The sequence below is a fragment of the Silene latifolia genome, chromosome Y (assembly GCF_048544455.1).
Source record: "Silene latifolia isolate original U9 population chromosome Y, ASM4854445v1, whole genome shotgun sequence".
NCBI classification, from domain to species: domain Eukaryota; kingdom Viridiplantae; phylum Streptophyta; class Magnoliopsida; order Caryophyllales; family Caryophyllaceae; genus Silene; species Silene latifolia.
This window is the reverse complement of record NC_133538.1, coordinates 196649557-196721645: the sequence shown is the minus strand read 5'-3', so window position 1 is coordinate 196721645 and position 72089 is coordinate 196649557. Positions and strand designations below refer to the sequence as shown.

General features: G+C 35.5%; 2 protein-coding genes across 2 annotated transcripts; one reads left to right on the top strand and one right to left on the bottom strand.

The window, feature by feature from the left end:
* Positions 1 to 24551: 24551 nt before the first annotated feature.
* LOC141629770 (uncharacterized) lies at positions 24552 to 25357 on the bottom strand. The gene is made up of 3 exons (XM_074442720.1): positions 25323 to 25357; positions 24804 to 25209; positions 24552 to 24659 (listed from the first exon to the last, which is right to left on the bottom strand). The coding sequence occupies exons 1-3, from the start codon at positions 25355 to 25357 to the stop codon at positions 24567 to 24569; spliced, it is 534 nt and encodes a 177-aa protein (XP_074298821.1). The 3' UTR covers positions 24552 to 24566.
* An 18347-nt stretch (positions 25358 to 43704) lies between these two features.
* LOC141629769 (uncharacterized) lies at positions 43705 to 46340 on the top strand. Its single transcript, XM_074442719.1, has 7 exons — positions 43705 to 43770; positions 43861 to 43920; positions 44082 to 44213; positions 44327 to 45003; positions 45137 to 45326; positions 45456 to 45644; positions 46026 to 46340. Exons 1-7 carry the CDS (start codon positions 43705 to 43707, stop codon positions 46338 to 46340), a joined length of 1629 nt encoding a protein of 542 aa, XP_074298820.1.
* Positions 46341 to 72089: the final 25749 nt, after the last annotated feature.

Below are 72089 nucleotides of genomic sequence, written 5' to 3'. Positions count from 1 at the left end.
TTAATAATCTACTGTAAAAACGCAGAGCACAAGTCCACAACCACCATAAACTTAAAAGCAAAGAAAAGACCACCAACAATAATAAGTAAATCCACCATAATTTTTTCTAAAATTTAGATCTAGCCTATTACCACACGACCAGGTGGTTTAAGATCTAAAAAAATATAAGAAAAGGGGACAAAGGAACAGGCGGTAAAGGAGGAGAGGAGGAGGTGGCTGTCGTCGGGTTTGGTGGGTAACGGGTTCGAGTAGTGGCTGTGGGCTGGGCTGGTGGGTGACAGGTTGCGGTGGGAGGACGTGGTGACGTGGGTCAGAGGTGAGGTTGGTCGTTGATGGTGGCGTGGGTTAGAGGAGAGGCGGAAGAATAGGGCGGCAGCAGGTGTTTGACGCAGCAGAGAAAAAGAAAGGAGAAGGTGGTGGTGAGGTGTGGGTGTTGTGGGGGCGGCTGGTGAGGCGTTAGATCTGGTGGTGAGGTATATCCTCAAATATTTAGGAGTTCTCACCGGATCTTGACTATATATATATATATATATATATATATATATATATATATATATATATATATATATATATATATATATATATATATATATATATATATATATAAGAAGGATCAAGTGAGTCCACCAAAAATCCTTGAGTCCATAAGTCCTCTTTAGGACCCTTAAAAAGATAGGATGGAGGGCTGAGATTGAAAGGGAAAAGGGAGGGATTAGTGCTAAAATTAGGAGATCAATCCTAATTAATCACTTTCCCTCACTACTATCACTAATCAAGCCCTAATTTCACTATAAAACCCTTCTTTTTCCACTCACTTCTCTCTATCTCACAATTATTCTCCCCCTCATCTCTCTAAAAACCAAAAAAATTCAATTCCTCTCAAAAATCCAACAAAATTTAAAAACCAAATAATTCAAAAAATATTTCCCCCTCTTCCTCACCTACCCGACCCCACGACCACCTCCACCGCCGCATAACCCCAGCCGCAACAACAACCCACCCTCCAAAAAAACACCCTTCTCTTCCTCACTCACCCACCACCGCCCAAACCCGACCACCACGGCCACCACTCAACCACCAGCCACACCCCATGTCTTCTCCAACACCGTCGCCAACAAGAATCACCAGATTCGCCTGCCACCATCCGCTGCTCACCTGCCACCACCCGAAAACAACATCACCACCACCCGACAACCCTTCTCACCACCACAAACCACCCAAAACACCACACGCGACCTACTCCCCCAAAAAAAAACTCTCATCTCACGCACCTCCGGCCACCCTCACACACCTCCGACATTCACCACGCAGATCTGAGCCACACACTCCTACCGCCACCCTCACGCACCTCCGACACTACCGCACCAGAACCAACCCGACACCATGCACAACCACCACAACAATCACCTTCCCCTGCTTTTCCAACACACCACCACCGCCTCCTTCAACCACCACCCACAGCAACACCAACAGCCTTACATTCCAGATCGGAATTTAGAAAATTCATGGTGGTGTTGTCAATCGTGCTGTTGATGGTGGTGTTGTCATTTGAATCTTTTTAATTGACGGTGTTTTGTGATTGTTGTCATAGTTGTTGATGATGATGCCAAATCTCATCATTTTATTGTTTTTTATTATTATTAATGGTGATTGTTGTCGTTGCTGTTTCAAATCATGGAGTACATAGATTTTCTTTTTGGTGTGTTTCAAACCATGGAGTACAAAGGAAAATGTGTGTACTTTTTTGGTGTGTTCATTTTTACACAAATTCTTGTTTGTGACGGCACATATCCGTCACTCTTGAGTGACGGATACCATTTTACCTTACAAAGTACCCACTTTTTCTCTCTCTGCAACACTATTTATGTGGTCCCCTTTCTCCACTAACCCATTTTGTTACCATTTTATCTCACAAAATATTCGCCACAAATGGTAACCCGTCACAAGGGAGACCAATTGTCATTTTTATTGTCGTTTACTTTTTGGTTTTCTTTTTTTTTTTTTTTTTTTTTCTTCTTTTTTTTTTGAAAAAGTGGTGTTTTAATCATAAAAAAGGTGGTGTTTTGTTTTGTTGTGGGTGTTTGTTTTATAATTTTTCAAATCGATCGTCTTATAAAAATCATCTTGTTATATATTTTTTTCAGATCTGGTTTTGTTGGGTTTCTTTTTCATTTTTCAGATCTCGTCTTTCTTTAAATTTACACTCATATTTATTTAAATTTACACTCGTATTTCTTTAAAGTTACACTTGTATTTCTTTATACTTACACTCGTATTTCTTTACATTTACACTCATTTTTCTTTACATTTACACTCGTATTTGTTTACATTTACACTCGTATTTGTTTACATTTACACTCGTATACATTTACACTCCTATTTCTTTACATTTACACTCCTATTTGTTTACATTTACACTCGTATTTCTTTACATTTACACTTTTTTTTTTCCAGATTTTCTATAGATCCTTTTTGTGAGTATACGGGTGATTTGTTCTTTTTATTCTTTTCTATTTCTTTTTTTTTTCTTTTCCAAAATAAGTCAGATGTATGTTGTTGTTGGTTTTTGTGTTTGGTTTTTGTGTTTTTGTGTCAGATGTATGTTGTTGTTGTTCTTACTTTTTTTTTCTTATTTTTTAACATTTACATGCATTTTTCAGATTTATACTTATAATTCTTTACACTTCTTCACATTTACACTCATATTTCTTCACATTTACATGCATTATTCAGATTTACACTCGTATTTCTTTACATTTACACTCATATTTCTTTACATTTACACTTGTATATCTGTACATTTACACTTGTTAAAATTATATAGATTTGCACTCATATTTTGTGTGGATATGAGTTGGTGGTGGAGGACGACGGTGGTGTTTTTTGGTAGTCGGACTAAAGTTTTACTCGTAAAGGACAAAAGTTACACTTATAAAGGACCAAAGCCACAATTAAAAGACCAAAGTTACACTCTTAAACCTTCAAATTTACACTTAAAATACAACATTTACACTCGTAAAACATCACATTTACACTTGGTAACATGTTAAGATTATATAAATTCAAATTTGGATATAGAAAATTGCCTAAAAAATTAAATGTAAACTCTTAAAATATTTACATTTACACTCGTAAAACATCAAATTTACACTTGTAAAATGTTAAAATTATATAAATTCAAAATTTCCATCACAAAAAATCAAATTTACACTCTTAAAATGTTACATTTACACTCGTAAAACATCACATTTACACTTGTAAAATAATAAAATTATATAAATTCAAAATTTCCGTCACAAAAAATCAAATTTACACTCTTAAAATGTTACATTTACACTCGTAAAACATCACATTTACACTTAGGGACTCATCTATAGAAGGTGGACTTGTTTTTTCCCTCTTTTTTGTCAGATTTATCGTCGGGGTGGTGATGGTTGTCGTGGGGTTTGGTGGTAGGTCAGGTACGGTTGTCGTGGTGGGTGTTGGTGGCGGTTCGTGAGGGCTGCCGCCTTTCCCTTGTCTTTATTTTTTTTTTGTCAGGTATGTCGTGGGTAGGGATGGCAATGGGTAGGGTCTGGGTAGGGTCCGCCTAGATCCGGACCCGACCCGAGATTTTCCCTTTGGACCCGTACCCGACCCAGACCCGCAAGTGTCTAAAATTTGAGGACCCATACCCGGACCCTATGGGTAAGGGTAGGGTCTGGGTCTACCCGGGTCCGAGTTTCACCACTTTAGTAACAAGATTAACACTACATGGGTCTATAATATATATAAAAAAATCATACTACTTTAACATTATGAGTTTATTAATCTGCCGTTAATGGTGGTTGTCGGTCGCCTACTATTAGAGAGGTGGTTGCCAATCGCGTGTCAGTCTTTGTGGTGGTGGTTTTCTTGTGTCAGTGGTGGAGTGGTGGTATTGTCAGAAGAGTTTGGTTGGGTTTTATCACTTTATGGGATGAGAGAAGAGAAAGAGACTTTAGTTAGGTTTCTACAGTCTGCCAGTATGAATTCAGAAAAGTTGTAATTTTGATTTTTTTTTCTTTAATAAAGGGTCTAAGGGTCGGGTATGGGTCTCATAACTTAGACCCGGACCCGGACCCGAAATATTGTCTTAAGACCCATACCCGACCCATACCCATTGGGTCTGAAAAAATCAGACCCATACCCGACCCATTAGGGTCCGTCCCTCAGGGTCTGGGTCGGGTCCCCGACCCACTGCCATCCCTAGTCGTGGGGTGGTGGTTGTTGGCCTGCGCTTGGTGGTGGTTGCAGGGTATCGTTGGTGGTGGTGCGTGCGTTGCCATCTACATTTTTTTTTTCAGATTTGGTGGTGCGTGGTGGTGGTTGCAGGGGGACTTGGTGGGTGGTGGTTGTGGTTGTGGTTGTGGTTGGTGAAGGACTAAAGTTAAACAAATATGGACTAAAATTACACTACTAACTGATATGGACTAAAATTAGACTCGTAAAGAACTAAAATTACGTAAATTCAAATTAGTATATAAAGTTACCCTTAAAGTATTAAAGTTACACCTAAAAAAAATAAAGTTTCATAAATTAAGACTACAGTTACAATAGTTTAATTCATAAATCGGTGAAATTACATAAAAAAAATTTATATTTGAAAATAACTTAAAAAAATTAAAGTTTCACTTTTAATCATTAAAGTTTTACTCGAGAAATATTAAAGTTTTAATCTTAAATTAGTGAAATTACATAAAATTTAGTAACATGCATTATTATAAAAATTTAAATTTTTATATTGAAAAATGACCTAAAAAACTAAAGTTTCACTTTTAATTATTAAAGTTTCACTCGTTAAACATTAAAATTTCGCTCTAAAATCAATGAAATTTCATAAATTTTAGTCAGAATTACATTATTACAAAAATTTAAATTTTTATATTGAAAAATGACCTAAAAAACTAAAGTTTCACTTTTATTATTAAAGTTTTACTCGTTAAACATTAAAATTTCGCTCTAAAATCAATGAAATTTCATAAATTTTAGTCAGAATTACATTATTACAAAAATTCAAATTTTTTTATTGAAAAATGACCTAAAAAAACTAAAGTTTCACTTTTAAGTATTAAAATTTTACTCGTAAAATATTAAAGTTTCACTCTTAAATCAGTGAAATTTAAATTTTTATATTTAAAATTACATTATATACCATAAATTTAAATTTATATACAAAATGACCAAAAAAGATTAAAGTTTCAATCGTAAAGAATTAAAGTTACAATAATAGATTAAAGTTTCACTTATAAAACACTAAAGTTTTATTTAAAAAGTTTCAAATCTCAACCATCAATCTTAGAAGATCAATGGCTTAGATTAGGACTTAAGGACTCACCAATTTAGGTGGACTCATTTGAACTTCACTCTATATATATAGAATCAGGATCCCGTACGAACCAAATTAAGTTACGAACTGTACGAACTACTTCTCAGCCCTTAGATTAAACAAATCACAGGCTGTTATTAAATGATTTACTACTTCCTGTGTTTCATTTCTGCAAAACGTACACCAACCCCATAACTCCCTCATCCTTATACATCAGACCACCACCATCATATCATCGCCGGAGCTCCGGCGTCAACCTCGACGGCACACCACCAATGTTCCTCCATCATATCTCTCCCTTCGACGATGCTTTTTTCCACCCCATCTTCGTCCGTCTCTCTCTTCCCCCGCAGATTCAACAACCATCACTTGGTTCGCTCGTCGCCGGCGTACCATCGTCATCCTGTCTGTTCTTCTGCTTTTTTTCTCTTCATCTTTCTCCCTCATTAGATCTACTGAAAAAACATCGCGCTGCATCAACACCTCCATTTCGCCATTGTCGGCATTGTCGCCATCCACCGGCACCGCGTGACACCATTTCTTTCATGAGGTGCAGCACTCATCGGTGAAACCACTTCTTTGTCGTTCATAAATCGTCGGTGCTTAATTCATGGTGGCTGGCTAAGATCTCGAGTAAGTCGAATCTTTTAGATCTACTAAAACTCGAATTGAATTTCGCAAAACCATTGATATTAATGGCTATTCAGAAGATTTCTAATCTGAAACGTCTTCTTTGGCCGATTATGAGTCGACTGGTTGTTTGACGGCGGAGTTACTACATTTAGATCTCGAATTTCGAAAAAAAAATGAAGTTGAATCGGGGTGGTATGGCAGAAATGGGTGTGTTGGAGAGAGAATGGCGTGGGGATGGTGGTGGTGGTCATGAAAGTCGTGTCAGTTTGTGGTGGTGGTGGAGGTCATGAAAGTCGTGTCAGTTTGTGGTCGTGGTGGTGGTATTTGTGTTGGTATTTGTTGTCGTGGCGGTGGTATGGCAGAAATGAGTGTAGGTTTGCGACGATGACGGTGGCGGTAATATGGTGATGGTGGTGCTGACGACAGTAGTTGTGGTAATATGACGGTGATGGTGGTGGTGGTGGGCGCAACGGTGATCGAGGTGGCAGTGGCCGGATACACATATTACCCCCCAGATACATACGGTATAGCTATTAGATACACGTGTTATTATTGGTAAATACATGTGTATCCAATAGTTATACCACGTGTATCCAATAGTACTAATTTGTGTATCTGAACTTATGTATCCAAAAATATAAAAGTATTATAATGTGTATCTGACTTTTAACGATTTGTGTATCTGGTTTTGATAAGATGTGTATCTGGCTTTAATGACATGTGTATCCGTAAACAATATAAAATGTATCCAAAAATTAGATTTTAAAAAGTGTAAAAGTGCATCTAGAATTTTAGGGTGGAAAAAGTGTATCTACTTATGTTATAAAATGTATCTGAATAAGAGGTGTATGTGGTAGAGAAATAAAGTGTATCTGAAAAAAAAAAAAAAAACTGGTTTGAAGCTAGTTCGTACGGTTCGTAGTTAAGGTAATTCGTACCTGAACTCGCCCCTATATATATATTGTACGAACCTATACTTCAGTGCGAACTTACGAACTCCCCTTCAACACTCAGATCAAATAAATCACCGCTCGATATTAAATCCAAATCACCTTTTTTATTTCCTCTATCCTACCAAACACAGACCTCGCCCCCTAACTTCCCACATACTTCCTCCATTCAACTCCACTCTACCACTTTGCTTTATCACGTTCGCCAACGCGTGTTTTACACGGTAAATATCGTTAGCTACGTATTTGCAAAAATTATAAAAGTTAGATATTTTTAATGTACTCGTAAAGACGAATCAAACAAGATCCCACATGAATATATTTCCACTTATGTATTGAGAGAAAATCGAGATTGAATGTGCATTTGTGAATAGTGTAAAAATTAGAAACAAGTAGAGTGGAGTTGAATGGAGGAAGTATTAATCTAACACCCCGAGCACCCATACCAACACCGGCCACCCGTACCAACTTCGGCGACAGAGCTTCCTCTTCCGAATCACACAGTTGTTGTCGGAGAACCACTGCTCTTTTTCTGTGAAGTTTGCGTTCTATCTATAACAAGGGTATGTTTGTTGCTTAATTAATTCGACAATGGTGTTGGTGCACCGGTGACATTCACCATCAGTGACCTCCGGCGAGATCAAACTCCCCAATTAATCCTATTTTGCGACATGCCCTTTTCCCAATTTGTTGTTATATGGTATATTTATGGAAAAATTGGCTTGAAACTCCAGGTCTAAAAAAATTTAAGCAATGTGGGTTTGGTTGATCTGGACAATTATGGTAGTGTTGATAATTTTCTGTTTGTTTGTCGGTTTCGGTGCAGTAATTGCAGAGGTGCTCGTGGGGTGACTGCGGTGAATGTGTTGGTTGTAAGGGAAATGGGATGAAGGGAGGTCACATGAGAAGTGTGGGGTGATCAACGGTGAATGGGCTGGTGATGGTCGTCTGGGTGAGGTACTTGTCGTGGGTATGATTGGTCAGATGGCGTCACAGGTTACAGCAGTGGATACACCAAATGCCAGGCCAGGTACACATGGTACTACTACCCAATACACAAATCAATTTGTGTATCCGGTAGTAAAAGATAAAAACCATGTGTATCCGGTATTATTAACATGTGTATCTGAAGTAGTAGTTAAATGTAACTTTAAACTTAGATTGCATGGTACTACGTATGTTTTTGTGTAACTTGATTGATTTGATTATCATATTGTCAAAGCTTCACACAATATGGCATTCAAAATCATAAAGCTTGCTTGGTGGAGGGGCAGAGTACTACAAGTGTATATGTTAATGCACCCTTGGTTCAAAAATTTATAAAACTTTTGTTTACCTATATATGCATCTATGTAGTTATCATTAACTGAGTGGAATGTTCCTTATTTTATTTGAGTTGTTCTTAACTCTTGTAATTTGTTTGTGGGTATCATTTGCATAATTATGTTGGAGTTCATTACCTATTTGACGTTTGATTTAATCTTTGCTAGGATACTGATTTCTGGTATTTTCATAATTCATTGCATTTATATGAGTACAGTTCCGAGTGTTGAAATTAGCAATGTTATTACTTTCAGGTTTCGAAATGAATAGAAAGGAAAAAGAATTGTTTGTTCGCGAATAACCACTAGATAAGAGGAAGGCGCAAATGAGAATAACAATGCAAAATAACAAAGTGTTTATGCTTTTACTTGTCCACTATACATTCTTAACTTCAAAGTATGAGTTTATTGATGGGTGATACTTGATTTGTTAATGTGTGGGAATATCTTGATAACTTTTGGGAGTGGTTTTGTATTGATTTGTTGACGAGCTCTATTTTATGTTGCTTTTGTGTGAATTTATAGATTGGCATTGCTTAATGTCAATGTAGGCCTTGGGATTTTGCTCAATATTTCAATTGATCTTTAGATCTTGGGAAAGGGCAATGCTTAGTTTGTCAATGTGTGAATTTGTTGGTCTGCATTGGGGTGTTCTTGTTGCTTCTGTATTGATTTGTTGATGGGAGTTGTACTCAGTTGTACTCATTCATAGACTAGAATGGGTTTTATAGGTTAACGGATCTGCGATTTTTTTTTTAATTTGTGTTGTTCTTATGATCTTGTTTTTGTAATGATTTATGATGGGAGTTGACAAAGGTTGATCTTTTATTTGATTTGGTGATGCGTTTCAGCAAAGTTTGATTCTTTTTGTAAGAATATGATGGTGAAAGCTGACAACTTTTGCTCCTTTCTATGAATCTAATGATGTGCATTGATTAGTTGATGAACACGCTGTTAATCAGAGATGGTGCAGAAAAGTCGTTGTCATGAAAACAGGTATTTGAGTACTTCTTAAGTCCACTAACATCCCCCAACGGACCCAGAGAAGCATGAGGCTGACAATATCAAGGGAGAATAAATTGACGGTAAGGCTAGTCAATAACCGACCGGGGAAGAGGCTGAGGCAATAAAGGATGATACAAGAAGCGGAACAAGAAGCAAAGGTCGAAGAAGAACAATCGAAAGGAGTTGACACTGAAGACATGGATGGATAAATGAAAGACATTGTCAGTTTTTGTAATGAATCTGTCATTGGTGAAGGAATGATCTTTTGACTATGTAAATATCTAATGCTTCCTAAAGTAATGTACAGGCCACATAGATTTCATGGTTCTACTTCATTCTATGTATTGTTCCCTACACAACAATTTTGCTGAAAAGCATGTAATAGACTGTGTCGTTAGACCGTCTTATGCAAGACTCGGCGATATTTTTTGCTCTTATTTTCTCATTCTCACAGCATATATAAAATTGGGGCTGTGTTTCGTCAAGGGTAGGACATAGGCAAGACTCAAGAGTAACGATTTGTGTCATCGTCTTCCGCTTTAAATGCTTTAGATCAGTTTCCTGCTTTAATTCACTTTTCACACTCAATAAGTAACTTTTCTGAAGATCTTATTCTATTTGTCTTGTTTTGATTCAAGGAGATTTTCTCAAGCGCATTATAGAATTGTGACGCATATACCCTCCTATTGTTAAGATTGAGTAATGATCATCACTGGATTAAAATCTGGAAGGAAGTACACGAGGGAATCACGAGAATTTTGAAAACAAGTGAATTCGGATATAATCTTGATTCGGATTATCTTTAATTGAGAATTATGAGATTGTAAAACTCATTAAGTTGCTAGATACAAATTCATTTTAAACGATGGGGACGGATATCCTAAATTAAGCACGGGAAAGGGTTAAGGGTTGTATTTAGGATACTCATCCTTCGGTTGATCCCATTAAGTTGTTAGATACAAACAATTAGCATGCTAGATACACTTGTTTACGCTGCTAGATACATAACTTTAGGTAGTTAGATACACTTTTCTTTAAGTTTCTAGATACATTTCTTTAGCTAGCTAGATACACTTCTCTAAGTTGGTAGATACATACCTCTAACTAGCTAGATACACATCTTTACCTTGCTATATACACATCTCTAACAAGGTAGATACACTCTTTTCCTTACTAGATACATACCTATGCCTTGCTAGATATAATAGATAGAGCCATAAGATTAGATCCTCAAGTTGCTAGATACAATTATTTAAATTACTAGATACATATCATTAGCTAGTTAGATACACTCTTTTAAGTTACTCGATACATACATTTAGGTAGCTAGATACACTTATCTAAATTGCTAGATACATACCTTTAAGTTGCTAGATACAATTATTTAAATTACTAGATATATATCATTAGCTAGCTAAATACACTCCTTTAAATTACTAGATACTATGTTGCTAAATACACTACTTTAAATATAGTAAAGATATAGAATGACAAAACTAATACTCCCTCCCAGTCGTTATAATGTTCCCCTTTGATATGGGCACGATACTTAAGGAAAAGTATTAAAATATTAGTAAAAGAGTTGTGTGGGGTTGGTGGCAGGAGAGATGGATGAATTATTAGTAGTTAAATAAAGAACTGTGGGGCCAAAACATAAAGGAAAGTAATAAAATAGGAGTAAAAGAGTTGTGTGGGGTTTGGTGATAGGAGAGAGAAATGAATAAAATAAGAGTAAAAGTTTCTAAAAATAGAAAGGGGAACATTACTTGAATAATCCGTTTTGGGAAAGAGGGAACATTATAGTGACTGGGAGGGAGTATAATAAAACCAATGTGACAAAAGTAAGAAGCGGCATCACGTGGCTTTGGAATTGCAAATCCAATAGCATTTCTTTTACCCACGAACACACAAGTGTGTTACATACAAGGGTTGAACTGCTGTCGTGTAAATCAAATGCATCATGCTTTCAGCTTACAGTCCAACTCACTCGGACCTGTGTTGCTACTACTCTTTCTCTTCCCTCTTCCAAACTCGATATTCAATTAATCATATTATCACTTACAAAGTATCCTCTTCCATACCTTTAAACTTCCTAACTCGACACATCTTAGTACATACTAAATCCGTCTTATCATTTGGCTCCAAACATAAACTCTCATGGTCAAAGATGGAAATGTTGGTACCTGCCGTCATCACACAACCTGAATTATATTCGCCATACGAGATTAGAAACCAGCACACAAGATCAGTGACTACCTGCTATAAATATAAGCGGGAGTAAAAAGACACTAAATTTTATAGTCCTCACCCTACAACCAATTTTTTCACTACAAATTTATAATCATTATCGCTCGTCTGATGGAATTTCTCAAGTAGTTTCACCATACGTAGTTACGTATTACATCATTTTTACTCCGTAAATGTCAAGAATAATAGTAGAAGACTACTCTCTCTCAAAGAGCAAAAATGGAATTACAGCAACTCACTATCACTTGAACAACACAATAACGTCCCTCGACATCCTTCTTGAACCAAACCTGTGCGAATAGTAGCATATAACTAGTATTGTTTAAGGATCCGCACTTGTAATATTGTGCAATGATACTTGCATACAGTTCACAACCAATCTGCCCACAAGTACCATCATCTTAATTTTTTTTAACTATGATGGGGCTTCACTCCTTCAGGGTGAAGATCGCATGTTTTTGCAAAAAGGAAGACATAATGAAACACCCCACATTATTAGAGATGGAACCTCTCATCCCATCCAATGTCCCATCTTTCTAAACTAGGTAATTACACTGGGAGCAATAAACTAGTGGAAGTATGGAACTACAGGAATCAAAATAAACTTGATTCATTACATTGCATTTCAAGCAAACATCATTGAGTGTGACATGAGTCTCGAGTATCATCATTATCTAGCCCATTTCACATAAAATCAAGCATTGTCCGAGATTCCAAGAAACAACAAATTCTTTTATTGATGTTCTTCTAATCTACTTTGAAGAAACCAATTTCAAACAAAACAAACTAACCCCACCAAATTGCAGTGAAGGGCAAAGCAATACAAAAGTAATACACATGCAAAAAATGTTCATGGCCAAATGATATTCCTGACCAAACTGATATCCTACGAAGTTCTGACCCGATTACACCAGGCATAAAAACAATGAACTTGAAAGATCAATAAAACAATCTCTCAATAAAAATGTTCCAATCACTTTTTTTCTTACGGCGGGAATTTAAATCCAAGCAAGAAATTTTACGTATTAGGAACCATAACTGGTAGATTAAGGAAGACTGAGGTACAACAACAGGTAAATTAAGGAAGAATTCATATAGTGAAACCATGTTTGAAGAACTACATCAAATTATAACCCTAAAACAATTATACGAAATTTGTAATGACCAAGTTTTATAAACCCTAATTTTTAATTACAATTCATAGCTAAAGATCAATTTTTTTGATTATAATCTTATGTTTTCCGATAAAACTCCTCAAATCTTTACAATTGAATAGATTGAAACATTAAAATAAGAATTGAAGCTAACCTTTTTTTTCTATAATCGACTGAAATTCGTTTTTTGAAAGGGTCGTCGATGAGAATATAGGTGGTATAAGCGACGGTGGAAGTGGCGGCCGACGGTGGAAGTGGAGGCCTACGGCGGAAGTGGTGGGAGGTGATCGAAGTTAGGTGTTTGTGGTGGGATGCGATCGAAGTTACTGTCGAATTGTTTGTTCTAGGTAGAGGGATAATATAGCTAGCTTGAATGGGTTTAATTAGTTAGTTCGTACGGTTCGCATCTGAGCCCGCCTATATATATATATATATATATATATAGAGGCCGGATCCGGTGAGGCACCTCATTATGGCGAGGCGGCCGGTCTCACCAAATTCATTCATTAAACTTGGGGCGGACTGAATGTGGACTGATCTTAAACGGGCTAATTCAATGTGGGCTGTCAATTCATTTTTTCCTAATTTGTCAGTTCATCTCTTCTAAACATCTAAACAAAATTTCTTCATCAACGATTAATATGTGATTGTAGCGATTGTTCATAGATTCCAAACCCAAACTCCATAAACTAATCAACGATTCATCAATTGCAGCGATTGTTCATTCCAATTGATGAATTCCGTGAGGGTTGTGAACCGATTAATATCGTGATTCCAATTGCGGCGATTTGCTGATCAACAAGCTACAAAGAATAATATCGTGATTTCAGCAATTTCAGAAGACTTTATTCGATTAATTTGAAGGTAATTTCATCAAAATAACATACAACAACGTGATTTCAAAGAATTTCGGAAGAAGATTTCGAATAATTTCGAGGTAATTTCATAATTTTGATCAAAATTGAGCTCGATTAATTTGTGTTTCAGTTTTAGTTTGTAAAATATTGTGATTGTAGTGGAATCGAAGGCTCGATTTTGTGTAATATGAGGAAAGTGTGGTGGGAATAGGTGATTAATTATCATGTGAGTATTTGGTTGATTACTTGATTGTGCGAATTTTAGTGGGTAATCGAACAAACAACAACAAATTTTACAAACGTCAACTTATTATATAAAATTTGGCGCAAAAATGTAATCTGTTTGATCTGGTCCATTATATGTAAGCATTGGTTTATCTCTGATTCTCGATTTTGTGTAATATGAGGAAAGTGTTTGATCTCGGTCCTTTATAAATTTGGCGCAAAAGTTTACTTCTTCTTTGTCCCCAGGCAAGAAAAGAAGTAAATGGCAGCGACTCACGGCCGATCAACCTTGTCTCAGGCACAATTATATCATCGTATTGTTAGAAACTCTATTTTGAATTCTTCTCTTCCACCAAAATCCTAACCAACTATCACAAATAAGCTATCCTGTTTCCGCTTTTACCCTCTCTTTGGAGAAGAGGTTTGGAGGGAAAACGAAGGGAATAAATTCCCTTGTTTGGTTAGCAAGTTGGGGTGAAAGATTTAGATGGAAAATGTCATTTGTCCCTTCCCCTACCCCGCCTTTCCTTTCCCTCAACATGTATCCTAACAATGGTCGTGTATCGTGTTGCTCACAAATGCAAATGAAAGTAATCAAAACCAAGAAATATAACAAAAAATCTACAAAGACATGCTTGAGCAACTCGAACCAAAGAATGAAATACCAGATCAAAAGTTCGACTTTCGCATATTCGGCAGAAATTCAACTGGAACCAAAAGTTGAGTAGAAATCCTCCTTCCCATTTATTATATTCTCCCCTACGAATTTGGTAACTAAACTATACCAACTCTGACCAATATTTTCTCACAATATAATATATATATATGATTAAGAATTTCTAAAAACGTTTTCTTTGATGGTATGGCTTCAAAGTAGCAGAACAAAGCAAGCCTTAAAAAATTTATATGTAGCTTTTGAACTTCTGATTTTTCTTTTGCATCCTGCGTTTTTTTTAGGATGGTGATGAGTTGACTGGTCTTCACTGCTTTCGCCATCTTCGTGACCATGTAGCTGCTTCAATGGAGTCCATAAACAGGTTGGTGAAATTAGTTAATTACTATGGGTATTATCATCTTTGAAGGCATATTATATTGTTGGCTTTGTTACTCTTCCGTCCGCCTCTTCTTGTTCTATGATTGAAGTCTTCTTGTTTTGGTGGATAGTAAATCTTCTGTAACATTTAATTGCTGATAATTTGATGATGATCAAATTTCATAATGCTTGCTCAGCTGTTATGGCTTTGCACATCCTTTGTACTATGCAATATTCTTTTTGTATATTTGTAGGTCACTTAATTTTAAATGTTTTAGTCATGTAAGCTCATGATTGGCCTTAAATCCTGAATTGGGTTAGTGGTCTATCTTTGACTCATCAAATTCATTCTTGTAGCATTCTTTCAAAGAGAATTTATGCGTGCGTCTTTGCACGATCTTTGGGAATTTGGATTCTTTAATTGTGTCAAGAGCAAAGGAGAGAGCTTCAATATCTAGTAACGGAAGGCTTGATGATGTGAGTATGCCTTTAATTGACCAAGATTTCCTTTCCTCATTTCACTAAACAACCTTTTCCCCTATATCTTCTTTTGTGTGATAGCTCCGTAAAGACCAGTTGACAAGCCACTTCGTTTACGGGGAGATACCAACAAGTGCTACAAATAGGTGATTTTGTGAATCTCGGTCCTTATGTTGTGAATCTTATAGCTTGTTTTGTGAACATGTAAGATAATTTTCTAAAACTTGGTCATTATAGGTGTTAGGAATCACCTATTTTGTTCTTTGCCTTATTTTGTGAATCTCAGTCCTTATTTTGTGAATCTCATACCTTATTCAGTGAATCTTAAGGCTTGTTTTGTGAAACTTGATCATCATAAGTGGTTAAAATCACCTATTTTGCTCTTTTCTTTATTAGGTGAATCTCGGACTTTGTTTTGTGAATCTCGGACCTTGTTCAAGTGAATCTTAGAGGTTGTTTTGTGAAACTTGGTCATCATAAGTGGTTAAAATCACGTTTTTGCTCTTTTCCTTATTTGGTGAATCTCATACCTTATTATGTGAATCTCATACCTTATTCAGTGAATCTTAAGGCTTGTTTTTGTGAAACTTGATCATCATAAGTTGTTAAAATAACCTATTTTGCTCTTTTCTTTATTAGGTGAATCTCGGACCTTATTTTGTGAATCTCGGACCTTGTTCAAGTGAATCGAGAGCTTGTTTTGTGAAACATGGTCATCATAAGTGGTTAAAATCACCTATTTTGTTCTTTGCCTTATTTTGTGAATCTCAGTCCTTATTTTGTGAATCTCATACCTTATTTAGTGAATCTTAAGGCTTGTTTTGTGAAACTTGATCATCATAAGTGGTTAAAATCACCTATTTTGCTCTTTTCTTTATTAGGTGAATCTCAGACTTTGTTTTGTGAATCTCAGACCTTGTTCAGTGAATCTTAGAGGTTGTTATGTGAAACTTGGTCATCATAAGTGGTTAAAATCACGTTTTTTTGCTCTTTTCCTTATTTGGTGAATCTCAGACCTTATTTTTGTGAATCTCATACTTTATTTAGTGAATCTTAGGGCTTGTTTTGTGAAACTTGATCATCATAAGTTACTGGAATAACACTACATGCTCTTTGGAATAACATGAGAAACATATGACTCGAATACTCAGGTGAAGTGGTGACTTATAAACTTATATTGTGGTCATTACATCAACTGTAGTGTGTTGGTGGAATATTCAGTTTCTACTAAACTAGCTCATTAGCTCAATTGGTAGAGCATTTGTGCAATTGCACAAAGGATGTAGGTTCAATTCCTACATGAGCTTCTATTATCAATATATGTAACATAAGTGTTACTTTATCAAATAAACAGTGTTATTATATATACGAAACAATGTTACATTATCAAATAACTAGTGTTATTCTTAGCTAGCATCACTTTGTTCGATAATTATTGTTACCACATAGAACAACTAATGTTACTACAAAGTGTAACTAGTGCTTTATATATGTTCGTCTATGTGGGGCTCGAACCCACACCATGTGCAATAACACATTGCTCTACCTTTTGAGCTAATAGACGACAATGACCAAATCCGATATGAAAGTAGACAAATAACAACTTATACTCGTAGATAAGAATTTTTCAACCCAAACTAGCACTAACAAGGCTCAGTGAGTCAGTGCATGTGTAGCCCTTTTCAGGTATAGTAGAAAACCTCTCGCATTCGGGTTAGTCCAATGTTAAATTACATATGTAAATGCCTTAAAATTCCATGTTAACATCCCAAGACACCCCTATCTCCATTTATTAAGATTCCACAGTTAAGCTGAAAAGTATTGACAATATGCTATGTATCCATGAACATGCCATTTAAAACATGAACTTCGCATCTGGTAAAAGCACAAAACAATGTGTATAGAGCGAAGGTCCCTGTAAACAACATAAGAACCAGATGAGCGCCAGCAGTTAAGATTAAATTCAATACTTCCATAATCCGTTACCTAAATTGTGAGGCAAAGTTTTTTACAGACTAAAACAATATCTTTTTGGGTGTAAAGTGAGCCGCAAAAGCATCTTTGATGCTGATGAGTTTCAAAGCCCGATCATGACTCATGAATACTAGGCCTATTAGCACTCATTGATTTACCGGGTAATTAAGCTAACCTTTGCAGACTAAACATTAGTATTGGAAAAAAGGCAAGAGAGAATTCGGTAGAAGAACTTTAGTATTGGAAAAAAGGCAAGAGAGATGACCTCCACTGTTCCAGCTGAGCATCAAAGGAGCAGTCATTGTGATCCCCCAGGAAGTCATGAAATTGGCAAGCTCTCTTCCCCAAAATACATGCCATGTACATTATAAAGCAAGCTCTATTATTACCTACATAATATCTATATAGAAAGGACAAAATTGAAAACATTTCGGAATAGGAAGGCTAAGAGAAATAACAGCTTACTCTCAATTCTTCGACAATCGACTTCATTTGTTTGTTTTCCTGCATCAGCCTAGCAATCTCATCACTTTGGTCCGGAGAACAGAAAACAATAACAAAAAGATACCTTGTAATGACTAGTCACCCAATAGTGTGTAGTAATGAGTAACTTCAATCGTTAAGACTTGTATCAATGACAAATTCCATGTCATTCCACAAGTGGACTGAAAGCATACGTACTTGAGCTTGTCGAGCAGCTCCTTGCAATGCAGCTTCCATCATTTTCATCTCCTTTCTAACCTTGTCTAGCTCAAGGACAAAGATGTGCCGAGTCGAAGCATCGAATGTGGGGCTAAGTCTATCATCCTTCCCATGAGCTACATCTTTGCCAGATGGCTTCGGCTCTTCAATCTTTTCATCATTCTCCTGACTTACTTCATTAGATACAATCTCATTATCATGAACATTAGAAAGTTCATCAAGAAGGTATGGTTTTGGGACTCGGTAGGGATGCCGTTTCGACAACAACAAAGCAGAACATCACCGGTCTCGAATCCTCAATCTGATTGCCAGTCTTGTCATCACTTGGCCCTTCCACTGTCAGAGTGGAGCCCACAGTTGACTCTTGCATGGCTTCTTGCATATCTAACTCATTGCTCACTTCCCTAGTAATATCATTATGACTATGTTCTTCATCTGTGTGATTAGCCTGCACCTTGGTTTCATATGACTCGTGTTCAAGATCTCATATCACCGCTCCTTGATATAGGACTCCTCCGATGACTCCATTGTCACAAAGATCTTGACTTGTGGATTCAGGTGAGTCATCGGCTCTGTGCATCGGATTTGGCTTCACCGAGTCCTTAGTTGCGTAACTAGCTTCCTCCACGTTTCGAGTCAACATGATCCTTTTGTTCTTTTAAATCCTTATCTACTTCAAGAGGCAAAAGTTTCTCGGTTGCAGGGTTCCCATCATCATCAACTACATCATCTTTCTGCCCATCAACAAGATGGGCCCTCAATGGTTTCGATTTTACTTGGCAAAATCATCGTTGGTTTTGCTTAGTTCATCGATTGTTGCGATAAAGTTACAATAAGGTGTTCATCTAATCTAAAACGCATAGATTTTAAATACTTTATCCAACAAACTCGAAAATGAAAGTGACCCTTTTTTATGTCTAACCATTTTACCATCGATCAAACTTTACAAAGAAATTCAAAATCGACCAGACTTGCAGGCATGATAGCTCCTAACTACGAATGAGTTGGGGTGCCCCACAGGTACCAAATGAAAGCTACAAGTATTTGAGTATAACTACCTGAATACTAAAATCGCCGCCAAGCGAAACATTATGAGAAACCTCAGCATTAAAATCACCAACATTAGTACCTTGAATCATCATCTCGCCTTTCTTTACGATCAAGATCCGCGGCGAGAGCGCCAAATCGAATTCAATGAAAAAGGACCTTGTAATCTTGTATTCACACAATGTATCTTTGCAAAGTTTTGCTTCTTGTACTTCGTGGTATAACATTCCTCCATTGCTGGATCCCTCCATTGTTTGACTGATCGAAATTGAAGTGTGTGAAGGGGGAATTGAATTATTAGCTAGGTTAATTGAAGTGGAATTTGGGGATTTGTTCGATTGATTTTGTCGGAGATTGAGAAGAATTGGATGAAACCCTAGATTTTGAGGATTTGTTCGATTGATTTGTGAAGGGGGAATTGAATTATTAGCTAAGTATATTAGTGATTAATTGAAATGAATACTATTAATCAAAAGTACCTAAGCTGAGGACGATAACGGAGGTCGGAAGCTAGATGAAACGCAGTAGTAATGGCGGTTGGAAGCTCGATGAAAGCTCGGTATTAATGGCGGAAAAAAGAGTGAGCTGAAATCCAGATTGAAGAGAGAGAGAGGAACATGCAAAAAAAAAATGAACGAGTAATGACGATGATGAGTTAGTTGGGGAGTATATAGAGGGACACGTGTCATAATCTGGTGACTCTATAATTCTTAGATCTGATGGTTTAAAATGAGTCCAGCCGCCTCACCCTAAGAAGGGTGCCTCACATGATTCAATCTCTATATAGAGGCCGGATCCGGTGAGGCACCTCATTATGGCGAGGCGGCCGGTCTCACCAAATTCATTCATTAAACTTGGGGCGGACTGAATGTGGACTGATCTTAAACGGGCTAATTCAATGTGGGCTGTCAATTCATTTTTTCCTAATTTGTCAGTTCATCTCTTCTAAACATCTAAACAAAATTTCTTCATCAACGATTAATATGTGATTGTAGCGATTGTTCATAGATTCCAAACCCAAACTCCATAAACTAATCAACGATTCATCAATTGCAGCGATTGTTCATTCCAATTGATGAATTCCGTGAGGGTTGTGAACCGATTAATATCGTGATTCCAATTGCAGCGATTTGCCGATCAACAAGCTACAGCAATAATATCGTGATTTCAGCAATTTCAGAAGACTTTATTCGATTAATTTGAAGGTAATTTCATCAAAATAACATACAACAACGTGATTTCAGCAATTTCAGAAGAAGATTTCGAATAATTTCGAGGTAATTTCATAATTTTGATCAAAATTGAGCTCGATTAATTTGTGTTTCAGTTTTAGTTTGTAAAATATTGTGATTGTAGTGGAATCGAAGGCTCGATTTTGTGTAATATGAGGAAAGTGTGGTGGGAATAGGTGATTAATTATCATGTGAGTATTTGGTTGATTACTTGATTGTGCGAATTTTAGTGGGTAATCGAACAAACAACAACAGCTTTACAAACGTCAACTTATTATATAAAATTTGGCGCAAAAATGTAATCTGTTTGATCTGGTCCATTATATGTAAGCATTGGTTTATCTCTGATTCTCGATTTTGTGTAATATGAGGAAAGTGTTTGATCTGGTCCTTTATAAATTTGGCGCAAAAGTTTACTTCTTGCTGTCCCAGACGGCAGCAAGAAGTAAATGGCAGTACTCACAGCCCGATCAACCTTGTCTGTGCACAATTATATCATCAGGGCTGTTAGAAACTCTATTTTGAATTCTTCTCTTCCACCAAAATCCTAACCAACTATCACAAATAAGCTATCCTGTTTCCAGTTTTACCCTCTCTTTGGAGAAGAGGTTTGGAGGGAAAACGAAGGGAATAAATTCCCTTGTTTGGTTAGCAAGTTGGGGTGAAAGATTTAGATGGAAAATGTCATTTGTCCCTTCCCCTACCCCGCCTTTCCTTTCCCTCAACATGTATCCTAACAATGGTCGTGTATCGTGTTGCTCACAAATGCAAATGAAAGTAACTGTAAAACCAAGAAATATAACAGAAAAAATCTACAGTACATGCTTGAGCAATCAACCAAAGAATGAAATACCAGTGCAAAAGTTCGACTTTCGCATATTCGCGAAAATTCAACTGGAACCAAAAGTTGAGTAGAAATCCTCCTTCCCATTTATTATATTCTCCCCTACGAATTTGGTAACTAAACTATACCAACTCTGACCAATATTTTCTCACAATATAATATATATATATGATTAAGAATTTCTAAAAACGTTTTCTTTGATGGTATGGCTTCAAAGTAGCAGAACAAAGCAAGCCTTAAAAAATTTATATGTAGCTTTTGAACTTCTGATTTTTCTTTTGCATCCTGCGTTTTTTTTAGGATGGTGATGAGTTGACTGGTCTTCACTGCTTTCGCCATCTTCGTGACCATGTAGCTGCTTCAATGGAGTCCATAAACAGGTTGGTGAAATTAGTTAATTACTATGGGTATTATCATCTTTGAAGGCATATTATATTGTTGGCTTTGTTACTCTTCCGTCCGCCTCTTCTTGTTCTATGATTGAAGTCTTCTTGTTTTGGTGGATAGTAAATCTTCTGTAACATTTAATTGCTGATAATTTGATGATGATCAAATTTCATAATGCTTGCTCAGCTGTTATGGCTTTGCACATCCTTTGTACTATGCAATATTCTTTTTGTATATTTGTAGGTCACTTAATTTTAAATGTTTTAGTCATGTAAGCTCATGATTGGCCTTAAATCCTGAATTGGGTTAGTGGTCTATCTTTGACTCATCAAATTCATTCTTGTAGCATTCTTTCAGCAGAATTTATGCGTGCGTCTTTGCACGATGCTGGGAATTTGGATTCTTTAATTGTGTCAAGAGCAAAGGAGAGAGCTTCAATATCTAGTAACGGAAGGCTTGATGATGTGAGTATGCCTTTAATTGACCAGTATTTCCTTTCCTCATTTCACTAAACAACCTTTTCCCCTATATCTTCTTTTGTGTGATAGCTCCAGAAAGACCAGTTGACAAGCCAGCTCGTTTCTGGGGAGATACCAACAAGTGCTACAAATAGGTGATTTTGTGAATCTCGGTCCTTATGTTGTGAATCTTATAGCTTGTTTTGTGAACATGTAAGATAATTTTCTAAAACTTGGTCATTATAGGTGTTAGGAATCACCTATTTTGTTCTTTGCCTTATTTTGTGAATCTCAGTCCTTATTTTGTGAATCTCATACCTTATTCAGTGAATCTTAAGGCTTGTTTTGTGAAACTTGATCATCATAAGTGGTTAAAATCACCTATTTTGCTCTTTTCTTTATTAGGTGAATCTCAGACTTTGTTTTGTGAATCTCAGACCTTGTTCAGTGAATCTTAGAGGTTGTTTTGTGAAACTTGGTCATCATAAGTGGTTAAAATCACTTTTTTTGCTCTTTTCCTTATTTGGTGAATCTCATACCTTATTATGTGAATCTCATACCTTATTCAGTGAATCTTAAGGCTTGTTTTTGTGAAACTTGATCATCATAAGTTGTTAAAATAACCTATTTTGCTCTTTTCTTTATTAGGTGAATCTCGGACCTTATTTTGTGAATCTCGGACCTTGTTCGGTGAATCGAGAGCTTGTTTTGTGAAACATGGTCATCATAAGTGGTTAAAATCACCTATTTTGTTCTTTGCCTTATTTTGTGAATCTCAGTCCTTATTTTGTGAATCTCATACCTTATTTAGTGAATTTTAAGGCTTGTTTGTGAAACTTGATCATCATAAGTGGTTAAAATCACCTATTTTGCTCTTTTCTTTATTAGGTGAATCTCAGACTTTGTTTTGTGAATCTCAGACCTTGTTAAGTGAATCTTAGAGCTTGTTTTGTGAAACTTGGTCATCATAAGTGGTTAAAATCACGTTTTTTGCTCTTTTCCTTATTTGGTGAATCTCAGACCTTATTTTGTGAATCTCATATCTTATTCAGTGAATCTTAAGGCTTGTTTTGTGAAACTTGATCATCATAAATTGGTTAAAATAACCTATTTTGCTCTTTTCTTTATTAGGTGAATCTCAGACTTTGTTTTGTGAATCTCAGACCTTGTTCAGTGAATCTTAGAGGTTGTTATGTGAAACTTGGTCATCATAAGTGGTTAAAATCACGTTTTTTTGCTCTTTTCCTTATTTGGTGAATCTCAGACCTTATTTTTGTGAATCTCATACTTTATTTAGTGAATCTTAGGGCTTGTTTTGTGAAACTTGATCATCATAAGTTACTGGAATAACACTACATGCTCTTTGGAATAACATGAGAAACATATGACTCGAATACTCAGGTGAAGTGGTGACTTATAAACTTATATTGTGGTCATTACATCAACTGTAGTGTGTTGGTGGAATATTCAGTTTCTACTAAACTAGCTCATTAGCTCAATTGGTAGAGCATTTGTGCAATTGCACAAAGGATGTAGGTTCAATTCCTACATGAGCTTCTATTATCAATATATGTAACATAAGTGTTACTTTATCAAATAAACAGTGTTATTATATATACGAAACAATGTTACATTATCAAATAACTAGTGTTATTCTTAGCTAGCATCACTTTGTTCGATAATTATTGTTACCACATAGAACAACTAATGTTACTACAAAGTGTAACTAGTGCTTTATATATGTTCGTCTATGTGGGGCTCGAACCCACACCATGTGCAATAACACATTGCTCTACCTTTTGAGCTAATAGACGACAATGACCAAATCCGATATGAAAGTAGACAAATAACAACTTATACTCGTAGATAAGAATTTTTCAACCCAAACTAGCACTAACAAGGCTCAGGTGAGTCACAGTGCATGTGTAGCCCTTTTCGGTATAGTAGAAAACCTCTACGCATTCGGTTAGTCCAATGTTAAATTACATATGTAAATGCCTTAAAATTCCATGTTAACATCCCAAGACACCCCTATCTCCATTTATTAAGATTCCACATTAAGCTGAAAAGTATTGACAATATGCTATGTATCCATGAACATGCCATTTAAAACATGAACTTCGCATCTGGTAAAAGCACAAAACAATGTGTATAGAGCGAAGGTCCCCGTAAACAACATAAGAACCAGATGAGCGCCAAATATTAAGATTAAATTCAATACTTCCATAATCCGTTACCTAAATTGTGAGGCAAAGTTTTTTACAGACTAAAACAATATCTTTTTGGGTGTAAAGTGAGCCGCAAAAGCATCTTTGATGCTGATGAGTTTCAAAGCCCGATCATGACTCATGAATACTAGGCCTATTAGCACTCATTGATTTACCGGGTAATTAAGCTAACCTTTGCAGACTAAACATTAGTATTGGAAAAAAGGCAAGAGAGAATTCGGTAGAAGAACTTTAGTATTGGAAAAAAGGCAAGAGAGATGACCTCCACTGTTCCAGCTGAGCATCAAAGGAGCAGTCATTGTGATCCCCCAGGAAGTCATGAAATTGGCAAGCTCTCTTCCCCAAAATACATGCCATGTACATTATAAAGCAAGCTCTATTATTACCTACATAATATCTATATAGAAAGGACAAAATTGAAAACATTTCGGAATAGGAAGGCTAAGAGAAATAACAGCTTACTCTCAATTCTTCGACAATCGACTTCATTTGTTTGTTTTCCTGCATCAGCCTAGCAATCTCATCAGCTTTGGTCTGGAGAACAGAAAACAATAACAAAAAGATACCTGTAACAGCTAGTCACCCAATAGTGTGTAGTAATGAGTAACTTCAACTGTTAAGACTTGTATCAATGACAAATTCCATGTCATTCCACAAGTGGACTGAAAGCATACGTACTTGAGCTTGTCGAGCAGCTCCTTGCAATGCAGCTTCCATCATTTTCATCTCCTTTCTAACCTTGTCTAGCTCAAGGACAGCATGTGCCGAGTCAGAAGCATCGAATGTGGGGCTAAGTCTATCATCCTTCCCATGAGCTACATCTTTGCCAGATGGCTTCGGCTCTTCAATCTTTTCATCATTCTCCTGACTTACTTCATTAGATACAATCTCATTATCATGAACATTAGAAAGTTCAGTCAGCAAGGTATGGTTTTGGGACTCGGTAGGGATGCCGATTCGACAACAACAAAGAACAACATCACCGGTCTCGTAATCCTCAATCTGATTGCCGCTCTTGTCATCACTTGGCCCTTCCACCGTCAGTGTGGAGCCCACATTGACTCTTGCATGGCTTCTTGCATATCTAACTCATTGCTCACTTCCCTAGTAATATCATTATGACTATGTTCTTCATCTCGTGTGATTAGCCTTTGCACCTTGGTTTCATATGACTCGTGTTCGAAGATCTCATATCACCGCTCCTTGATATAGGACTCCTCCGATGACTCCATTGTCACAAAGATCTTGACTTGTGGATTCAGGTGAGTCATCAGGCTCCTGTGCATCGGATTTGGCTTCACCGAGTCCTTAGTTGCGTAACTAGCTTCCTCCACGCTTTGAGTCAACATGATCCTTTTGTTCTTTTAAATCCTTATCTACTTCAAGAGGCAAAAGTTTCTCGGTTGCAGGGTTCCCATCATCATCAACTACATCATCTTTCTGCCCATCAACAGAAGATGGGCCCTCAATGGTTTCTGATTTTACTGGCAAATCATCGTTGGTTTTGCTTAGTTCATCAGATTGTTGCAGTAAAGTTACAATAAGGTGTTCATCTAATCTAAAACGCATAGATTTTAAATACTTTATCCAACAAACTCAGAAATGAAAGTGACCCTTTTTTATGTCTAACCATTTTACCATCGACTGAAACTTTACAGCAGCTTCAAAATCAGACCAGACTTGCAGGCATGATAGCTCCTAACTACGAATGAGTTGGGGTGCCCCACAGGTACCAAATGAAAGCTACAAGTATTTGAGTATAACTACCTGAATACTAAAATCGCCGCCAAGCGAAACATTATGAGAAACCTCAGCATTAAAATCACCAACATTAGTACCTTGAATCATCATCTGCCTTTCTTTACGATCAAGATCCGCGGCGAGAGCGCCAAATCGAATTCGAAAAAGGACCTTGTAATACTCAGTATTCACACAATGTATCTTTAGCGCAAAGTTTTGCTTCTTGTACTTCGTGGTATAACATTCCTCCATTCTTTGGATCCCTCCATTGTTTGACTGATCGAAATTGAAGTGTGTGAAGGGGGAATTGAATTATTAGCTAGGTTAATTGAAGTGGAATTTGGGGATTTGTTCGATTGATTTTGTCGGAGATTGAGAAGAATTGGATGAAACCCTAGATTTTGAGGATTTGTTCGATTGATTTGTGAAGGGGGAATTGAATTATTAGCTAAGTATATTAGTGATTAATTGAAATGAATACTATTAATCAAAAGTACCTAAGCTGAGGACGATAACGGAGGTCGGAAGCTAGATGAAACGCAGTAGTAATGGCGGTTGGAAGCTCGATGAAAGCTCGGTATTAATGGCGGAAAAAAGAGTGAGCTGAAATCCAGATTGAAGAGAGAGAGAGAGGAACATGCAAAAAAAAAAATGAACGAGTAATGACGATGATGAGTTAGTTGGGGAGTATATAGAGGGACACGTGTTATAATCTGGTGACTCTATAATTCTTAGATCTGATGGTTTAAAATGAGTCCAGCCGCCTCACCCTAAGAAGGGTGCCTCACATGATTCAATCTCTATATATATATATATATATATATATATATATATATATATAGAATCAGGATCCTGTACGAACCAAATTATGGTGCGAACCGTACGAACTCATCTCAACCATTGAATTAAACAGAATAAAGGGCGCTGATCTCGTATCACTCTCCCCTATATATTCTATCTCATCCCGTATCACTCTCCCTCACCTATTCTATCTCATTCATTTTCACTCAAAACTCACCAACCACTTCCAAACTTCACATCCCACTTATCGGTGACCTTGATGCAGCTCCGACGGTGGCTTATCGTCGCATCAACCGCACATCCCACTTATCGCCAACGACCTTGACGCAGCTCCGATGTAGTTCACCAAGCTGCAACTCCGTCACCGGCCACCCAGACTAAAACCACCTTATTAGATTCGAAATCCTCCAAAACATTCAGTAATGCGTTTAATTTTATGAAATTGTTCTTCGTTTTTCGTAGATCTATGGTTTGAATCACTTAGTTTTTGAAGAAAACGAGATTTCGAATGAAAAATAATTGAAGAATAATTTGACTTGATTTTTTCTGCCATTAGATTGTAGATCTACAACCACCGTCAGAGGTGGTGGATTTTAGGCAACTATGACGGTGGTGGTGCGCATGGGTTTTATGTTTTTCTGGTGGTTTCTCTTATGCTTAACTCCAATTACTACTAGATAGGCTCCGATCTGCTTTCTTTATGATGATGGTCGTAGTCTGCTTTCTTTATGATGATGGTCGTAGTTAAAATCAATAGTTGAAGTATCTTTAACATTTCGTAATAGACAATGTGAAAACAATAAATAAATCCATCTAATATGTACGATTAATTTCTTTATTACTACTAGCTAGGCTCCGTGATACTTGATAATTGATAAAGCACAAATATCTGAATTTTTTTTGGTACTCAGGACTCAGGAGTGGCCAGCCCGAAATACAAATAAAGAGCTAGCTACATACGAACTATACGAGGAGATAGAACGGTGGATAATCCAGTATGATGATTGTATTTGATGCTTCAATGCCTCGGTTTGCTACCAATCACTAGCCCGATTAATATTCACAGCAGTGGTTATGGCCTAGCTAAAGACGGATCAGTGGTCAGATGTTGGGTGTGGTGGTGACGACAATGGTGGGGTGTGCATCGATAACGGCTGCAGTGGGCTCGGTAAGGTAAATCTGAAATAATTTTTGTGTGGACAATGGGCCAGTGGAGTTGGGCTCAATAACGGCTATAATGTGCGTTGATAACGGCTGTAGTGGGCTTGATAACGGCGGTGTGGCCGACGTTGGGTCTGGGTGAGTTGTTGCCGGTGGAGTTGTGGCGGCGGTGGGGTGGTGCGTTGTGGCAGTCGGTGGTGGCGGTGCGTGGTGGCAGTCGGTAGTGGTGGGAAGTAGTGTTTGGGGGTGGATACGTGGATGAATACTACTAGATACGTATACGAAAACTACTAGATACACATACAAATTGTGTATCTGGTAGTATAGACATGCGTATCTGAGACTACTGATATGCGTAACTGGGAGTATTGACATGTGTATCCGCAAAAAGTGTAAAACGTATCCACAAATAATATAAAATGTATCTGCAAAATATAAAATATGTATCTAGCTTTAGTGACATGTGTATCTGTAAAAAAAATTAGTATAAAAAAAGTGTAAAAGTGCATATAGAATTTTATTGTGGAAAAAGTGTATCTACATATATTATAAAATGTATCTGAATAAGAGGTGTGTGTGGTAGAGAAATAAAGTGTATCCGAAAAAAAAAAAAAAAAAAAAAAAAAAAAAGGTCAACTCAAGTTTAGTTAAATGCGGTTAAATACGTTAACCCGATTAGACTCGAATCCGCCCCTATATATATATATATATATATATATATATATATATATATATATATATATATATATATATATATATATATATATATATATATATATATATATATATATATATATATATATATATATATATATATATATTTGGGATCCTATGAGAACCATGGAGATAATGAGAACCATGAGAACCACTTAGAGCCCTTAGATCAATCTAAAGTTTGACGGTGAGATGAACAGTGTTGATTAACAAAATTAAAAACAACGACATCCCCCTCCCAAATTCTTCACTGAAATTGATTTACACAAATCCTTATTCTCACTCATCTTTTTTTTCTCTCTTTTCGACAATCATTCTTTTCGATCATCATCTCTGATCATCAAACTTCTCAAATTAGCTTCAACTTATTCATCACCAGGATTTTCTGACCTCTAATCCGTTTCAACCGCCATCAACGAGGTTCATTACCTCAAATTAAGGTACTATGCTGCTCTAATTAATTGCAATTCTACTTCATATTTTCCCTAATTTGTTCATACATGTAATTTTTCCTCATATTCGTCAATTTGTGTACTGCTATTAACCCTAATTTCTGGTAGTTTTTCTATTTAAGGTAATTAATTGTGGTTGGGAAGACTAATTTGGATGAGTTTCGTATGGGGAGTACTACTAAGGCTTCTGCTTTTCAGGTTTACTTCATTTTCCAGCTTTTCTTTCGCTCCGTCGTTTGTTTCTTTTTTTTTCTTGTAGTACTGCTTGCACATCTAGCAATTTCATTTTGGGTTATTTGGATGCTGAACCAAGTTCCGTAGATTTCTCAATTTCCCTCTTTTCTTTCTTTTTCCTCAATTTTTGTAATTTTCATGATTCAAATTAGTTCATTAAGTTTTGAATTCCTGATTTGTTCTGCTTTCTTGCTATTGTTTTATTGTTGGGGGAAGGGACTCGACGAGACGGTCTGCGACTTTCTACACTTCATAGTAAACAATTTAATGACAGCTGATAGAACGAAAGGTATACACTAAAAATTTGCCAACTGCAGAGGGATGACCCATTGACCATGAAATGATGAAACTGTAGCTCTTTTATGTTGAATGCTCTACGAAATTGGGAAATTGCTTTGCGGTGGTCGTAGCAATCAACTCATCATCATAAATTTAGAGACAACATCAGAACAACCGAGCATCTATGGAATTTACTGGGTCTTGTATTGTTACAAGAAATGCAACATCCTCCGATTATAGTTCCTCTCTAATATGAGTTTGGATAAAATTCCAACAACATCCGATTTAGCTCATCTCAATTTCAGATATTTGCAAACAAATATTTCTGGGGTTCTTGTTAAATTGTATTTATGGAGAGGAATAGAAGCAATATGAACCATACATGTTCAGTTGTTCACTGGTGGAAAGTAGTGTAGATGTGTATAATAACTAAGAAATGGTTGGGTTATCATTTTCCCCCCATATATTGAAGTTCTAAAAATTTAGAGGCGCTAAGCTTCTGCCATTATTGATTCTTTTTATTTGTTTATTCAGATTGCAACAAGTTTTTATTCTACCAGTGTGAGAGTTGGAAACAAGGATTTTCTTCCGCGCCTAAAACAGCTGGATGAGTGCATAACGTATGTTGACTGCTCTCTTTAGTACTGCGAACCTTCTGCTTTCTTATTTTTGTATATGCATTCTCATTGTTAATCCTATTATTTGTTGTATTTGCATTTCTTAACTGTAGATATGTTGAGAGCAATCCGCAATTTGCTGAATCCAGCGTTTACTTAGTCAAATTTCGTCAACTCCAGGTGCATGTCACTGAATATATATCAACCTTTTGAGATTATTTAGGGAAAAAAAATTGGGGAACCTCTCTTTGATGGAAGTTCACCAGCCAGATATGATATTTTCTTTTTAATCTTATTGACAGTCGCGTGCATTGAGTATGATGCGGGCCTATGCCCATTCAGTCTTAAAGAATGCATCATCTCAGGTGGACTATCTTTTATAGAATAGATATATTGTTTTACGTATGAAGATAGAACCTAAGCTTACAACTACCCTTTTTGTGATGAAAGGTCCACGAAGTTCTTAAATGTCATTTGTTTTCAATTGTCAGTTGCATGTTGATTAATAACATATTAATCGATTCAATTTAGTAGTCAATCACGATCTATCTTTTTCGCCCTTTAATCATCATATTTTCGCTCCCCTAATTCGCTTCAACCGCCGTTACTAAGTGTGTGTGTGTGTGTTTCTCGATATTGGATTATATTTCTTTTAACTTGTTATGCGTGATTGTTGGAACTAGCTTATGACTTATGAACGAGAAGTTCTTAATTTCCCTGCCAATTGTTTCGAGTGTAGCCAGACTTTGGTCCTCCACTATATTTGAATCAACAAAATGATTCATCAAAATGAATGACTCTAGTCTTCCCTGCCCATATGAGCTGCAATATTCAAGCTCTTTTTTCTCACTGGATTAGTTGGGTGCCCTGTCCCTGCTGTCTTGAGTTATCCGTTTTCCTTTCTACTGCTTTCTTGTTAACTGGGAAAAGTACTCTACCACGCTCTAAATTTTAGGATACTTGTACCGTGTACATGCATGAAATAAGGTTCTATGTGCATGAAATAAGGTTTCATGTGCTTGAAATAAGGTTCTACGTACATGAAATAAGTGTTAAATGGGCATGAAATAACACTATATATGCATGAAATAAGGTTCTATGTGCATGAAATAAGATTCTATGTGCATGAAATAAGTGTTAAATGGGCATGAAATAATACTATATATGCATGAAATAAGGTTCTATGTGCATGAAATAAGATTCTATGTGCATGAAATAAGTGTTAAATGGGCATGAAATAAAATTATATGTGCATAAAATAAGGTTCTATATGCATGAAATAAGGTTCCATGTGCATGAAATAAGGTTCTACGTGCATGAAATAAGGTTCTACGTGCATGAAATAAGTGTTAAATGGGCATGAAATAAAATTATATGTGCATAAAATAAGGTTCTATATGCATGAAATAAGGTTCCATATGCATTAAAATGTTCTTTAGTTGCATCAGTTGGTTATATTATGATACTCGTATTTATTTAGCGTATTTTAAAGGCTATTAGCTCAATGGTAGAGCAATGTGCAAATTTTGCACAAAGGTATGGGTTCGAGTCCCATATAGCCTATTAGATGCATGAAAAAACAACCTATGTGCATTAAACAACCATATGTATGCATGAAATTAGTGTCCAATTTCCTCATCTTTTTTCTTTAGGTCCGTGATAAGAAGTGGAAATAGGATTACCAAATACACTATTTCATTCTTAGAATAAAAGAAAGATTTGGTATTTCATAGCCAATATGGGAGTCGAACCCACATCTTGTGCATTGCACAATGCTCTTCCATTTGAGCTAATTGACTTTCAAAATAAGTAAAACGTAAACATTCATAATATAAAAACGGCAACGATGTCATGACGAGATTATAAACTGATTAGTGGGTCATTTAATTGAAGGTTTCATAACTATGATAAAAAGAGGTAGACACGGAGCTATTAAAAGCTCTCAAACACACTTATAACTGAAGGTTCCTGATGTATTTCACATTTGCCTTCCAATTTCTAATGCCCTCATCCTCCGCCAAATTAATATTGGCAATTTACTCTTCAAAGAATGCTACAAAGAACAAATTACTATTAATTCGGACATTCAGAAACAAAACAAGTACAAAAGCTCTTTCTTTTAGTTTTAAAATCTACCAGAGCAACATGTTTCTGCTATTAAATCTTCGATTCATAAGTGTTACTACCAAAAATGGGAATTCTAGCTTCACTGTGAGGACTTCAGAGAGCAAAAAAAAAACATAAAATATGAAAGCAAAATTAGATAATCAGCTACCTACAATTTTCAAAGACAATGTAATGGAAAATACATTCAAATGAAAAGAAAGAAAAAAAATTAGATTTGACAGGGGTTTCAAAAGATCTCTACTACCACCAAAAGACTTCTCAATCCAAAATTTAGTCTGAGTTCAGAAATACCTCAGGAAGAGGAAGCTGCACAAGAACGCCATGAATATCTGGATTCTCATTAAAATTTGTCAAAGCACGGATAATTTCATCTTCGAGCAAAGATTCCGGCAACTCTGCAACTTCGATCTGAATCCGGTTTCTTCACAAGCTAAGATTTGGTTGCGAACATAGGTTTGGCTATCTTTTCTATGACCCACAAAAACTACAGCCAATCCTGGAGGTTATTGAATCCAAAAGAGATGAATTAACATTGTCTTCATTCATATCATCATTTACCATAGCCATTGCTACAACCACAGCCTAGACGAAGGGCCAACTACAACAGGAGACTGTATATAGAACCGCAAATTGTCACACCTGATCACAGACCATTATCAAAAATAATCAGTGAGTGACATGAACATGAACCTAATCATTTCTTGTCATGAACTATACAAGTAAAATAATCGGAAATGCCACAAGGAAAGATAACAATGGACTAAATATTGTAACAAGTCAACTCAAGTCTCGATTACTAACAAATCAACTTCCCTCCCGATTACTTAATTCTCATCTATCTCGACATAAATCAAGCTATCACAAATCAACAAGCATCAAGACAATTAAACCCTTCAAAGAACCGACCCCAAATCAATCCCCAAAGCAATAGCATATACCCTACGAGACAGCAATTTTCGAAATTGTCGCAAAACAGCAATCATATGGTCTTCTTTGGTGGATGAACCTGATTGGAACACTTTCAAAATATGAATTTTACTGCATTTGGCATTTTGGCTCATTCTGCTCACCTCATTAGCGATCTCACGTCTGATGTCTTCCGCAATGGTCTTTCCATCAATCAAAGCAAAGAGACAATTTGGTTAGTCAGTAGCAATATTCAAAAAACTACGACTGAAAGTCCTACAAAAGTATAAGCAAAATGAGTAGGCAACAAAATAGAAAGCTCAAACATCTTGCGATTTTTTACAATTAGAAACTGAGTGACACCATATTCATGAACATAAACCCTAATTTCACAAACGTAAGTCAACAATTTCAATTATGCACCCCAATTAATTGTATATAAACTCGATTCAACTATTTATCAAACGTAATTTGTTGACGAATTAACAAATTCCAAACAAATAAAGTCAAATTTCTATGGAGAAGTTAAACAAACCTCATTGAACTTATAGCATTGGTAAAGATCAAAATGCTGATAAAATTCTCGGAAAAGGACAAAGTAGATAAACAGAAACCAATTTAAGAACCAACGACCACTTTGCCATGCTGTGATAGATGGGTAAACCACGCATGCAAAGGCAATATGAACAAAATCAAACATATGTTGTATATGTTTTCGAATAGCATGGCAAAATCACTAAATCGAACTCAGTGGAGGAAGAGATTAATTGGCATGTTTTCGAAAAATGAATCACCGTGAGTAATTGTGTTTGATGCTGTCAAGGCCTTTGAGAATGATAAGATTACAACTACAAGTCTTGGTGGTTCAGGTGGACAAGGATCGGGCTAAGTACATTCAGTTTTCTATACGCACACACACATCAAATTCCAATTTCAATTTCTGAGTAATTGACACAATTAGCTTATCATCGATCAAAATAGAAAAACTTTATCCCCACAAAGGCAGTTCTCGTAGGAAAAAATGACATGACGCCAATGCCAAAAACCAGAAAGCAAAATAGCACCACAAATTGAACTCAAAAACTGCAAAAAATTGTCTAGTAGCATTAATCAACCAATTATTCAAAAACTGCAAATTATGGCTCACTAACAATACAATCAATCACAGTTTTCCCATTTTTACCAACAAAATTTACAGAATTGCTCTTCGTTGGAATATAAGCACCCTGTTTGAAAACCCTGCATTTACAGAATTGCTCTTTGTTGGAATGCTTTTCTTCAAGTCAACCTAACCAGACTCTACGGCTGCCCTCTTTGGAGAATGTCAATATGTACCGGTGTGACAACCTCGAGTCATTCTCACACGGACATGTCGAAATGCCCAAACTAAGTGAAGTTAGTCTAGACAATTGCCCCAAGATAGAATGCTTTTTATCAGGTCTCTCGATGAATAGGTCGTTTTGAGCTTAATTACCGTGTTTGGAGACGTTGGAGATTAAGCAATGCCATAACATGGTGGTATTCTCCTTGTCCGCGCCTCTAATGACTCCCAATCTAAGTTATATGACATATTTGGAAGAAGTATTCATTGCTTGAGTTTGAACGCGTTTTTGCGGCGTAAAGCAAGACCAAGGTTTTAGAAGACGACTATTTGAATGTATATGAACTGTAACTTAATCACGAATTCGCAATGTTGGTCTTATTCGTGCTGTTAGATAGGATCACATACTTGGTCATCAGGTGTTATGGATCATTTAACCACGGATAATTGACATTGCTAACAAATACTGCAAATTGAAAAACTGCAAATTATGGCTCACCTCAAGTCTGGTTAGGTTCTCACAATTCTGTAAATGCAGGGTTTTGCTCTTCGTTGACAAAATTTACAGAATTGTCTAGTAGAATTGCTCTTTTAAAAAAAAAATAGCAGAAAAAGTTGAGCAATCACAGCATAAATCACACAGTATAAAACTTGAAAATAAGCACATTCACACAGTATAAAACTCGAATCAACAAATTCGAAACAATTGAGGTAATTTTTCAATTTTCCCCAACCCTAATTTCAATTCCGTACCCCAATTATACGAATATAAACTCGAATCAACAATTCGCCAATCCTAATTTGTTGAAAAATTAACAAATTCGAAACACATAAAGTCGAAAATCAAGGAAATTAATAGAGAAATTAAACAAACCTCGTCGATTTTTGATGACCAGTGAAAGATGTCCGATTTACGTCGCCATGGATGAAGAAAGCAACAGATATTGGTGACCTGGGGAGAGAGAAAGAGTAATTTGGTTAAACGAGTAAATGAAGGAGGATTGAATAAAAGATGTGATATGATGTCGGTCATTCATTTGTTTCATATCTAAGGGCTGTGAGACGTTCTCAAGGTTCTCATTATATTAGTCTAGCATCTTAGATGAGTATAGCATATCAATAAGAACCGTTGGATCTTATTGATCCAACCGTCCTGATTATGACACGTGCCTTAATTTAAAAAAAAAAAAAAAGTAGGCGCGCTGATATAATAACAACGACACATTCATTATTCATCATAAATTCACTTCCTTTTCTCTCTCTAAAACGCCTGTATCTCCCTCTAAAAACCGCTTCACGTTCTTTTTCTTTGGCAGTTAATTCACTAAACCATAAATTTTTTCCGTAAATTTTATTACATCAAGCAAAATCGCACTAATCAAGTGAAGATCATTATTATATTTACTCAGAACAATCCTTTCGAAGATGACGAAGAGGTATAAAATCGCTCTATTTCATTATATTGTTTTTAAACTTATTTACGAATCGCATGTTGTTGTCATTGCTATTATTGTTGTTATTGTTGTTGTTTTTAGTATTGATTATACTATTTTTTCTTCAAATAATCATCGACTTAGGGTTCCTATTTTGCTCAAAGCAGGAAATTGATTTTTCCGCGAAAAATTAGGTTATTATTGTTGTTGTTGTTATTGTTGTTGTTGTTGTTGTTAGTCTTGATTATAGTGATTTGAAGCGTTTATTAATTGATCGAAGAAAGAAATTGAGTTTTCAGTAAAAAATTAGGTTATTACTGTTGTTGTTGTTGTTGTTATTGTTGTTGTTGTTAGTCTCGATTATAGTGATTTGAAGCGTTTATTAATTGATCGAAGAAAGAAATTGAGTTTTCAGTAAAAAAAAATTAGGTTATTACAGTTCTTGTTGTTAATGTTGCTGTTGTAATTGATTTAGGCTAACTGTTTTGCTCGAAGAGAGTAACTGATTTTCTGCGTTCTAGTTTTTCGCTTCAAAATTAGGGTTAATGATTTGTAATAAATGAGCAATTAATGTGTATTACCGTTCTGCTTTCGATTGATTTATTTGTTCGTCGTGTTGAGTTATTTGTGATTTGCAGGGAATGTTCATTTTCCTGGTTAATAATATTTCGAACAAATCTACATAACAATAATATTATCAAAAACTGTCATAGTAAAAGTGTATCCCCTATCGTTTTAAAGAGCAACAATTGCTTCTGTAACAGTGTTACTGTAGTTTTATATTAAAACAATTGTTTGACAATACTGTAACACTGTCTCATTCTGTGAGGATACTATCATTCTTATTCCATTCCACATTCTTTCTCAGACTCGTCCACCATCATTCCTCTTGATTTAATAGTTTGTAATTGTTTTAGTTTTAATGTTATTCTGTTTTGGTTTTTTGATAAACAATCTCGGAAAGCAGAGGTAGTACCTGAAAAATCTGATGTCGTAAGAAGGCCAAAGTGGAAGCATCGGAAAAGACAAAGCAGCAAAAAGCGCCGACACGAAGCCTTCCAAACCGTCGGCAAGACAGAAAAACGTCGAAGCATCTCCTGCGATCGGTATGTCCCTATAACTCTTCGTCGTGTTGAGCTGATTTGCATGAAATGTCTCTTTTCCTGAAATTAATAATATTTCTCAACAGATCTACATTAACAATGTTATTCTTTGTAACACTATCGAGTAAAAGTGTATCCCCTATCCTTTTCAAGAGCAAAGAATGCTTCTATAACAAGATTGTTCTTGTAGTTTTATATCAAAACAATTGTTTGACAATCTTTGTAACACTGTCTCATTCTATGAGGATACTATCATTCTTGTTCCATTCCACATTCTTTGTCGACTCGTCCACCATCATTCCTTGTTTTTTAATAGTCGTAATTGTTTTAGTTTTAATGTTATTCTGTTTTGGTTTTTTGATAAACAATGTCGGAAAGCGGATTTAGTAACCGAGAAATCTGCTGTCAAGAAGAAGGCTAAAGTGGAAGCTTCAAAAGACAACGAGCAAAAAGCGCCGACACGAAGCCTTCCAAAATGCCAAAGAACGAAAAACGTTGAAACATCTCATGCGGATCAGTATGTCCCTATGAATCTTCGTTGTGTTGAGTTGTTAGTGATTTGTATGAAATGTCCCTTTTCCTGAAGTTTATAATATTTCTCAATATGTATACATTAACAATGTTACTTTGTAACACGATACAAAGAATAACAGATACTACCCCCTATCCTTTTAAAGAGCAAGATCATTACCTATCATGTAGTAGTGTAATTGATTTACTTTTAATCTTATTCGATTTTGATTTTTGGAAAAACAATGTCGGGAAAGCGGAGGTGCCCCAGAAATCACCGACGAAGAAGGCAAAAGTAGCAAAGATCGGAGAAGACACCTAGCAAAAAGGTGCCGACACGAAGCCATCAAAACCAACAAAGACAGAAAGGAAGTCGAAGCATCTCATGCATCTGAGTATGTGTCTACAAATCTTTGCTCGACCGCAAGTCACTACTATTAGAGTTTATGATATATTGTCTCATTGTTACAAGAAAGAAATGAATCAATTGATCTTTAAAAAATTATTCGACCGCCATTATTCGTATTCCATTTGTCATTTCTTCAACGACTTGACTACCATCATTCCTTTTCAATTTAATTGTTGTCTCATTATATTGTTATTGTAAACTTCGATTTTAATTTTTGAAAATAACAATGTCGGAAAGAAGAGGTAATCGAGAAATCAGCTCCCACTAAGAAGGCTAAAGTGGCCGCATCGGAGAAGCCACGAGTAAAAAGGTGCCGACAGAGAACTTGCCAAAGCCGACTAAGAAGATGCAGACCGAAAAGTCAAATCCTACAAATGAAAAGGCGACGAAGGTGCCTACAGAGAGTCTACGCTAGGCAACACCGCTCCTTCAAAAAAGGTGCCGTGAAGGAAAGTAAAGTGCCTACCGAAAAGATGCTTAAGCCACCAAAGAAGAAGTACAAAGGAGCAGTGCGAATGTTCCGATCCAAAGAAAGTAAAAAAGAAACCAATGTGCCGAGGAAGAAGGCAAGCGTGAAAAAGTCGCGCATGATGTACCAGTGTTGTCGAAGGAGCAATCGGTGCCCATTGAGAAGCAAGCAAGTGCACCTCCTCAAAAGGCGGCAAAGAATCGTGCCAACGTCAAAGGCAGCGACTAAGCAATCAAAATCGGTTGCAAAGGAGACAAAAGAAGAGGTGCCCAAAAAAGTTATCAACAAAAAGTCGACCCCGAAAAATAAAGAACGGCCAAATCTGCAGAGTTGGTGACAGAAGAGGTGGCAAAGAAGGTGCCCAAACAAAAGACGGCGGAGAAGGTTGTACCAAAAAAGAAATTTTCAGCGGCAAAAGAGCCAATAGCAGAAAAGCTAGTAAGCAAGAAAGAGAGCGTGAAGGTGTCTGTAAAAAAAGAAACAGACAAACGCAGTGCCAAAAAAGGTGGCAGAAAAAAGAAACCAGTACGAGTAACAAAAAAGAGACCTAGAGATAAGCCCATGTCATCTGAAGATGAAAGTGATAGAGATTATGAGGTTTCGGATGACTCGAGCGTCAGCTCCAAAATGTCAAAGAGGGCTAAAACAGAGAAGAGACCAACCAAGACGGTGGTGAAGGCTGAAAAAGAAGAGGTCTTAAAAAAGTATGTGTCTTTCTAGTGGCCAAAACTTGTATGTTTAAAGTTTCAGTTTCAGTGTTACAGTAACACCTATACTGTAACATTTTTATGCTGTTTAAGTGCTACTTTATGTGATGTCTTTATAACATTGTCGATTATACTTGTTTGTTAGTTGATCTTAGAAGGAAATTAATTTTCCATTAAAAAATTAGGTTGTTGCTGTTCTTGTTGTTATTGTTGTTGTTTGTGTCGATTATACTGATTCGTAATAAATTTAGCCTAACTGTTTTGCCCGAAGTGAGTAATTGATTTTCTGCGTTCTATTTTTTCGATTCAAAATTAGGGTTAATAATTTGTAATAAATGAGCAATTAATGTGTGTTACCGTTCTCCTTTCTACTGATTTATTTGTTCGTCGTGTTGAGTTGTTTAAAGTTTCAGTGTTACAGTAACACCTTTATTGTATTCTTGTTTTGTTGCTTTCTTACTGCTGGTTTGTTGGCATAAAATAGTGTCACACTATTTAAGCAGTGGTGCTAATTTACACTTCCTTAATACATGCCGGATAAATACCCAACTAAGTGCAGGGCCCAGTCGTTGGTCGATGTTATGAGCAAGCTTATCGTAAAGCAAAAGAAAGCCATTAAATAAATTGGTTTTGGAGGACTATTGAAGATGAATATATCAGTAGTCCCTTCCGGGCTAACAGACTTGCTTGTTGAGGCTTTTGATTACGACAGTTTGAAGGTTCATGTAACTGAAACAGAGGAGTTTGAGCTGTCACAGTATGATGTTCATGACCTATTTTTACTGCCGGTGAAGGGTAATAATATGGTGCTGACCGCGACTGGTCGTGGATCCCAGGCTGAGGACACTGAGTTAAAAAACAAATGAAGAAGGAAGTTCAACATCTCTACAGCACAGAACATCAAGCTAGATTTGGTGACTAGTTGGTTTAAGAATAACAAGGGTGCCTGCGGTGATGAGTTCAAGCAGATGTTCGTTCTTTATGCGCTCTCCACTTTTTTAGCACCGACTCCAAATTATTCTGTTGATTTCAGACTGTTGAAGGCTGTGGACGATGTTGAAAAAATAAAAGGTTTTAATTGGTCAAAGTATGTCTATGAGAAGGTAGTTGAGAGTGTCAAGGGGTTGAAGACAGGAACGGTTAAGTGTCTTTGTGGGTGTATTGTGGTGCTGCTGTTGGCCTACATTCATCGGTTTGAGTTCCATGGCGAGGTACAACCAACTGACTTATCTCTGATACAGCATTGGACAGATGAAAGTCTTTCAAAATGAGTCAAAGACGAAGGAAAGATTGGTTGTCTAGGAGTTGATGAGATGTCAGAAACTGTCTATCCTATTTGCCTTGGCAGGGGATCCCCAGCTGAAGGTAATGTGGCACTGTCAGTGTAATATCGTCACTGTAATATGGTCACTGTAATATCGTTACTCTTGTAATGGCTTTACTTGTAATAACATTATCATTACCTTACTATATTGTTAATTATTAATATTAATTACTAATTACTAATATGTTTCGTAAATAGGATGGGCGAAATCGATGAAGGTGAGGATGACGAGGCAGTTTTTCTTAAGAGTAGTGAGGGAAGGGAGTACATCTTGATGGAGAAGCTTCCTGGCATTGAAACAGATGCCGAGTTGAAAGAAAAAGCTGTTGATGTGAGTTGTTTTTATAAATTTAATTGTCTGCAATTGTTACAACTCCCAAATCTGGTATCTAATTCGTTTCTTTCTGTCTGGTTTATTGACTTAGGAGACCGACCTGATGTTGCTAATGTATAGAAGGGATTCCAACCTTGTTCACGAGAGATTTGCTCAGCAACTGAAGGTTTTCGAATCAAAGCAGAAACAGAAATCACCACTAAAGCCTGAATACCTTAAATATGCCAAAGATGTTGTGCGAAAGGCTGAATCGTTGAAGAGGAGGGCGAATGACTTCTCGGTATATACAAGGTCCAAAGTCAGTAGGAAGTTGGAATCATTTCCAATAGAGAAAAGTCCTAGGACAGTTAAGTCAGAATCCCTGGTAAAGGAAGTATTGAGCAGTTTAAGTGAGCAACATCATGAAGAAGATGATGAAGAGGATGAGGAGGTTCATGACGAGGACATGCAAGATGAGATGGAGGACGGAGTGGAAAGTGATGATGAGGACGGGACTGATGATGGCAACGATGATGACGGGACTGATGATGGAGAGGATGATGATGAGGACGGGGATGACGATGGCGGCGATGTTGAGAGTCGTCTTAAAAACAAGAGGCTTCAAGAGGGTGGCACGGACATAGATAACGATGAAGAAAGTGCCGATGAGGAGGAAGACGATGAACAGGATGAAAAGGAAAAGGAGGACGAAGAGGAAGAAGACCAAGAGGAGAAAGAGGAGGATGTAAAGGATGTTGAAAGCCAATCTGGTGAAGGTAATAGATTGAGTAACAGTTTTACTGTTATTTCTTTTAGTTATAGTTTTACAATACCACTGTTACTGTAATATTTTATATATATTAATAGTTAGTAATATAATATTCAATTACTTACTTCTGATGCAGATGAAGAGGATGATGCAGAGAAAAAGGATGATGCAGATGAAGACGATGATGCAGATGAAGAGGATGAATCTGGCAAAGGTCAAGAGGATGACGGAGATGAAGAGGAGGAGGATGATAAAGAAGAAGAAAATGAAGACGACAAAGAGGGGAGTGGCGAGGATGATGAAGATGCATCTGATGAAGGTAATATAGTAACAATACTACAATAATCTAATCACTTGCACTAACACTGTTACATCATCGCTGTTATAGAGTTTTCATTTTACAAATAATTACTAATAATCAATTACTTTCCTTTTAGATGAAAACGATGATGCTGATGAATATGATGCGTCAGGGCAGGGTGACAAAACAACTAGCGAGCCAGAAGATGGATCTGGTAAAGGTAATAGTGTAATGCTGTTATAGGCTTTCTGTTACTGGGTTCTTTTTTAACAAACAATTTAGTAATATATTTTCATTCATTATCTGCTACACAGATGACAAGGAAGAGGCCGAAGGTGATGCATCAGGCCAGCCTGAAGATAACCCAACTAGTGAGGCAGGTGAAGAGGCATCTCCTGAAGGTAATTGAGGAATCTATTTAAACTCGTTGTGTCAGAGGATGTAACTGTAACAATGTTACTGTGACGTAATTTTAACAGAAATTTACAGTGTATCTATTGTGCCTTTTTCGGTCAAAGAAAAATTGTTAATATATATTGAATCCAATTACCTGTGACACAGATGACGAGGAGGAGGCGGAAGTTGATGAATCAGGCAAGCCTGAAGACAACCCAGTCAATGAGGCAGCTATAGAAGGATCTCCCGAAGGTAATAGAGAAATCTATTTGCACTCGTTGTATTAGCTGATGTAACACTCGTTAGCACTCATATCTTTGTAATATCTTTTATTATAGTAATGCTGTTACTTGTGTCGTAGTTTTATCAAGTTTACAAAGTGATATATATATTCAATTATCTCTACACATGACAAGGAAGAGGCCGAAGATGATGCATCGGGCCAAGTCAAGAGAACCCAACGATCGAGGCAAATTGAAGAAGGATCTTCTCAAGGTAATTGAAGTAGCAAATTTACATAGAACACTGTTAGTATAACTATGAGGCATTGTTGGTCCGAAAAACATTAGTAATTTATATTCAATTCAATTACTTGTGCCACGATATAACAAGGAAGAGGCCGATGATGATGCATCGGGCCAGGTTGATGACCAACCAACCAAAGGAGGGAAATGAAAAGGAAGATGACGATAAAGATGAAGAAGAGGATGATGGGAATGAAAAACCGGATGAAGAGAACGATGATGATAAAAATGAAGACAAGATCTTTGGTGATATAAACGAAGATAACAAAGAAGGAGGATGAAGCAACTGGTAATGAAGACGCCGATGGGAATGATGAAAAAGGCGAGGAAGGAGAAAAACCCAGTGAGGCTGATGATGAGACAGTTGGCGACGAAGAACCAATAACTACTCAGTGCAGTCAGGTAGCAGAAGATGACGACGATGATTAAGTTGATATTGTCGATGATTGTAGTGATGAGATCCTTTATGACGATTATGACGAAGATAATGGCGACCACTATTTGTTACATGTCGAAACAACTGAAGACTGGATGCGCGTGATGGATCCTCGCTACGGCTGCACAATCGAATGTGGCCTACCAGCTCTGGATCTAACACTTGTGTCCAAGACTATGATAAAACACAAGGAGATAATGGCGCCTATTCTTGAAGTTAGGAAAGAAACAATTGACTATTGTTTTATCGACGATGACGAGAACCTCTCAGATACGTGAGTACTTTATTTACTCTTGCACTGTGATAAACAAAACGTTTTACTTTGCAAGTGAATACTTTTTTCAACCGAATAGTTATTCTTTTAAACTGTTACTCTATTAAAAGGTGTTCTAACTATTACATATCATTTTCCAACAGGGAAAGGCTTGTCTCGTATGGGAAGTATCACTTCATTCCAAGGGAAGATTTAATTTCATTGGCTCCTGGTGAGCTTATTTATATAATGGTGACTGAATGTTGGTCAATGTTGCTCAATGACCTCATCTCCGAAAGGTAGCAGTGATACACCATTGAGGATCTTCATGGGCTTGGGTCAATCAGTATGTTCTTGTAATAAATAAATTTTTATTCTTATTTATTTTGTGTTTCTATAATGTTTATTGACTTTGTATTTATATTTATTTTTGTAGGACGCATTAGCAACTATGTCTATTGGAAAACCCGTTCAAAACAGACATTTAGAAAGTGAAGTTTTGTTGTCCTTCACACAAAGGATCAAATACAACCCGAGTCCACCGAATTTCGACTCGATATGGTAAACCACATTATCATTAATATTTTTTTTTATTCTTATATAAGTAGAGTGTATAGAAGTTCTGTTTAGCAATGATATATATCTGCTTAATTGCAGATATTCATTCCACTCATTCTGGAGGACCACTTTTTCTGTGCTTGCAAAAATTTCATGTCGAAAACCGTTGACTACCTAGACAACAAACCCTTATATGCCAGATCCCGAAAAGCAAAAATGGCAAGAAATGCGGTAAGTTTCTCTACTTACAGTAAAAATGTTATACCTTTAAATTTCCATTAAAAAATTTGGAAATCATTGTTACAAGAACATAGATACAAAGAATGATGTTACTTTTTGTGCAGGCAAATATCATGGGGAAAATGTTATCAGAAATGCAAATTGCAAAAGGCTCCAAAGTGGAAAGTTTCCCACTTCAGAATGTGAAATTTAAATGGCAGAGCATTGCAAAAAATGTGGATTGTGGGGTTTTCATGATGATGCACATGGCTTTCTACACGAGGAAGGTTTTTGACTCTGAGCTGAGGGATGAACGGAAAAGAATGTTGTACCGTGCTGAAATATGTGCAATACTTGTTCTTAGCGACTTGAATCAAGTACGAAAAGAGGTGCAAGGGAGGATATCAAAATTCAGGAATGAAAGGGAACAACTGAAGGAAAAGCTGCTGCAAAAAAGAAGGCTGGAAGAGAAGAAGGAAAAAAAGGAAGAGGAAAAAAAGGAAGAGGAAAAAACAAAGAAGCCACAGGAAAAACAAAAGGAGGAAGAGCCCAAACAGCCGAGGGTGAAGTCGGTTGCTTACAAGCGTTCTCCTAGAGCAATTGGTGAAGATGAGGAGATAATATTTAAATTTCATAAAGATGATGCTATGGGATGTTCTCTAGGTCACGGTGAAATTGACGGTGATATATTCCTAGTCTCTGAATTTATGAGAGCAAATCAGAAACTGCTGTCCAGTACAACTAATCTGAGAAGGCACGTTCTTGATTATGCGTTTATGGATGATATCGACTTCCACAAAAGGTAAAATACTTGTTGTTACTGTGAAAGTGTTACTGTTACACTGTTTCTGTAAAAGTGTTTTTTAAACACTGTTTATGTTACACTGTTTCTGCGAAAACTCTTGAGTAATCTGACTCTTATGGTTCTGTAACAGTGAGATCCTGGCTGCGTTTGGAGACAACAGGAGGTTGACAAGAGCTGATATACTCTCACTACGTCCTAGGAGTCACACAAATTGGATGGTGTTTGAATGCTGGTCTCTACTCTTGAATTATGTCGAGAACAGCAAAAGAGGCACAAGGGCAGCAGGGCCAACCATACTTTACTTAGGACTAGGTCACATGGTAAGTTGCATCGGTGTTAAATGTCCGCATCATTCAATAACATATGATTCTTTTACAAGGGAAATCTAACCCTTACATTTTTTTTTTTTTTTTTAAAAACTACAGCATGCTCTACTGGCTGTGATGCAGGAGGATAGTGAACAGTCTGATATAAAGAACGAGTTGTTTGAAATTTGGGATAATTTCATCAACGCGAGCAAGGCAAATTACAGACTTGATGCCGAACTTATTTTTATACCTTGTTTGGCTGGCTATCACTACTTCTGTGTGTGTATTAATTTCCTCAACAAAGAGATTAGTGTGATCGACAAATCAATCGTATGCTAATCGGGAGTCTTCATTCAATTACGACATCGCAATGGCGTGAGTAAGTCCCCCGAGTTGTCAAATTGTATGTTTACGATTTCATTTTCGATTTCATGTTACAAGAATAATACGTATATCGTAACATTTTTATGTTTTCTTCATGTTCTTGTACACCTATCTTTGTAACATTGTTGATTACTCTGATTTCTTAATTGATAGTAAAAGGAAATTAATGTTCTGTTTCGACGAGGCCGGTTGCATGAGTGACTACCTGGACACAAAGGGCGACGTGAGGGTAACTCGAAATGCTCCGCTATCCTGTGGTAAATGTGAAGTTTAAATGGCAGAAACGGGCTTCCGTATTTGAAGAGTCAGCCTGTATCACTATGACAGCCGTCTCCAATTTTTTGGGATAAGCAAACAAGCCTTCTTTGCTCAACAACACATTTTATCGGCGGGCATGTGCTTCCCAAATTGCTGCATGTTTGCTCATGGCTGACATCAACAAAATACGGGCTGAATTGTTGGACGCTGTTGAAATCTTCAAAAATCAAAGAAAACAATCGGCCCGATATAGCTGCAAGGAGGGAAGCCGCTAGAATGCTCAAAGGGAAGGCAACGGAAGATGAATTGTCAGACAAAGAACCACCGATTGCGAATGAACCAAAGCCACTCAACACCGAAATGCCTGTACTTCGTTTAAAGTGAAAATCAAGTGATGTACTCTAAAACAATGTTACTTTAACAACGTAATAGTGGCTGTCATAGACAGTGGAACATATTTTGGAATATATTACAAATAAGTTTATTACTGTGACAGTAACTTATTATATGCAGAATTCATTAACTATGTTACTGTAACAGTGTGACAGTTTCAAAAGTGAAAAGAGAAAACATAATTTGACAATTTGAATTCTTCACTCTTGCAGCTGTTATAACTGCACTTTATAGGGAAAACGAAACATGGGTTGGATAAATTTCATGTCTTATTTTGTCTTTTGGAATTCAAAAATTAACTGTTTTTTTAAAGCATTTAATTTTGAAAACAGTTTTTTAAATGTTAGTGTTTTTTTTTTAAACAAAAAAAGTCGAGACAAAATGAAAATAATGTTACTGTAACACTGTGATAGTAATAAATGAAAATTATAATAAAAGATTTTGACGCTTTGAATTCTCCACTCTGTGCAGCATTTATAACTGGACTTAATTATGGGGAACATGCACGTGGTTAACATCAATCATCATTTAAAAACAGTTTTCAAAGCGATTAATAAAAGTGGTTTTTAAAGCGATTAATTTTTTTTTAAAAAAATAACTGTTTTGTTTTTCACAATTATCTATAAATAATCTCATTTTAAAAAAAACACAATTATGTTATCTTTAATGACGGTTTTGACGCTTTGAATTCTACAATCATAGCAGCGCTTATCTTTCTAAAACAGTTTTTCACTTTGTTCAAAGTGACATTTTTCAAAGGCGATTATTTTTTTATTTTATTTTTTAAAACTGTTTTGTTTTTTTCAATTATTTATAAATAATCTCATTTTCATTCAACATTTACACTTCATTTTCTAAACAAAAAAAATAAGCCAAGACAAATTCAAAGGTTTTTCATGTCTAATTTTTTTTTAATCTTTTGTAATATTAAAAATCTATAAAGATTATGGATGGTTTAATATTACAACTCATTTAAAAATTTCATTTATTATATGACTACCTTGCTCTAATTGAGGGAAAACAGTTTATGTTTGTTTATAAATAGATTTTGTTTTCTCTAATTTAGGGAAAACAGTTTATTTTTCTTTTTAATAGGGTTTTTTTTTTTTTTTTTTTTTTGTTGCGAAGAGAAAAATGGAACGAATTCAAAGGAAACTAGAAGACACCAAGTTTGAACTGGAAGAAATGACAAGGCATAGAGATTCATTACTTGAGTGGGTTATATCATCTGATAGTAAGGTAATAGAAATGCTAGAACGAGTACAAGTGCTTGAAAATGACTTGAACAATGTCAAGCTCATATAAAGTTTCGATGGCGGAAAACAAGTGTATTGGGAAACAATAGAACAAAATAAGTCAAGAAATACACTCAAACTAATTTAGACCGTCAATTTCTCCTTGGTGTTACAACTCTTAGGGAGTCATATGCTAAACTCAACCCTTCGATTAACTAGAAGTGGCCTCTTGTTGTCAAAGCTATTGAAGAGATGGAAGGTTACGGAATAATCAAAAAGGAGTTGCTAGAGGGCGAAAGCAGCGTTCATTCTCCTCCTGTGAATAAACGACTAAGAAGGAAGTAAAAGATTTAATATTTCAAATTCTCATTACGATTTATGCTTATCGTGATGACTTATAATTAAGTTAACTATCATTCGTTTCTAAGTATTTTGTTTGTAATCAGTGTTTGTAACACTTGTTTTTAATGAATGACATCTTAATTCGGTTAATTGTCCAATTTACTATTAGAATTGTGGTATATTAAATTGAACAATGATTATGTAACTATGTTTAAAATTGTCAAAAACGCTCCTAAAACGGGACGGAAAAGGGTTTAGGGTTGGATTAGGCGGCACCGCTTCGCGGAGCCGCGTAATCCAACCCTAAACCCTTTTCCTTAATAAATCGTGGTGCAAAAAAACCAAAACTAAACCCTAGGGAAAGACGGGTGATACCCTGTCGTGGACGGGATTTAAATTTGGGGAAAAACGCTCCTAAAACGGGACGGAAAAGGGTTTAGGGTTGGATTAGGCGGCTCCGCGAACCAACCCTAAACCCTTTTCCTTAAACAAAGGTTGTTCGTAATACAACAAAGATGTTACAAGAAAACCAAAACTAAACCCTAGGGAAGGACGGGTGATACCTGTCGTGGACGGGATTTAAATTTGGGGAAAAACGCTCCTAAACGGGACGGAAAAGGGTTTAGGGTTGGATTAGGCGGCACCGCCGCGGAGCCGCCTAATCCAACCCTAAACCCTTTTCCTTTAACAAAGGTTGTTCGTAGTACAACAGTGTTACAGTAAAACCAAAACTAAACCCTAGGGAAGGACGGGTGATACCCTGTCGTGGACGGGATTTAAATTTGGGGAAAAACGCTCCTAAAACGGGACGGAAAAGGGTTTAGGGTTGGATTAGGCGGCTCCGCGAACCAACCCTAAACCCTTTTCCTTAAACAAAGGTTGTTCGTAATACAACAGTGTTACAGTAAAACCAAAACTAAACCCTAGGGAAGGACGGGTGATACCCTGTCGTGGACGAGATTTAAATTTCGGGAAAACCGCTCCTAAAACGGGACGGAAAAGGGTTTAGGATTGGATTAGGCGGCACCGCTTCGCGGAGCCGCCTAATCCAACCCTAAACCCTTTTCCTTAAACAAAGGTTGCTCGTAGTTCAACAGTGTTACAGTAAAATCAAAACTAAACCCTAGGGAAGGGCGGGTGATACCCTGTCGTGGACGGGATTTAAATTTGGGGAAAAAAGCTCCTAAAACGGGACGAAAAAGGGTTTAGGGTTGGATTAGGCGGCACCGCTCCGCAGAGCCACCTAATCCAACCCTAAACCCTTTTCCTTAAAAAATCGTGGTGCAAAAAAACCAAAACTAAACCCTAGGGAAGGACGGCTGATACCCTGTCGTGGACGGGATTTAAATTTGGGGAAAAACGCTCCTAAAACGGGACGGGAAAGGGTTTAGGGTTGGATTAGGCGGCACCGCTTCACGGAGCCGCCTAATCCAACCCTAAACCCTTTTCCTTAATAAATCGTGGTGTAAAAAAACCAAAACTAAACCCTAGGGAAGGACGGGTGATACCCTGTCATGGACGGGATTTAAATTTGGGGAAAAACGCTCCTAAAACGGGACGGAAAAGGGTTTAGGGTTGGATTAGGCGGAACCGCCGCGGTTCCGCCTAATCCAACCCTAAACCCTTTTCCTTAAACAAAGGTTGTTCGTAGTACAACAGTGTTACAGTAAAACCAAAACTAAACCCTAGGGAAGGACGGGTGATACCCTGTGAAGGAAAAGTAGATCTATATACTTACATATTCATATATGTTTTAATTTAATTTGTCATAAAATTAATGATTGATCTTATGCATGCAAACATTAAAACAAAATAAGGAAGAAACATTATTCTTACATTGTATTTTCGGTTTATGGGCACAAGAGAGATCACCTTTCTCTCTTGTTCTTGTGCTTTCCTTTAATGGAAGAACTAAGATCCAAGTGTAGGATCTCTCCTAAAGCTTAATACCCAAGGCTTAATCTTAATTAAAATTAATATTATAAGAACTAGTACAATATTAATCTTGTAAAAAATGACCCAAAAATATTATATAACACTTAATATTTTCGGTTTATGGGAGAGGAAGAAGGAAGCTTATTATCTCTCTAGAATTCTTATTTTAGATGGGTGAAAAGTATGAATGAATAATACAATAACATTATTGTATATTAGGTAAAATTAAGAGGAAAAACCAAGTGGTTTTCCTCTCTCAAAACCGGGTGGACTAAGGGGGTGGAGGGAGCCAATGCATGCACTTGTTTATCTTCACAAGGTAAACTAGGGTTGCATGGCTACTTAGGCAAGTAATCATTATGTTTACCACTAATAATATAAACACAATATTTAGCTTAAAACTCCTCCCATTTTCGGCACATTGGATAATATGGGATCCATTTTATTTTTGTCAATTTGTCTTATGTCACATGTCATATGTCACATAAATTTGTTATGTATTTTTAACATATTAAAAATCAACGTATTAGTAAAAATACGTCATATCCAAAAATCGACTTAGTAATTCATAATTACTTGTACCAAAATATTTTACCAATTATAAATCACAATAAATTGTATTTATAATAATTCATTCAAATTCAATTGTTACCTTAAACAATTATTTCATCCGAGTAATGATACGATTCAATTACTCAGACCGTATCTCATTTAATCACATTTCAATGAAATACGTAAATATAACTTCCAAAATCGTCCGTCAATTTTCAAGTAATTTAATTAACTCGTAACGTTATACGATTAATTAAATGGTCAATTAAGAGTGTTGCCCTATAGGTATGACCTAGGGGATCAACTGATCACCACCGTCGCACGACAGTAATGTCAAACTCTAGTCAGCCAATCATTACCGATATATGTTGATCAGTTGACAGTAAAATATTATTTCCCAATTGTATTCTTTATAATGAGATTTAAACATGTGATCATTATGATCAACATTCGTGATCGCATTATTGTCGGAGGACACATATTCCAACAATCTCCCACTTATCCTCGACAAGTGTGCGTCACCAATTCTCTTGTCCTATTACTATCTCCCACTTAATGCAAGGTGTCTTTCAGGTCGTACTTGCAAGTGATCATATCGAGAGTGGTTTCCTCGATCTGGAGAATAACTGATTGACCGGATTTATCTATCATAGATATTTTCCGAGCGTGGCCACGCATTTCCAGTTCATTACTCCTCGAGTGGCCCTGAGATATTGTTATAACCCTGACAAGAGGTGGACAATTCCTATCGCACTCATTCCCTTCGACTAGCCACAGCCATCATAACCCAAAATATGCCCATTTGACCCCATTTACGAAGGTCGTAGTAACACAAATCAAAGTTAATCTGAAACTGTGCCATCTTAGGTGAACAGTCTTTAGTAAAAAGAATCGACTCATTCGAATACTATAGTAGCTCTTGCCACGACCAGGCTATATAAATTTTCCAGAACTCTATAAGCGGTCATTAGGCCCGACAAAATGTTCCTAACAGTCTGCCTATGTGATCGACTAGTCATCTCACATGACTCTATGGTACTTGAACTTGTCATCAATCTCATCACACTCTAGTCACTTCGAGACGTCACCTCATGTAAGTAACTATGGGCAAATACAATGTTAATCCATGTTCACTTTAACGGGGTTCAATTGTCTCCACAACCTGTTTGGATATAACAATTGTACAAGGTGAGTTAATAATAACTCAAACGACAAATGTCGACATCACACTCGGGTAGTCAATATCATATTACAACCCTGTGATGTATATCGTAAGTGTAAACACTTATTGATTGCAATAGAAGTTTAACATGCCATGTGTCCATGTGTTCAAACTTCTTACACTTGCATTTTCCTTTACATTCATGTTCTCTCTCATAGCATGAACTTTACCAAATACACATCAAGGTACCCGACCTCGGTTTTGGTTCTTTATCTTGAAAGAACTTTCTTATCGATTATCACATAACAAACGAATTTGTGGTGAATGATATAATTTGTACTGATCAAGTACTCCATCCACACACAATGCACTAGGTACATGTTTTGCAGAGTCTTGCAACAATTTGCCAAGACGATTGGCCTAGCACTTCTCACAAGTCCTAGCATAGTTAGGAAAGATTAGTTTTGAGTAACTTCTTATTCAACTAAGTATCTTTCTAAAACTTCTTATTTCTCTTTCTAGGCTTGAAAGATTTAGGATTCTCATAAATCCTTACATGTGCTCGGATTTTCATTAATATGCGTAACCTCTTGACACATATAAGAGCATTCTGACAAACACCAAAATCACTCATCGGATTCTACTCGAGAATTCATGACGTTTCTATTGTGGCTTACCAATGAATCATCATGCTCTTATGCATATGATTCACTATTGGACATGTGCATGATTATTCTAATGGCGGAAACATTAGTTACTTTTAATCATGACATCAACTATATTTAGGTTCAAGGAACGACCATGACAGCTAATGGCAATTCCATTTCATTTAGATGAATAACCTATGTTTCTGTTGATTCGATGTGTATCTCCCAATACTTATCCAACATCCCTTGATGTAATTGGATTCATCATAGTCCATTTTCATCCAGAATTGAAAACTCAAATGCTTCTTTATGAAAGAAGGTATTAGCTCGTCATTCTTGAATGAGTGATGAGTTGTAAACATTCAAAGGATGATAACTCCCACTAAATTCCATGTCTTCACATGATAATTTCCTAACTCCCACTCAATTCCACATATTTCGAAATTGACTTCTCAATCGAAACTTTTCAAGAATTGAAATATAAATTGCATTGCCAAGTTATTAAGATAAAACCATATATGTTCCCATCATATCCCTTCAAAATACCTATTTCGAAGAGGTCTCATTTTAACCTTACGGGAAGAGATTTTAAATCTCTAACACACTCATGTCATAATGATGTGTGGCAATGTCATTTATTAAATATAAGTAATATCTAATACACATCCTTCAAAATATCCCTTTCGGAAGGAGGTTTAACCATTTCATAATGAGGTTAAGCAATGACATTTGCGTGGTTAAAACTTGGCCATTGAAGATATCGGTATATCAATCTTTGCAACTCGATCATAACTAGTATGTTACTATGATTCATTTAGGCTCTTAAGTAAATCTCAAGGTTTGAAACTATTGGTCAAAATTTATCATATAGAACTTAGTCAAAAACTTGTTAAGACTTTACATTAGTCATTTTTCTTCCAAAACTTTCTTTTGGTCTCCCCGTGTAGTTATTTTGAGAATATACTCTTATGATTACTTCACTTGGTCTCTTTACTCATATAGAACTAACTTGAGACCATAGAACTCATCTATTTGGTATACTATGTAAATAGATATACCTTCATTCAAATCATTCTCTCTTGCGTAGATCTTCATTTACACAAGTACACAATTTTATCTTGTCTCGTGTGTTGTGTCCTCATTTTTCTCCCACTCTATCTTTAGAATAAATACACTATAGATTCAAATATAGCATATGAGACAAAAATAATGATGTTGAAGTATAAGGAGAACTATCTCATAGATAGACTAATAGTTATAGATTTCATATGTGTACTTGGTGATTGACATTCCTTTAAGAGAGTTCATAGACTCAAAATCGCTTTATAAATGATCATACACAAGCCTCAAGCATGTGGACATATAATGAAACCCGTCATTATATTTGTCTATTAGATCACTTTAAGTTATATGTTTCTAAGAACAAGCATTTAAACAAGAATTTTAGAACAAAAGGATAAAATGATAAAACGGGTGACTTGGGTTGCAAACCAAGTCACCATTATCCAAAATACAACCCATTATCCAAAATACCTTTCCATGTCGAACACGGAAACTTAAGGTTCTAAAATCCAAAACATAATTTAAAATAAGACAATGAAAAGCAAAGCTCCATGAAAGCTATCCCTAGCTTCTTGATGGTTTCTCATGCTTGCTTTTCATTTCCCTTGTCTTTGCTTGGTGGAGGCCCTATTTACAATAAAAAGGGAGATACATTATCACAACTTTGCATCATAATACCATAGTTGAATTAGAAATATAAAAGAAGGATAGTCATTTACCTACTGGAGTAATCTTTCCAGCCTTAATATCACCAAGGTATTTGGAACAATTTCTTTTCCAATGTCCCATACCATTACAATAATGGCATTTATCAAGAGGACCCTTCTTGATTTTTGAAGTGCTAGCTTCACAAGTCTTAGCTTTGGTGAATATGGGAGCTTGCTTCTTGCCCTTTCTCCCATTCTTCTTGAACTTCCCCTTACTCTTAGTGCTTATGTTAAGCACATCCTTGGGCGGGTTCACATTTAACCCCATGTCCCTTTCGGCTTGCACAAGTAACTTGTGCAATTCTTCAAGAGACACATCCTTGTCTTGCATGTTAAAATTCACCCGGAATTGAACATATTCTTTGACTTTGGACAAGGAGTGTAGAATCCTATCTACGATGAGTTCTTTGGGGATTTCAACCTTTTGAATTTTCAAGGTCTCGACAAGCTCCATAAGTTTGAGCACATGAGGGCTAACCTTTTGGCCCTCTTTGAAGTCGAGATCAAAGAATGCCGTGGCCGCCTCATATTGGACGATCCGCGGAGTTTGTGAAAACATTGTCACAAGCTTGGAGTAAATCTCATTAGCATTGCCCATTTTAAAGGCTCTCCTTTGGAGATCCGCCTCCATCGCAAATATCAAGACATTTTTCATTGCGGCGGACTCCTTTTGGTAAGCCTCATATGCTTCCCTAGTGGCGGCGGTCGACCTAGTGGTAGGTTCGGGTGGATTGGCCTCGGTAAGGTAACGAAGCTTGTCGTCACCTTGGGCGGCCAATTTGAGTTGGGCATCCCAATCGGAGAAATTTGACCCATTCTTTTCTAGTTTACATCGATCCATGAAGGATCGGAGCCATGATGAACTAGCGAGAAGCGTGGCGTTAGGGGTTGGTGTTGCCATTTGTTATGAGAAAAAGAAGTGGTCTACAAAACAAAATAGAAGGAGTAAAACAAATGTCGTTTTAATAATAATACTCGTAAAAATGTATGATTTAAACAAGTTTTATGCATTTTTCTAGTGACCCCTACCCAACTAGATAAATGATTCCAAGACCCAAATTCATATCAACTTAGGCACGGGGTAGCCGATGAAATCTTTATCAATATAACTCGGTGGATTAACCTTTTAATCGATTCTACTTTTAGAACTCTTGGTCGATAAAATTACTCTAATGTTTATCTATAGCCCAAAACACATCAACAAGGGCACGGGGTAGCCGATGAAACCCTTATCAATAACTTTTGTTGAGTTCAATCCAAATTTCGAATAAATGTGTCCATTATCCAAACCCACATTAACTTAGGCACGGGGTAGCCGATGAAACCCTCATCAACATGAATTTGGTGGATTAGACATTTATCACCCACTTCCCCTACGTAACAAGGTTTGTACCTCGGGGTAGCCGAGTGCACTCCCTCGCGAAATAGGTTTTCATGGTTTCTACTATTTGGTAAGGCTATGTCTCAATTGATTGTTTTAGCGAGAGGTCATGTCAATTTATTATCTATCACGTTTTAAGTGAACTAAAGCGGTGAACTACGATAATTTTAATTGACACGGTCGATTAACTCGATGAAAGAAGATGCATGTTTTAGTTATGGCGATTTAGCGATGCATGTGACATAAAATAAAATGCAAGCATAAAAATAAATAAATCCTAGTATGGCCTTTCCTAAAATAGAAAAACTATTTAACTATTACATATTCGGAAACCAACTCCATTGGTCCCTTGAACTTCGGTTGTGGCACGCTTCTCGAGGTAACACCGTCTTTATGTATCGCCATTCTTGAAGAAATCCGTCTTTGGAAACTCCGGAATGAATAAAATTACATAATAAATTACATAATTTCCTATTATACATTTGTAACTAAAATAAAATAAATCTATTAAATTACAAAACGGTGATACGAGATCACAATAAAATTACAACCGAATCGATATTCCCATACATTTCGGGAAATATCAATTAAAATCTAAGGCCATACTAAGTAAAATTACATAATTCAAAAATTACATAAATTAAAATTATGACAATCATAAAGAAAATGCAGCATTATAATATGTATGAACATGCTCAATTTTATGCTAAATCGCCTTTAATTAGCCAATATCGTATATTACTCGGTTTTTACGGATTTGCGTGATTTCAACATTTTATAATCACAAAAATTACATAAATTCATATTTATGCATAAGTTAATTACCCTAACCTCTTAGGACTAAAAATTTATTCTTCACTAATAATTTGACCATAAATAACTCATATTTGTAAAATTGTTCATTAATGGACTAAAAATTACAAAAATAAGCTATAAACTTCAAATAAATCACAAAATTTTTAAATAAATTCAAATTTTGAAATTTAAACTCATGAACATTCTGGAAAAATACCATGACACTCATAATGTTCACAAACTTAGGTTAAAAATTTCGAAATTTTTCCGGAAAAACAATGTTGCGGTTTATCGGTTTTAACTAAAATAATCATAAAAACATGGAAAAATTATATTCATTAACTTTTTAATTTTAGATCTGAAAAAAGATAATAAAATGCAACATTGGACGTTTTTCCTTAGTCATAGATTATGTTTTATTAATTTTTCACTAATAATGTCACTATTTATGCTATTTTTCTTCAAAAATCCATAAATCCTGCAAAAAGACTTCACTATATCCCATTATTTTACACACATCTTGTAAAATTGCATGTGACAACATATTAAATTTCTATAACCAGATTCGAAATTTATCTCATATTAACCTGTTTTTCACCTAAATCCGAATTTAATAATGAAAAATCCATTTTTCGAGCATAACAAGTCCAAAAATTATGAAAATTTACAGGTTATCTCAAAATAATATATGTGACAACATATCCAAAAATCACTGGAAAATTCGAAGTATAGCTAATTTTAGACCGAAAATGACATTTTTACTCATAAAATCACATTTAAATGCCATTATTGTATAATATGAACAATAAAAATCCGTAAATTTAACCAAAATATCCTAAAACATTTTAGGACCAGAAATTTTAACATGCATGATTTAATTTCGTGATATATCATAATAACACAAATTTCACAAGTTTTATATGTTAATCTTTATAACTCGGAAAAACTTTTAACCGATTTGCATGCAAACAACCATGGCTCTTGATACCGATTGAAGGAAAAGTAGATCTATATACTTACATATTCATATATGTTTTAATTTAATTTGTCATAAAATTAATGATTGATCTTATGCATGCAAACATTAAAACAAAATAAGGAAGAAACATTATTCTTACATTGTATTTTCGGTTTATGGGCACAAGAGAGATCACCTTTCTCTCTTGTTCTTGTGCTTTCCTTTAATGGAAGAACTAAGATCCAAGTGTAGGATCTCTCCCAAAGCTTAATACCCAAGGCTTACTCTTAATTAAAATTAATATTATAAGAACTAGTACAATATTAATCTTGTAGAAAATGACCCAAAAATATTATATAACACTTAATATTTTCGGTTTATGGGAGAGGAAGAAGGAAGCTTATTATCTCTCTAGAATTCTTATTTTAGATGGGTGAAAAGTATGAATGAATAATACAATAACATTATTGTATATTAGGTAAAATTAAGAGGAAAAACCAAGTGGTTTTCCTCTCTCAAAACCGGGTGGACTAAGGGGGTGGAGGGAGCCAATGCATGCACTTGTTTATCTTCACAAGGTAAACTAGGGTTGCATGGCTACTTAGGCAAGTGATCATTATGTTTACCACTAATAATATAAACACAATATTTAGCTTAAAACTCCTCCCATTTTCGGCACATTGGATAATATGGGATCCATTTTATTTTTGTCAATTTGTCTTATGTCACATGTCATATGTCACATAAATTTGTTATGTATTTTTAGCATATTAAAAATCAACGTATTAGTAAAAATACGTCATATACAAAAATCGACTTAGTAATTCATAATTACTTGTACCAAAATATTTTACCAATTATAAATCACAATAAATTGTATTTATAATAATTCATTCAAATTCAATTGTTACCTTAAACAATTATTTCATCCGAGTAATGATACGATTCAATTACTCAGACCGTATCTCATTTAATCACATTTCAATGAAATACGTAAATATAACTTCCAAAATCGTCCGTCAATTTTCAAGTAATTTAATTAACTCGTAACGTTATACGATTAATTAAATGGTCAATTAAGAGTGTTGCCCTATAGGTATGACCTAGGGGATCAACTGATCACTACCGTCGCACGACAGTAATGTCAAACTCTAGTCAGCCAATCATTACCGATATATGTTGATCAGTTGACAGTAAAATATTATTTCCCAATTGTATTCTTTATAATGAGATTTAAACATGTGATCATTATGATCAACAGTCGTGATCGCATTATTGTCGGAGGACACATATTCCAACACCCTGTCGTGGACGGGATTTAAATTTGGGGAAAAACGCTCCTAAAACGGGACGGAAAAGGGTTTAGGGTTGGATTAGGCGGAACCGCTTCGCGGAGCCGCCTAATCCAACCCTAAACCCTTTTCCTTAAACAAAACAAATCGTATAACAAATTGTATAACACTGTTACTGTAAAACTTAGGAAATATGCTCCTAAAACGGGACGGACAATGGTCCTAAAACAATATTTATTGCTGTATAAAATGTTGTAAGTGCTGTATAAAATGTTAACTATGATGTAGGAAAATCGAATGACTTTTTACTGTGACATGTTATTGCCACAGCAACACACAATTCTACTTTTTATTTTTACTGTGACATATTATTGTCACAGCAACACAAAATCCTACTAATTATTGCTAAGGTCACAATGTTACTGTAACATCATAACAGTATCAAACTTTTTTCTTTTTAGCTGCTTTCTCAAAGAACTACATCAATATGCAAAGAGGGCATGTTCTCCTGTCGTGGGTAACTCTTTCTTTGCAGTATGCACATAGCCTCTTTGGCTTGGCTGCTTTTTCAATGGCCTGTTGTTTAGCTGACTTCAATCTTTTTCCGCTGCCCTTGTTGCGTGCTTGTTCCGGAGGGTGGATAGTGACTTCAGACGACGAGCTGCAGCCCAACAGCATCTCCATCTCTTGGTCTTTTGTAAGCGGTTCAATACATAACTTCTGCCGGAACTCAACTAGGAGGGATGCTAACTCTTCCGTGTGTTCAGCAGGTAAAGTTTTGAGAACACCAACTATCTGACGGACTCTGACCATACGTTGCACAAATGATCGTTATCGACGTAGCCATATATGAATCCTCAATGACATTCCCATTCGAGTCAAGCCTGGAAGTAAAACAGCAGGTTACTGTTTATCATTGTGACAATGTTACTATAAGAAATTATGGTTAGAATGTTACTGTAAAACAATTACTATAACAAGTCAAAACTGTCACTGTAATAATGTTTTCGAATCAAACCTGTTCGCTGCGTGTGTGTTATTTAGCCAACGATCTACAATGTACTTTCTTGGTATTCGCCCAATTCCTTTTCCCTTGTACACCCACAGAATATGCCTGCAGAGTAATCCAATTCTTTCGAACAGTTTACACTCGCATATCGCATCTCGTGCTTCTAAGGTCCAACCTCACCTTGAAAATTCATGTCTGTCTCAAAGATCGATTACATGAATTATGCGCACATGCTCCTCCTTCTCAAAGTCATCAACACCACATGAATCGGCATCCATTACTTCTTCTTGAAACACCTTGAACACAGCATGTGTGTATATAATAGCGCCATATTTTTCTATAGGTAATTCTGTCTTAAGCTCAGGGAATGAGTGGTCGCTGTTATAATCATCGCACCTTCGTGTATAGCGCTGCTGGTCCATAGCAGTTTGGAACCTGGTTTTAATGCAACAAGGATTCGGCAACAAATTATTTATGTAACAATGAAACAATGGTACTGACATACACTGTTCCCGGGTACTGTAAGGAATGAAAAAGAGTTGTTTACCTCATCCAAAATTCGACCAGTGTACCAAAGTGATTCTCATAGCGCTTGAAAAACGAATTTGTACTTTCTGATCGCTGTGTTGTTCTTAATATGCAGCCCAAGGCAAGGTCACGATGGTAGGCAGGAATCCAATGGTGTCTGTGTCGTCGAACATTGTAGTCAACTAATCATTATCTTCCAGCTAGAAATCTGAAATGACCTTCTGCCACTTCTCTTCGAACTCCGACGGCTCCATATCAGGGTCCCAAACAACAGCGTTGAAGCGAGCAAGGAAGTCCGTGTCTCTGCAGAGTGCTGAACCAACTTTGTCTGTGATCTTTTGTGTAATATGCCACATACAATAACGATGCCTAGCTTGTCTTGAAAATGTAAAGGAAAGCCTATTATATGCCAATCATAATGAAACAAAACAAGTCGAACGTGATATTGACCAAAGGATAGGGAAAGAGCAAGTGAGTAAATTTAAGTAAGTCTCATTATTCTGATAACATTGTCACACTATTACCTTCTTTATGCCAGGGCATTGATCCGTTATCATGAATCTGCGGCTCTTTTTGTCCCATGGCGGTCAAGAAATGCTTTGAAAGGTCCATTGGAAGGAGATGTCATCCTCGTGTAACAGGAGACAACCGGCAAACAACACCGACTTTCTGTGGTGATTAACACTTGTGAATGGTGTAAAAACCATATCATACTTGTTGGTTAAAGTAAGTAGGGTCGAAGCTCACAAAGATCCCCAAAGAATGAGTAGTTTCTAATACATGTAGCATCAGCCCAAAAGAACTTTGTTAGACGGTTTTGCGGATCAATATCATAGGCGAAGTAAAAAGCGGGGTTGGGTCGCTTTGAGTTTCTCGAGTCGATCGATGAAAAGGTCAACATCTCGTAACCCAATGTAGCACTTGATATCTCTTTGAAAGTTCTTAAAATCTATCAATGTAGCACCGATATTTTCATACCCATTGACAAGTTCCTTAACCTGTCTAAAGGTCAATCCAAATACCAATATTCAACTTGGAGTTGTCCAAGATAAGCGTCTTCGGGAACATATCAAGGGATCGTGAAATCTTATCGAGATCTCTCGTTACGAGACGAGAGGTGAGACGATGATTGTGGACTTGAGAAAACTCGTCAATCATAGTTTGGGCCATCAAGGCCATGTAGAAGGGCAAATCTGTAAATGCGCTCGACATCCAATTCTTGTGATTTTAACTCGCCGTGTAACTGAACTAGCTATGGACGAACCATCACCCATATTCTCATCATCCTTGGTTACGGGACGCCATTTGTTTCGGTTTAGATTCCCTCAACCCTTGACGGTTGCAGACTACGAATTTTTGGTGTGCAACACCACCTCGTAGTGTTTTCGTACCGTGCTTCCGAGGGGTAAATCCACATGCCCGAGCATAAACCTCGTAGAACTTGATTCCGGCCTCAAGGGAGGCGAAACGCACCAATGGTAGGTCTAAACTTGTGCTCAACCACACGCATCCAGCGCTCACCTCCATTAGGCGTGTGAGATAGAACAAGCTGATTATTTGGTTGAGGATTGGGTTGCTCTTGGACAATTGGCGTAGAATGGGGTTGAGTGACAAGACTTGAGTCTCGTAATACAAAAAGTAAAATACGAGTATTAGTGACCAAATACAACGGTGGTATTACAGAGAGAAACATTGTTACGATAATACTAGTACTATGACAATGTAGTGACATAAGGATGGACGGGAGAACAGAAATATGCGAAGAAGAGGTGGACTACAATTTAGAACAAGAAACTAAAGTACATTGAAGTAACAATGAGAACAAGAGGATATCCGTCCAGTGGTACATCATATGTTATATGTGCAATGGAAATGAATATATGTGATTGTGTTACTGAAGAACATTGATATTGTAACAAGTCGAGCACAGTAAGCATTGACAAAGAATAGGAATATACTGAGGCAGGGGAACAGAATATACAAGACAGGAAAAGAGGTCAAATATAATGAAATTTGACCTAAATTGAACGAGAAAATCAACAAATACAAGGATATTTGACCTAATATTTAAGACAAAAGCAACTACGAGTATAATCAAAGGAAATGAGACCGTAAATTGAAGTAGAAGTGAACGGATTTCATTAAAATTGAAGCAAACAGAAAACCGATTAACCTAAAAAACTGAAAAGCAACAGAATAAAGACAAATTAATCAAAATTGACGGAATGTGACGATAAAGCAACTGCGATTGTAAGCGAAGCGAGGAAAACGCAAATATGAAAATTCGATAGGAAAAACAACAAATACAAGGAGATTGCACCTAATATTTAAGAGAAAAGCAAATACGAGAATAATCAAAGGAAAGGAGACCGTCAAATTGAAGTAGAAGTGAACGGATATCATTAAAATTGAAGCAAACATAAAATCGATTAATCTAAAAAACTGAAAAGCAACGGAATAATGAAATTACAATAGCGAATGATCAGCGACATAGAATCCAGATGAAATCGCGAAAAGGAAAACGAAAGGATTACGGAAATTACCTGTTTGCATGTTAATGTCGGTAGAATCTGCATCCATTGTAGCAACGAGAACCTGGAAAACACACGAATTTGATTGATTTGTGAATGAATTGATAAAAGCGAGTAAAAAACAGGAACCTAGGGTTTTTTTGCTTGATTCAGAGGATTATTTTCGACTTAGAGAGAGAGATAGAGAAAGCGAGGGAAAGAGACGGAGGAGAGAGAAAGTGAAACTGAATTATGAGGGGCAGGTTTGAATTCTTAGCTTTTATACGTTTGTTATAATTTCTGAGATTTAATATCAGCCGTTGATTAGGAGTAGATCTAATGGATGAGATTAAAATGCTAGACTCACCTAAGATACCTAGACTCACTTGATGCAATTTCTATATATATATATATATATATATATATATATGGACCCATTAGTAAACAAAATCAGAGTTCACAACGCAACTTTTATAATCTAATCCAATACTCCATTAAGAATGATCCAAGATATTGATGTCTCGATTTATAACATAATAAAAGTAACAAATAAGAATAGAATAAAAGGAAAGGAAACAAGGGAACCTTGCCACACCAAATGTAGGCATTAGTGAAAAAAGGGTAGTGAGAAAGATCTTGATTCAACATTCCCCAACTTATGGTGGGGACACTTCAACATCTCGAATAACCAATGCTTTATTGGGTTCCCACTTTCTAGGCCGACGAGAGAAAACATGAAAGCTGCAAAGAAATGGTAAACAAAGCAATGACCTTAAAAAAAAAACAATCCGTCAACAAATAACACAAAGAATTCATTCAATATGCTACGAGAGTCGGATAGTTTTCGGAAAATAAAAGCTACTTACTGATGAAGCCAAGATGGGCCGAGAGTCAGATAGTATAGCAACAACATGTACTGATGTAAAAGGGAAACAACAATGAAGAGTTAAATCAATATCTATCTATATTAATAAAGGAAGCTTTTTTCGAGCGATTACAGAGTCTCCAACATCAATGAGACACTCACATAATAAATATATAAACTAAATAATTAAATAATGTTACGGATGATAATTCGTCCAAATAAGAATTCTATTGCATGTACAAGATTAGCCGTAATCAAATTTTCCCAACATCCAACCTATATAAAGCATTATTATTGCCAACAACCCAACATTGAATTTTTTTTCATAGCACCTGTGATACGTAGAATCAAATTTTTGTTTTAATATCATATAGCCTATACGTACTTTCATTAATTTTAGTGTGTGTGCTGTTATTAAACCTTAATTTAAGAACTAATCGATTATTTTGTTTTATTTGCAGGGTTTTGAGATATGCATTGATAAAAGGACAACAATAAGATTTTATATTAAGGAAATAATTTAGTTTTCCTCCTTGATTTTGTACACTTAAGGTAAGTATGTTGTAGTAGCTTTGAATATGATTTAATTAAGTAGCCCCTCTCTTTTTGTTTCTTTTCAGTTGATGTTTTATTTATTTATTGTTTATATGTGCTTAACAATACTACGGTTAATAAATTGTTATGTACTTATGTTAATAATGTGTTTACTTATTAGTTATCATGCTATATCACCATAGTGTTTCTTAGCTAATATTAATCGTGCAATTTGGTTCGAAATTTCAGGTACAAGATTAAATTGAGTGTATAGTGTGGTTGTTTAATTTATGGGAGAATTTGTTAATTCATGGAGCAAATCCGCAAATCTTCAAATAATTCTTGCGGCATACGACATTATGGTTATACAACTACAAAGTATATTACAACACATACCCTATCATATAGTAAGGTTGCAAAAGTTTGGATTTTTAATATCCCAATAATTTGATAATAGGAATGTCGATGACATAGTTATATTCAATCTATAAAGTTAAGAGGATCGTCCTGCGAACATATAAAGACTCCTATGACGATAAAACTAATAATTACTATAGTCTATATGTCTATACTATTTTTTTTGTTGCTTTAGTCTTAATAGTTACTCAAATGCATGTACTTTTTTTTTGTTAGTCTTTACGTTTTGTTATTTTCAATTAGTTTATGGCATAAGTTTATATTGAGTTAAGAAATTTAATAAATCAACTATGGTGTTATTATAAGCCTAATCCTGCCTAATTAACTCATGACTATGATGTACAAGTGGAATTTATCTCAATTGTAAGAGTATTTGACGTGTACTAATTATATTTAGGTATTTATTAGGTGCACTTTGTAGGTGAAATCTTCCGCTAAAAGGCATTAAAAAACACTTCTCAACCCATAATCGAAAATCATTTCTCTAATAACTTATAGGTAATATGGGTTAATGATCGACTCTATTATTTAAATAGATGGAACAAAGTTTTGCTATACCCTATCTAGATATTATTCTTAATTGATTAGTCTCCCTTATGGTAAAGGTATTTCCTTATAATGTATATGAGTAATACTTAACCCGTTTAACTATAAATTGGATATCTTCATGACACTCAAGCGCTTTAAACAATACTCCATTTGTCCCAATCAGTTGTTCGTTTTTAAGGGGTATTTTAATCAAAGACAAATAAATAAATAAGACGGATGTAGTAATTTGTTATTCTTAAGTGAACCCAAAAACTAAGTTTTATACTCGATAGATATATTCATATAAAAGTATAAAACCCAAATATACCTTATTAGTCGAAGGATGGGGCTTGACAAAAAAAAAACATGATAACTGATAATAGGTTAATTAACCTATTACGAAGTTCAGCCAAAACAATAAAATTTCACATATCATCGTATATTTTCATGATTTTATTTTCTAATTCAGATCTCACAAACTCCCGGGGGTATACTATTTCTTACTTCATAGTCCGTAGTAAACGAATTTGCAAGGCTTAGCGAATTAGCTACAAGATGAATGTTTATGCTTTAATATGTTTCAATTTAATTGTGCATTGTATTGCATTTAATAATAGAAAGATCCAATATGTACGAAAGGAGTAAGTCTCTTATAAGACGGTTTCTCACTAAATTTATTAAGAGATGGTCTTTCAGTAAGGCATATTTTTAATGAACTTATTTTAATAGTCGGTTAACTCTATTATATAATTCAGCATATTATTAAAGACTTTAAATATAGGCCCGTGCATCGCACGGGCATTAAATCTAGTATATTACTAAAGGAGACTTCTTTTTTCTAATTATACTATTAGCATAGGAGATAATTAATTATTTACAATTTTTATATTATAATTAGGAATATAATTTTCCTATTAGAAATGAGAATTAATTAATTATTTTACAATTTTCCTATTAGAAATAGGAAATAAATTAGCAAGATGGTGCGCAGGATTTATCAAATACGTATATTAAATCGAATTATGAATATATTAAATCGAATTATGATAATAAATCAACCTCTCTCGCTTATTAAAAAAAATAGTAATCTCCTATCTACTAAAAGAATAGGAATAATTCTCACATTTTCCCTCTAAAAAGAATCTTCTTAAATAAGGAAGTTAACTACAATTGTGTGCATTCACTAAAAAAGAAAAGTAATAATTACATTTTTATTTCGTAAATTATTTTCCTATTAGAAATAGGAAAAAAATTAGCAAGATGGTGCGCGGGATTTAGCAAATACGTATATTAAATCGAATTATGAATAAAAATCAACCTCTCTCGCTTATTAAAAAAAAATAGTAATCCCCTATCTACTAAAAGAATAGGAATAATTTTCACATTTTCCCTCTAAAAAGAATCTTCTTAAATAAGGAAGGTAACTACAATTATGTGCATTCACTAAAAAAGAAAAGTACTAATTACATTTTTATTTCATAAATTATTATCTTTTAATTAAAATTAATCTTTTCATCAAATTATGTTATTTTCACCTAACTTTAAACTATAATATCTTAATTAAAATATAAATAAAATTTATATAAAAATATAAATTGCTACTTTTATTGATACTATTATTTGAGACTTAATACATACTACATATAAAATAAAACTGTAAATCACTAATATTACTTTCGTGACAAAAAAATTGAGAAAATTAAAAAATTGTAATTATTAGCTTTATGGATAAAAAAATATTTTATTTAAAATACATTTCAGCACATTACACAACTCTCTTCATTAATTATCAACGAAGCAAAATACAATAATGCGAAATATAGACAATTAATAAAATATCACTATTTTATAAGTGATTTATTTATTTTAAAAACTATATATACTGTGCATTTATTTCTAATAGGAAAATCATATTCTTAATTATAATAGAACAATTTTAATATTCAAGCTTCTTCAGTTTACAAACATAGTATCCAAACACTTTGTTTGAGTATCTGGAATGGAGGTAGGGAAGGGGACGAGAAAAAGACTAGGAAGGGAAAGAGAGAGAGAGAGAGAGAGAGAGAGAGAGAGAGAGAGAGAGAGAGAGAGAGAGAGAGAGAGAGAGAGAGAGAGAGAGAGAGAGATAAGAGGGAAGATTTCTTCTTAAACTTTTCTTTGTTGAAGGAGAAATAAATTGTCTTCAATAAGGGAGACAGCGATCCATATCATCTAGAGTAAAGATTGGTGTTTTATGGAGGTGAATGTGATTTATGACTTCTTAGATGTAAAATGTGGCAGAAAGGTAGTGATAGTGGTAGTGGATTGGAGGTTGTTTCAAGTAGTAAGAACTAATCACACTGGTTTTTTTTTTTTTTTTTTTGACAACGGCAGGAGAATCACACTGGTTGATGCTTTATTTTGTGGGTGAATTAGTGCGGTGGAGGGAGGGTGCATTTGTGGAGGGTGATGAGTTTAACGAGGATAGTGATAATAAATAAGGTTATTTATCAGCAAAATATTGCTTGCATTAAAACATATAGGTAACATGAATAATAACAAGAAACCTCAAACGATCATACTGATAAACTTAATCTTGACCCCATCAATCCAAATTAAAGTAAAATCTTAATTCTAACAACATTGTCGAGAGCAAGAGTTAGTTTCCATTGGATTGTGGGTTTTTCTAGAAGTAGGGGTTTAGTTTTTCACTTGGTTGGATAAATTTGAGAGAAGTTTCGAAGACAAGGATCGATCTTTCAAGGGATGATATTGTTTTAGATCATGTGTGTGAATAGGGAAGAAAAATAGGGGTCTACATGAAGAATTTTGTTTCAAATGAGAAGATGGGGGGCAAGACTATTGTTATAGGGGGGTGTCATAAGCACACAAATATTATCCTACAACCAGTTGTATACTAGCATTATACAACTGGCTCAAGCCAACTCAATATTTAAAAAATAAATAAAAAAACAAACTAAAACCTACCAAAATCAAACGTTAAACCTCTCACACTTCTCTTAAAAAAAATATAAGAAATTGATAATTCCATCAAGAAGAAAAAATGTATCTAACAATATTTTGAGGTAAATTTTGATATCAATTTGTATGTTGACATGTATTTTTTGGGCATATCTTGAGATTTCGAGTTTTGTATGATTCATTCTGAGCTTTCGAGTAAATTTCTCGAGCTATGTAATTTATTTAGCCTTGTATTTTTTTGAGTTTACAAGTAAAGATTTCGAGCTTTTTAAGATATATTCCGAGCTTGCGAGTAACTCTTTCGAGCTATGTAAGAAACTTTACGAGCTTTATAAGAATTTTTATGAGCTTACAAACAAAGTTCGAGTTTTGTATGTATCTAATTTCAACTTTGTGAGTTCTTAATAAATCTAAGTTCAAACAAACTTGACTTCGTGAATTGACTATGATTTATAAATTATAATTTTTTGGATCCGTTTTACGAAAAAAATCTAACTTACATAATAGTTTTGGCGTTTCAGAAAGCGTAATGATTTGGAGCTTTTATGATATATTTTCCGAGCTAGAGAGTAAAGTTTCCGAGCTCTATAAGAAATCTTCCGCATAAAGTTCTAGAGCCACATAAATTTGATGTATCTTGCTTTGTCCACCACAAATTGTAATTATTGATTAAAACTTTGAATTTTTTAGAGAGGGAGAATAAAAATAGATGAAAAAAATGAGATTGAGGGAGAAGGTGATTGAGTAATTGGAGAAATAGTTAGAAACATATGGAGAGAGTTAAAGAGAGGAGGAGAGTTACGTTGAATTTGTTTTGCAGTAGGTTATAACAATTATAAGAGGAAAAAGACTAAAGTATCTTTGGTTGTATAATAGCATTATACAACAGGATGTATAGTCTATTAACTGTCATAAGCAGCCACAACCATGTAGTATTGCATTGGATTTGGTTCACATTCAAAGGTACGTCTATAGTTTGACCGGGAGATATAACATTTAGCTACCTGTAAATGTTTTTACGTAACTACCATTTGACCCAACAATGATTAAATTATGGTTGTTATTCTAAAGAAGGAGATTTGTTGCATCATTGAGTTGATTATGCAAAGTAGATATTATTGTTTTCCTTGACCAATTGAAAAACAAACAGGTACTAATTATGAACAAAATCTAAAAACTCTCAGTCACAAGTATCATATATATAAACTTTATATTGGTTTTATTTTCCTAAAAAAACAACATTGTCGAGAGCAAGGGTTAGTTTTCATTGGATGGTGGATTTTTCTAGAAGTAGGGGTTTAGTTTTTCACTTGGTTGGATAAATTTGAGATAAGTTTCGGAGACAAGGATCGATCTTTCAAGGGATGAGGTTGTTTTAGATCATGTGTGTGAATAGGGAAGAAAGATAGGGGTCTACGTGAAAGATTTTGTTTCAAATAAGAAGATGGGGGCCAAGACTATTGCTATTGTTTTAGACTATTGTGTCGGAATTTGGTTCACATTCAAACGTACTTCCATAGTTTGACCGGGAGATATAACATTCTAACTACGTCTAAATGTTTTTACCTAATTACAATTTGATCCAGCAATGATTAAATTATGGTTGTTATTCGAAAGAAGGAGATTTGTTGCATCATTGAGTTGATTATGCAGAGTAGATATTATTGTTTTCCTTGACCAATTGAAAAACAAACAGGTATTAATGAACAAATTCTAAAAACTATCAGTCCAAGTATCATATATATAAATTTCATATTGGTTTTATTTTCCTAAAAAAAACACTCTTTTATTCTTATGTCAATATTATGTTAACGGGAATTATTTGTTGGTCATGCGGCATCAATAACATCTTAGACATGAACGATGTACTATATGTCTATATTCCATTTTATTGTAAAATTTATCACACATTATTTTGATATCCGTGCAACGCACGGGCAAGAAAACTAGTATATATTATTATTACTTACAGTTTCTCCAATATAGGCAAATTTCAAGCAATCAAGACAAAATCATCAAACCAAAGACTCAACTAAAATGAAATACATAAGAACTGAAAACAATATCGACAACTAATCGGAGATAAATTCATGCCTGGAAGATTGAAATAGAGACAATTGCTGAGTTCAGGTGGGAAAAAGAGAGAGAAATAGAGACGGGTGCAGCAGCAGCATCATTTACATGGCTGTTGCCGCCGTCGTTATCAGCAGAAGCAACATCATCATCGCCATCACCATCGCATCAACTCACTATCGCCATCACGTTTATTGATCATCACCATCGCCGTGTCAACATCGTGGCTCAAAGATATAAAGGAAAATGAAAGTAGCATGGGAGGTAAGCTGCTATCAATCTCAGAGAAAAGGAGTGGAGGGAGAAGGGACACGTTTTAAGTGGGACGGTGTTTGAGTGAGTGGAAGGGAGAGCTTTTGTAAGAAATGAAAACTTCACACGTGTGGTGTGTTTAGTCCGCACAAGCAAGGGAGGGTTATTTTATGAGGGAAATTGTAGGAGGCATGTGCCTTGCAAGCTATTGAATAGTCTAGCACTATTTCCAAGGAGGAATTAAAGGAATTCATACATTTTAAGAGGTTATAGATACATCATATTTCATACATCATACATGGTATATACGGATTTTTTTCCATCTTAGTCTTGATTATCAGGCCGTGTATGTTTACAAATACGTTTTGTTTTTTATTTGGTCGGGGTTCGTTATGAATTCGTTTCATTGCAGCACGAACAAATCAATAATTATTCCCTAATAAAATCATATTTTTTTATCTTAGTGATAGTAGTTATCATATGAATTTGTTTCATGTACATAGTCAAATGTCTTAGTGATATTTTTGTGATTATGCTATTTGTTTAGCTAACTTCTATTATCTTATGAATTTGTTTCATAATATATTTTTTTCAATCTAAACGGTGACGTAAATCAGTTTTACGTTTTTGACTAGGTCTCCTGAGAGACGGTCTCTCAATAAATTTATTGAGAGACTATTTTACAATTTTAAGAAAAAGTGGTACTAAAGATAATAAAATAGGTACAAATCATGATTAAAGATAAAATGGGTACATTTATTATGTAAATAGGTACGCAATTACTATGTCACAATCACCAACAAAAGGGTCACGAAATACAAATAAAAGGGTACGAAAGACTGGTCTCTCAATAACTTATTAAAAGATCGTCTCTCCCAAGTTTTAGTGTTTTTAATATCTCTGTGATATTATCTACGTAAGACTATGCTGGTCTGTTCAGCTAGTTTCTCCTTTAGATATGAATACATTTCATATCATGTCGATTGATAAATATAAATAAGTTTTATATGTATAATTAAATATCTTTGTGATTTTAATTATATCCTATGATATTTTATGAATATGTTTCATAAAATTCAGTTTTTCGTTAATTAGTTTAGCAAGCTTTATAAGTAGATGGATATGTTTTGTGTAAGATTTTGCATCGATCATATAAATGTGTTTTTTATGTATACAAGTGTGTGGATCATTTAAATGTGTTTTATTTTATAATTTAATTTCTTAGTGAGTTTAGTTATACCATAGTATTTTATGAATATATTTCATGAAATTTATTTTACGTGTAAATGGTAAATATCTGAGTGATATCTTACAAGTCACGTAAAAGTTATCCTTGTATGTAAATTTAAAATGTCTTAATGATATTTGATTTGAGCATTTTGGCTAGAAAGTTTATGGGTATGTGGAATACTAATGTTTGAGTCCGTGTTGGATTTAGTTTATGCTACTCATAATTATGTATATACTAGGGAGAATCCCGTGTTTCGCACGGTAAGTTTGTAAATGCTTGTCACGTATATTTTCTAAAAAATACTAATTTGTTTATTTAGTTAAAGATAAAAATTAATCAATTTAAAAACTATCATAGATGCTAATATATATCCCATATATATGGATTGTATTATAATTTTAGTTTAGAATATCAGTTGTATTGCTAAATGCATACAAACTTTTTTTTTTCCACCAAACTCATTCTTTAGGTAATGGCTTTTTTAGGAAAAAAAGGTGGTTTATGCAATGCTATTTTGACCTTTAAGCATTATGTAATATAATATATAGTCTGTTAAAAGATAATTAAATTTATAAATTATTTGATTTATATGTTAAGTATCTATTCTACGCTATATATATGCAACTCCTGAAATTAATAAATTATAAATGCAAAAAGTTCTTATCTGACTTATAACACTGACGAAATTTAAAAATGTAATTAATCACTTATAATTTGTAAAATTTTGTATATTTACCATTTATACACCGCGTTTTTTTACTTTT

Excerpts from the sequence above, each read along its gene's own strand:
- LOC141629770 (XM_074442720.1), bottom strand. The coding sequence starts at position 25,357 with ATGGAGTCATCGGAGGAGTCCTATATCAAGGAGCG. Across the intron at positions 25,210-25,322 it reads GAGTCCTATATCAAGGAGCG|ATATGCAAGAAGCCATGCAA; the intron begins GTGATATGAGAT and ends GCAATGAGTTAG. Across the intron at positions 24,660-24,803 it reads GAGCTGCTCGACAAGCTCAA|ACCAAAGCTGATGAGATTGC; the intron begins GTACGTATGCTT and ends TCTGTTCTCCAG.
- LOC141629769 (XM_074442719.1), top strand. The coding sequence starts at position 43,705 with ATGACCTCATCTCCGAAAGGTAGCAGTGATACACCATTGAGGATCTTC. Across the intron at positions 43,921-44,081 it reads ACAGACATTTAGAAAGTGAA|ATATTCATTCCACTCATTCT; the intron begins GTTTTGTTGTCC and ends GCTTAATTGCAG. Across the intron at positions 45,645-46,025 it reads GTGTGATCGACAAATCAATC|CCGTCTCCAATTTTTTGGGA; the intron begins GTATGCTAATCG and ends TCACTATGACAG.